The sequence below is a fragment of the Hakea prostrata genome, chromosome 9 (assembly GCF_041222555.1).
Source record: "Hakea prostrata isolate BN-2017 chromosome 9, UWA_Hpros_2, whole genome shotgun sequence".
Taxonomy (NCBI): Eukaryota; Viridiplantae; Streptophyta; class Magnoliopsida; order Proteales; family Proteaceae; genus Hakea; species Hakea prostrata.
In genome coordinates, this window is record NC_142608.1 from 16,466,076 (window position 1) to 16,538,164 (window position 72,089).

Sequence of the window (72,089 nt, forward strand, 5' to 3'; positions counted from 1 at the left end):
TATTTGCAGGAAAATAAGCGTTTTATGTTGTGTTCATGGGGGTTTATTTCTTCATTTGCAAGCGTTGGTTAGGGACGATGGGTGGTTCTTGAGGTACTTTGGAATGCGAGTTTGAAGAAGTTTCTTTCATTCCCATGTGGGTTTTTTCAATATTAGATTCAACAACGCATATGGATTTGTAGGTTTCTGTTCTAGGGATTTGATTTCAGCCTTAGACGTATTCTGCTCTGAAACTGTGTGGTTCTCTTGCGCTTGCTTCCCTTGCTACTACTGTAGTTGCGTGTTTTGGGGATCGGGTTCTGAAGTTTCTCCATCTGGGTTTCTTTCTTTTAAGGAGAGGTGCGTGGCTGCGTTAAGAAACGTCTACTGTCAAAGACTGTTACTGAATAAGGAGAGTTTATGGGTTGATGATATTTCATACCTTTTGGCATATGTAATGGTGAAGCCAGAGTCTTTTCCAATGACTTCCCAAAACTTGGTTTTCGTTGTTGGTTTTCTATTTTTGTTTCTGGGCGCTGGAGCATTGAGCCAGACCTGCGATCCCAATGACTTGGGGGTTCTGATGGAGTTCGCAGGGAACCTCACAGGTGGGTCTCTTCCTTCTGCATGGTCCGATGAATCCGTTTGCTGTCAGTGGGATGGAGTTTTCTGTGAGAAAGTGGGTAATGCTTCGGAGGGGCGGAAAGTTACTAAGCTGATTCTTCCAGAGAGAGATCTAACAGGGATTATACCAAGTTCCTTGGGTCGCCTGGATAAGCTTGAACAGCTCGATCTTTCATTCAATTCTCTTTATGGGGGTATACCTACAGAGCTATCGAACTTGCAGCAACTGGAGGTTATTGATCTTAGCTACAATAAGCTTTCTGGTCCGATTACAAAAGCACTTTCTGGGTTGAAATCAATCCGATCAGTCAATATATCTAGCAATTCCTTCAATGGGAGTTTGCCCGAAATTGGAGGTTTTCCAAACCTTGCAGTCCTCAATATGAGCAACAACTCCTTCACCGGCCGTATAGTTACTGAACTTTGCAGTGCTTCCAATGCGGTTCGGATTCTTGATTTGTCTATGAATTATTTTGAAGGTCCACTCTTCATTACTGCTTTAGACAATTGCAGTACGTCTCTCCGACAGTTTCATGTCGATTACAACTCACTATCAGGTAAACTGCCAGAAAACCTGTTTTGGTTAACGTCTTTGGAGCAGCTTTCAATGGTCGCCAACAAATTCTCTGGTCAGCTGAGCCAAAATATCAGTAAGCTTTCAAATCTTGAAGTTCTATTTATTTCTATAAACCATTTTTCGGGGTCACTTCCAAACGTTTTTGGGAACCTCACGAAACTGGAACTGTTAACTGCTCACTCCAACTCCTTCTCTGGACCATTGCCTTCTACTCTAGCACTTTGCTCCCGGCTTCAAGTGCTTGATCTCAGGAACAATTCTATTAGGGGGCGTATTGATATTGATTTCACTGGGATGCCCCATCTCACCATGCTTGATCTTGCCTCAAATCATCTGTTTGGTACACTTCCAGCTATTCTGTCCAGATGTCCTGGGTTGAAAGTCTTGAGCATTGCTAAAAATAGCCTCTCTGGCCCCATTCCTACTGATTTTGCAAAGCTTGGATATCTTTCCTCTCTTTCATTGTCAAACAACAGCTTTGAGAACTTAGCAGGAGCATTGGATGTACTTCAGCATTGCAGAAACCTCACTACTCTCATAATTACCAAGAATTTCCATGCAGAAGAAATTCCAAGCAACATCAATGGATTTGAGAATCTAGAGCTTTTTGCGGCCGGAAACTGTGCTCTTAAAGGCCAAATCCCTATGTGGTTACTGAATTGCAGAAAGTTACAGGTCCTGGACCTGTCATGGAATCACTTGAGTGGTAGCATCCCTCCTTGGATTGGTCAGATGGAGAATTTGTTTTATTTAGACATCTCCAATAATTCTCTAACAGGAGAGATCCCAAAAAGTTTGACAGAACTAAAGAGCCTTATTTCCTCAAACAGCACTGCTCCTCAAATTGTCACCTCTGCTTCTGGCATCCCATTATATGTAAAGCGTAACCAGAGTGCCAATGGTTTGCAGTATAATCAGGTCTCTAGTTTTCCTCCATCATTATTGTTGTGCAATAATAAAATTAATGGGACAATATGGCCTGAGATTGGACGGTTGAAGCAATTACATGTCTTAGATTTGAGCAGGAACAACATAACTGGGACAATCCCATGCAACATTTCTGAAATGGAGAATTTGGAGGTCTTGGATTTGTCTTTCAATGATCTCTATGGGTTTATTCCCCAATCCTTTAACAAGCTCACATTCTTGTCAACATTCACTGTGGCAAATAATCATTTGCAAGGACCCATTCCAACGAGTGGGCAGTTTCTCAGCTTCCCCAACTCCAGTTTTGAAGGCAATCCTGGATTATGCGGCCCACAAACTCATGCCTGTGGTGTTAATAATACAGGTCTGAAGCCTGCTATCTCAGGTAGACCATACAGTAAGATTAACCGGAGCAGTATAGTTGTAGTGATAATCAGTATTGCAGTTGGGATTGCATTACTTTTAGCTATTGTCTTGCTTAACATATCAAAGAAGGATGTTGACGATGCAATTGATGATGTGGAGGATGAAATGAGCAGACCACATAGGCTATCAGAGGCACTTGGGTCTTCAAAATTGGTGCTTTTATTCCAAAATTCAGATAACAAGGAGCTAACTATTGGCGATCTGCTGAAATCTACAAACAATTTTGACCAAGCAAACATAATTGGTTGTGGAGGATTTGGTCTAGTGTACAAAGCCAACCTCCCCAATGGAACAAAAGCTGCAATCAAGAGGCTTTCTGAGGACTGTGGGCAAATGGAACGTGAGTTCAGGGCAGAAGTGGAAGCCCTTTCAAGAGCTCAGCATAAGAACCTTGTCCCTCTACAGGGTTACTGCAGGCATGGTAGTGGCAGGTTGTTGATTTACTCCTACATGGAGAACGGAAGCTTGGACTATTGGTTGCATGAGAGAGTTGATGGAAGGTCAGAACTTGGATGGGATGCCAGGCTTAAAATTGCTCAAGGCACTGCCCAGGGATTGGCTTACTTGCACAAGGTCTGCGAACCAAATATTGTCCATCGGGACATAAAATCTAGCAACATACTCCTGGATGAAAATTTTGAAGGTCATCTGGCTGATTTTGGTCTATCAAGGTTAATTCGTCCTTATGATACTCATGTAACGACGGATCTGGTTGGGACCTTAGGATATATCCCTCCTGAATATAGTCAGACATTGATGGCAACATTCAAAGGCGATGTCTACAGCTTCGGGGTGGTTCTTCTGGAGCTTCTTACAGGTAGGAGGCCTGTGGATGTTTGTAAAACAAAGGGCTGTAGAAACTTGGTATCATGGGTGCTTCAAATGAAATCTGAGAAGAAGGAAGAGCAAACAATTGATCCATCAATCTGGAGCAAGGATTGGGAGAAACAGATCCTTGAGGTACTTGAAATTGCATGTAAGTGCATAGATCAGGACCCAAGGCGCAGACCCTCCATTGAACAAGTTGTTTCATCCCTTAATGCTGTTGCTTCTGATGCTGCATAATTCAGCTTTTTTAGTGTTTTTTTCTTCTCTTCCATACAAATTTAAATTCAGTCAAAAATGGCTTGGGATGGGCTGTTGGTAATGTCTTAAATGAAATAGAAGAAAGTGTAAAGAAGAAAACATTATTTATACTAGTATCTAAATGTTGCTGCAGCAGATGTCACACCTGTATACATGCAGGTTTTGGATAAAAAGTGGTCTTAATTAACTTGATTTTTCATTTCCCATGTGTGTAAGCATGATCATGTATGCTGGGTCATTAGTTGTTGCTTGGTTACTGATCACTGATGCACAGTTTAAGCCATGGCAGCTGAATAAAGAGAAGAAACTGATCTTGAATGCAGACTGACATCAGAGGCATCTTGGCCAATTTTGCTATAATCACTGCCACCATGGCAGTCAGAGTCAGTGGCTATGGCTGTAAGTTCTATTTTTGGTTTAATTTCCATATTTTGTTTTTGTTGGTTCTTTAAGTCGGGCTGGTTTATGCTATTTAAATCCCATCTTACCTGCCTGTCTTTTCTTCAATATCCAAAGTTCCTGGGTTAGATTAGGAATCTTCTTTTGCAGGTTAATTGGTAGAGATAGAGTCAGTCTCTGTTTAAATTCTGACCCTTTTGCATCAGGACTGAATCTAGTATTTTCTTTTTTGAGTATGAGTATGTCTTACTCAAACTCTATATGTGAGTGGCTACAGCATCAAAATTGAATTTGAGGAATTTTGATGCATGAAGAAGCTTTGCCGCTACTAGCTGCTCGATGATTTTAGGCCATGTCTATGGATTAAGAGGAATTTCTTGTACGATTTTGGCTGCTGCTGCTGTGAATTCAATAGCATGATCCTGGTGATTTCCATGCCTGCATTCAGGTGGATTCCTGACTGGTTTATCTCTTCTATCTCCATTATCCCATTCTCCATTAAATTCTGGTCAGAAATTCTAATCTCCAATTTACTTTTTCTTTAGTTTTACTTTGCTTAGCTCCAAATCCAGGTTTTCTGAAATATGTTTCTGGTTTTCTAGTCTTGGTTACTTGTTTGACTAGCTAGTTACTTCTTTGATTGAATTTTGGTGTAGAACCCTACATCTCTGCCATTGATTTGCTTTCTAGTCCTTAACTCCAGTAAGAAAGTTTCATACCTCTGAAATCTAGCCTTGGGGGTTCTAGTCAGATTTACTGGCATATTCTTCCTGTTGATTAGACCGTGTTTCTACCTCAATATGATCTGTATTGACTGCAATATGAACTTCCTACAGTTCTAATGTCGCTCATTTCTTTTATTCGATATATTGTATACCATTCTCCAGAACTTACAGTGTCCAAAAATAGAAGGAATTCGAAACGATTTAAGTTTCAGGCTGCCAAGACGAATGCTTCGCTTGAGTCTTGAGAGCTACTTTGCACAAATGCCAACGGTGAGGTTTTTCTCCAAATTCACCCTCCCAGGACTGATAGGCTGGATCTCACTGGGTAATCTCCCCCTGCCCCCTCTGTTTTTGTTTATTTTCTTGAAAAATGTGGCTTTAATAGTTTTATGTTAGCAATAACCCACATCTTTTCAGTTTTTTATTTTCTTTTATTTGTAAGTTTTAGTCACTGTTTTGGAAGCAATTGCAAGTTAACAACAGGTCGGAACCAAATTTCATATTATCACGCCGGTTTGTCATTGAAATCTAATGTTTGATTACCTGTTCTTCTTCAATCAACTACATTATGGTTTTCTTGTAACTATAGCATTGGCTCAAATCCTTAGTAACATCTGGGCAAGGTAGTAATTCAGACTTCTCTGTTTTGTGAAATTTATTAGATTCCTCTATGGCTTTCTTCACTTACAGTTGAGTTGACTCAGCCATGGAAATTTGTTGCACTCCAATTGTCATTGCATGGCTCCCCTATGAAGATCTCTCTTGAGATTGATTACAGGTTTTCAGTAACAGCAAGTATTTAGTTGTATGGACAACAGAGACATCATTGTGGAAATACATCCACTGAAAGATTCTGGATCCTATGTAATAAGTTCAACCATATTCTGTGTAACAGAGGCACTTGATATTCTTCTGTGACAAATATATGGCCTATGAGTGTCTGTGTTGGTCACCATTAACTTTGTTTCCAATCTTAGCATTTAAGATTTTCATTGAAGATGCTGTGTTGGACATCATTTTCTGTCAGATTCTGAAATTCAGAATATCTCTGTTCTTGTTACTTGGCCTTTTTATCATTTCCTTGGGTGCTTGAGTCTGATGGTTGTAGTGGTGATCCTCTTATCCCTTGACTCTTTCAATCTATGGAAGACGGCTGGTCTGTTGATGGTCATTTTCCCAGTTCCTTTCAGTCCCACTAGTGGAGTTTACTCAGTTTTGCACCATTTTTGCATTATTTCAAGCTGGGAGAATGTTGACTCTCAGCAGAACCCGAAATCTTTCAGAAGGGCCTCAGTTAGGACTTGGAGATGACCTACTGATGGGGAGAGTGGTTTGTTTGGAGAACTGAGGGCAGCCATTTTATGCAATTCCACAGGTTAAGAACACCCCTGATTCGCCCTCGAATACCCTGCATAGGTAGTGTAGGATTTACACACTGGGTAATGGCCCCTATAATTCTTTTCAACTTCATTGCTAAACTTAATTATAACTACCATATTGTATTTGTTGCCAGATACAGTGGAAAGTAAAGAGTATCTTTTGTCTTTGGTAGTTCTTGACTTGTGTTACCAATTCCATCAGAGAGAAAGAAATGGAACTGAACAGGAAAAAGTTGAGGGCAACACAACTATTGCTTGTTAAAGGGACCATGATGAGTTGATTCGGGGTGCCTAGCTAGTCTATTTCTCATTTTGCATTCCAAAAGCATTTACAGACAAGGGTGATCAGCTTTGACCAATGCTTGTTCCTGTTGGCCAACAAAATCCACCGGCATGCGGCTCAATCAAGAGATAGAACTGTTTCTGTTTGTAATTTAATTGGTCTTATAAACCAGTCTTTCATACTCCAGGTGTGGACCTGGTTTTTGGGGCTTCTTTCCCAGAGTGAGCAATAAAGTATGTGGAGCCTGGAATTCCTTTTCAAGGTATATGGAGATGCATGCCTCTGAATAAAGAAGAAACTGATTGAACATCAGAGCATGATAACAAGACTACAAGATCATCCCTCTTTCCCTCTTCCCGAGGTCTTCGCCCCGGTCGCTCTGCCGCCAACTCCCTCCCCTCCTCCCTTCCAATCCATTGAGTTCAATGGAGGTGGTGGTTTTCAATTATCTCAAGACCCTTGCCAAACCTTTCCACAAACGTTTTCCTATCCTCTTTGATTGCGACTAGTTTCCTATCCATTCATGTGTGATAAGGACTCCATTGAGGATACTATCAAGACCGACATCTCAACTCCTATGTCCCTCTCCAACCATTAGGGTTATAGGAGTAATCGTGTTAACAAGGGACATCACCAATTAAGCGATGGTTTTATTGTTAACTTTAAATCGTCGAGAAATAAGAAGGAAAAAAAAAAAAGAAAAAAAATCTAAAAATAGGTAGTGCAATCCGCTATCCTTCATCGTTGGTCTTTTTAGTTTGTTAGGCTCAGTGCCTTTCTATTGTTGCTCTTTGGGTTGAGTTTTTCTCGTCTTGCTTTGTTTGGGCTTTGTACCTTGTGCTCTTGTATTTTATCTTTATAATGAATTTTTCAGTTGAAAAAAAAAAATCAAAATGTCAAGTGATAAATACAAATGTTGCTCAAAATTGATCGGGTATGGGATACCCAGTATGTCCAAATATGGCACAGTCTGAAAGCTGATATGCTTGTGAGGCAGGCTTACAGTGTCAATCGGCTTTCTGCTGCAATCCTGATGTGATCCAAAACTATGAAAAACTTTGCTGACTTCTTGTTATATAATAATATGGAGAAGAAGAAGAAAGGAAGAAGTAACGTGCGAATGAGGTTCTGGAACCCTTTTCTTTAATATCTGTTAGATTCATGTCAATATTAGTGGGTTTCTGTAGAAATGAATCTACATTTACAGCTGTATTGTAGAAAGGAATTGTCTCTTCAATTTTCTTTTATTATAGCTTGTCCTGGAAAAGTTTTGACACTGAAACCTTTCTCAAATAAAAGGGGGTTGTGAGTATTTTATTTTGTGTTTGCACGAACCAAATAGTGGAACTCTTTTTTTCAGTTGAGTTATAAAACTCTTAATTCTTTTATCCTCCACCAACCTCAAAGCTAAAGAGAGTCAACTTCCTATTTATTTTTTTTAAGGTAATGTATCATTTGAATTAAGAACTAAAAGAGAAAGGCAAATGCAGTGTTGTAGGCTTTGGCACAAGTAAAGTTTAGGGAAGTAATTTTTCTTTGCAATATTATTTTAACAATTTTTGTTGAGAGGCTATTTTAATAGATCACAAAGTATAATTGTATTGTGCAAAGTATACTACACTGTCAAAAAACATCATATAGATAAATTCAGTGTAACAAAAATAAAGATACTAAGATGGATGAGTAGCAAAATTAGGAAAGATAAGATAAGAAATGATCATATTAAAACTAGACAAAAAGGAGCTCCGACAAATGATAAGTTAAAAAAAAGTCGTTTGAGGTGGCATGGTTATATTTGATGGAAGGCTTGTAAATGCCCTTATCACAGATAAACGATTTAATCAAAATTGAAGGAATTAGAATAGCTAGAGGTAAGCCTAAGATAACCTTAAGAGAAATGGTGAGAAAAAATATGCATATGTAGCTGAGAATTGGTATCTAATATGACCTTAAACACAACTAAAAATGAAAGTTAAGTATCTATGTAGCTAACCCCATTAGATTGGAGTTTGGATAAAACTTGTTATTATTCTTGATCTCAAACTACAACTATGAACCATTACACCAAGGGCACCTTATTTGAGCAAAAATGAAAATGAATAAAAGAGTAAAGTTATGGGTACAACTACTATACTTCTAGAGAATGAGATCTACCTATTCCACTTGCATCAAACATGATAAAGATCATTCAAACATGAGAGAGATCTATCTTTGAACTCGTACCTCTGCTTGGCCATTGTATCTTTTCCAAGCTATAGAGACATTCCAGTTGGCCATTGAGTAATTGGATCCATTATCCAACTTCTTGTTGCAGACAACAACAAAAAATCTGTTGTTAGATTCTTTTAACAAAAACAGTGCATCATTTGGCATTCAATAATGTCTACTCTTCAAGGTTCCTTTCTAAACCAATAATCTTTCTGAGTCAAAACGCAAATATGGAAATTAGTTGAAGTGTGCATTTCTCTATGTTACTCATCCAGGTTTCAAATCTTTAGAGAACATACTCTCTTGATATTTACCAAAAGAAAACTCTCTATAGATATATAGATTCAATGGTTAATAGTCAGAGCTTTAACTTTTAAAGATAAATCTTGAATTTAAAATTAGATCAACTGTCGACCATAGGATCACAAGTATAAGACTCAGGATGAAGGTGCCGCTTTAATATTTTAAATATAATGGATAATATTTAAACTCGGCCAAAGATCACCAGTAGCAGAAACTTGTCCTAGTACTTGAAATATGAATTTGGGTTAAACGAATAAAGTACCTTATATGGATTGATCAGCAAGCATTAGATGTTATAACCATCCAAGGTTAGGTACTTGGTACTTGTAACGTGTTAAGGTGGAGGGTGAATTGATACTCCTAATAGACTTGTCACATCCACCCAGCTGGTATCCATTTATCCGAATACTCGGGGGAGTGATCCATGGTCACAAGATCAGGTTTCAAGTTGTATCACACACCATTCCACATAACAACATAATCATGGGCAAGAATAAATCAAGTGTTCAATATCAAAAGAATAAATATCACAAGTGTTCAAAGACCTTAGAAGGGTCTCAAATCAAATAAGTGTAAGATAAGTCAAATCTAATAAAAACTAATCCTCAAAAGAAAAATAAAATGAAACAAAGAATAAATTAGAACAAAGTCTATTTCTTCTAATATTAATATTTTGGCTTCTTCTCCAAGCGTTTATACACTTGTATCTTCCGATCGATGTCAACTCGTTATCCCAATGGCGTGTTAGGCATCTCCTATCATTGTTGATCAGGGATGAAATAGTACTCCATACTGGTACTTGGATCGTACCACAAGCCACAGTCAATTCCCATTGTTTCCTTAGTTGTATAATTAAGGAAAAATATCTCCGAACTCGAGCTCGGGTGTTTCTTCACCTGTATAGACATCTAAAAACAACAAGCCACGAGGGATGAGTTCTGAAGAACTCAATAAGTAATTCAAATAAATATGCATATCCTTCATTTATACAAATGGTAATAAGAATAATATGCTGACATGGTATGAAGTGTCATAATTATGCAAATGCGATGTAATAATGTTCATATACTCTAACCAATGTAGGTCTCTATCAAGATAGACGCGCATTTAGATATAACACCAGCCTCCTCTGGTAGGTCTCGTCACTCTGATCTCTCACATACTGGTTATCTCTATTGGGATCCTGGGTAAGGGGTAGAATCACTTCACACCTCATCTGGAGTTTAAGTCACCACTCTCTCACTACACCATTGGCATGAGTACTAGTGTGTGTTAGGGAAAAAGCCTAACTCAATGCAAGTCATATACTTTGTCATATAATTCTAGGTTCATACTCCCTATAGCACCAACCAGCTCAGTTCAGTATCCTTCCCTATCTAGAGTCAACATATCTTATGGCTTGAACCAACTCGAATTATGCCTTCTCTTAACCCTATTGATCGATCACATATACTGGGCAAGAAGCTCTCATGTCCTCTCATGGGTTGGTCACCGATCTTAAGTTCCCATGAGCCCAAGCCTATTATATGTAATCCCACCAATGAATGGTCCCCACAATGTGGTTATGTCCTCTCACGGGTTGGATACTGGTCTTGAGCACCCACCACCCCACACTGCTGCCACGAGTCACTCGGCCTCAATACCCCCATCGATAGGGTAATGACAAGACTAGATGCCTAACCATGTTTCATATAGACAACCTAGAGATGCTCCCTAATTTATATGTTCCTTCTAAGGTTCCTAGGGTAATGGTTAAACCACAACCTCAGATCAAGTCCACTTTAATTCCAACTCAACAATAGCACACATAATTCAATAAACAATCATGATTCTTCAAATTTAGAGCATTACAAGAATATAAAAGTCTCTAAGCATTAGCATGTAATTGAATATATAAGTCCAATATTACATTAAGAATGAAAGATGAACATAGATAAATGAATTCCTTGACCTTGCAAGTGAGTTGTACTTCTTCAAACGGAACAAAAGGTGCTTTATCACGTGCCAATTAATTCTATTTAAATGTTGGTTAAAGGTTAGAAACAATCCTAGCAGTCCTACCTTGAAAAGGAAAACAAAAGACAAAACTACCGAGTATAGTCTTTTGAATAGTAGCAGGTATGGGTTGCCCAAGAAGACCCATAGTCAATCAACCCTGGGGGTAAGGGTTGCTTGAACAATAACCTACAAGGGTCTCTCGGGGTGACCCATGCCGTGAGACCCATGTCCGAGTACTGACAGAACCTGATCCAACACTCTTTTGGCCATGGGATTTGGTTCTAAACTACTTCTAGAATAGAAAGGAAATTTTATAAACACCTAGAAACAAGATCTATCAATAGGAAACAATAAAAAATTCAAAACGAATCGAAAACCTAACGAATCACGAATAGGTCTCTTCCAAAACTTATCCGAAAAGAAAGGTAGAATAGACTGATTGTTGGATCACTCTACAGCAGTAATAGAGATAGGGTTTAGGTCTCTTTAATTTAAGGATCTCTCCACAAAGATCCACAAATGGGGATAATCAAAAGGAGATAATTAGAAGGTGAAAGAATATACTAATCTTAAGGAAGACTTAGTTGGAGAATGGAAGGCTCTTTGGATGATCTCCACCATATTCTCCCTCTTTGCAACGAACTCTCTGACGTTCTCTTACATTCTCTGACGGGTTCAAAGTGAAATAACATGTTTTAGGTCAAACAAATCATTAAATAGGGGTCTAAAATGCTAAAAACCAAAAAATGCCCCTTTTCACTCACGGGCACTAGTATGGGTCGTCTAGGGAGACCCATACCCCAATCAACCTTGACCCTTAGAATTGTTCCATGAGCAATTTTGAGGGTGGTTCTTCTTTTGGCACTACTCCAACACTTAATCCACACTTAAGGGAGGTCTTACTTGATCTTTGGGACCTTCCAAACATGCCACCAATGAATTATTGATCCACCTTCCATATTCGTCAATGTTCGAGTGAGATCTTCTTCCGAACTTCAACAACTCTCCAGCTTCATTATCTTCACCTCCCACTTCCATTAATTCAGGTTCCAATCTAATGGTCTTTCTTTGGATGGCCCATAGTTTCCTTCTACCCTCACTCCAGGTTCTCGAATCTACAATATGGATTTTTGGGTTAGGATCATAGGGGATTTCACATTCTCTCCCCCTTATCAGAAATTTCGTCCTCGAAATTGGAAGCATACTTGGGTTTTGAAAGAGATAAGTGTACTTCGCTTTCATCTCGTCTTCCTTCTCCCAAGAAGCTTCCTCAAAGGTTTGGTTCTTCAATCTAATCTTTACCAAAGGTATAGTCTTGTTCTGCAAATGCTTGTCTTTACCATGGTACAAAATTCGGTCGAAAAATGTGAAACGAAACCCTATAAGGACCGGAAAAAAGTCCTCAGTTTCGGTTGAAACTGTCAAAATTGTGTTGAAACTTGTCAAAACCTCGAAACATGTCGAAACTTGTCAAAACCTGGTTCAACCCAGCTAGACCAGCTGGTTCATGAGAAAAAAAATTACCAAATTTCGTAAAAACCTGAGACTTTTTCCTGTAAATTTTGTAGCTTTCCCAAATTTTCAATTTTTTTGTTTATTTCATGTTTCCCCAAATACCACAACAAATACCCCCTCTATCAGGACTTCCCTATCCAAATTTCGTATTCCCTCAGACTGGTTATCTTAAGCATGTTGATGACTAGACTCATAAAGTTACAATTGTCAATTACCGTGACAATCATAGGCATAAAACGTCATGGGATGTCTATGTTCGTTGGTTGGAGGAGATGATGTTACATGCATAATACTGCTCAGCTCACAGGATGGATCAACTCTTGGCACTCCTCTTGGCTCTAAGTTGTCCTTTCCTTTTATTGTCAGCTATTTTGAAGTTAGAAATTATATATTGAATATTATGTGCTTAAGTAGTTAAGTTTATAGTGTACTTTTCGGACAACTCTATATTGATGTTATGTACATTGAATGACATATCTACTTTGATTTTTTTAGCAAAATACAACCAATGTGTTCTTTATACTCTAATTAGCTTAAATACAAAATCCCACCCCAAAATACTCTCTAAAACCTATTGAAACTTGATGTCGAAATTTGTATGGAAAAATCCTCAGTTTCCTCGAAATTTCCCAAGTTTCCACCTAAATTTTCCATTTTCACCAAGTCAAAACTTGAGTTTCCCTCGAATTTTTTTACTATGGTCTTTATGATTCAAGATCTTAGTTGGTTCTTTTTCATAGGTGAGGTCTGCACCTAGACCTTCTGGTTCTTGCTGTAAGAGATGCTCTACATTCTCCACACATTGATGTAGCATCGACACGTGGAACATGTCATGCACATTAGCCAATGATGGGTGTAAGGCCAATCGGTATGCGAAAGGTCTGACCTTTTCAATGATCTCATAAGGTCCAACGTACCTAGGACTAAGCTTTCCTTTGGTGTTGAACCTCATTACTACCTTCATAGGTGATAACTTTGGAAAAGCTCTCTCTCCAACTTTGAATTCTATGTTAGTCCTCCTGTCCGCATAAGACTCTAGTCGGGATTGTGTTTTGTCGATTCATTCTTTGATTCTATCAACCATTGCACTTGTAACTTCTATCATTTCTAGACCTAGAATTCTTCTTTCACCCATTTCATTCCAGTACAATGGGGTTTTGCAAGTACGCCCATATAATGCCTTAAAGGGAGCCATACTTGTGGCAAATTGATAATTGTTGTTGTAGGAAAAGTCAACCAATGCTAGATGTTCATCCCAATTTCCTCCCATATCCACTACATAAAATATGAGCATATCTTCCAAAATTTGAATCGTTCGCTCAGACTATCCATCAATTTGTGGATGATGAGTTGTACTCAAGTTTAATTGCGTTCCTAGAAGTTTTTGTAGACTACTTTGGAAACTAGAAGTGAATCTTGGGTCTTTATCTAATAACCATGCAAATGCACCACATTATCCACATACAACCTTACTAGCTTATCCATGGTGGACGTGATCTTCATCGGAATAAAGTGCTGACATGGTCAACCTATCAACAATCACCTAAACTATGTCATTCCCTTAACTAGTACGAGGTAGGCTAGTGATGAAATCCATAGTGATGTCTTTCCTTTCCACTTCCAACTAGGAACATGAAGCAATTGTAGAAGACTTGATGATGGTTGTTGAATGGCTTTAAGTCGTTGATACATGTCACACTTAGCCACGAAGTCTTTCACATCATTCTTTAGCCCAATCCACCAATAATGTTCCCATATTTCTTGGTACTTCCGAAGTGTACGGTGAATATTGAATGATGTGCTTCACTCAAAATCTCCTTTTTAAGTTTTTCAACTGTAGGCACACGCAGTCTACCTCTATAAGTTAAAGCACATCATTGGACATAAGGAAATCAGATTGTTCTTGTGGACTAGAATAAATCTTCTCCTTCAAACTCAGGTCTGAGGATTGCAAGGCTATAATTTGATCTCTCAAGGTCAATCGTGCTATTATAGTTGCCAATATTATTTTTCGATCCTTCTGGCACAATTTCGAGTTCCAACTTCATAATTGAATTAAAAAACTGTTTGCTGAAAGAATTTAGATCTATCTCCTCTCACTTACTTTTTCTATTAAGGGCATCAGCAACTACATTGTCCTTCCCAAGGTGATATTGAATATGACAATCATAGTCTTTTACCAACTCCAACCATCTACGTTGCCTCATATTCAACTCCTTCTGGGTGTACTTCAAACTCTTGTGATCTGTGTAGATGACAATATGTTCTCCATAGATAGTGATGCCAGATCTTCAATACAAAAACCACAATGGCTAACTCCAAATCATGAGTTGGATAGTTATGCTCATAATCCTTCAATTGTCTAGAGGTGTATGCCACTAACTTTCCATGTTGCATAAATACACAACCTAGGCTAATCTTTGAAGCATCAGTATAGACTGTCAACCTGCCAGAGTCATCTAGTACAGTCAACACTAGGGCATGAGTTAGTCTTTTCATCAACTTTTGGAAGTTCTTCTCACAAGCATCATTCCAGAAGAACTTGTCTCCTTTTCTAGTAAGGTTGGTCATTAGAGCAACCAATCTAGAGAAATTCTCGACAAATCTTTTGTAGTATCCCATTCAACGATTCCCAGATTGCTTATGATCTTAGTCAAATTCTTTGGCATATCCCATTTAGCAATTGCTTTAACCTTATCAAGATCAACTCAAATTCCTTCTGCTAAAACTACATGGCTAAGGAAAACTGCATTCGATAACCAGAAATCACATTTGCTAAACTTAGCATATAACTTCTTTTCCTTTAGCCTTTCCATGGTAAAATGGAGATGCATCACATGTTCTTCATTCTTCGAGTAAATTAAGATGTCATTGATAATTATAATCACAAACTTATCTAAGACATCCTATAATACACGATTCATCATATCCATGAAGGTTGCAGGGGCATTCGTCAATCCTAAAGGCATCACTCTAAACTCGTAATGTCCATAATGAGTCCTAAATGTCGTCTTGCAGGTGTCACTTGACTTCACTCTGAGTTGATGATAACCAGACCTCAGATCTATCTTTGAGAACATTGCCACTCCTTTCAACTGATCAAAGAGATCATCTATTCTAGGCAACAAGTACTTATTCTTGATAGTCAACTTAGTTAACTCCTGGAAATTAATACACAACCGCATGCTACCATCCTTCTTCTTCACAAACAACACCGAAGCTCCCCAAGGTGATACACTTGGTTGAATAAAACATGTATCTAGGAGTTCATCCAATTGACTATATAACTCCTTCAGTTCAATAGTGCCACCTATATGGGGCCTTCGATACTAGAGTCGCTTTGGGAATCAAACCAATCGTGAACTCCAATTCTCTTTCTGGTGGCAATCCAGATAAGTCTTTAGGAAAGACATCCATGAAGTCCCTTAGTATCTTAATATCTTTAATACTCTTCTCTTTCTTGTCTTCATCCCATGATGTAGCGTTGAATGATCCACTTTCCACCAATGCCTTTACTTGCATAGCCGAGGCTAAGGTCTTCTTACTAAGTCTTCCTTGATTGCTTTGAAATTTAGAAGGTGTTGTTCCCTTAAAATGGAACTGTGCCTTCCTTAATGAGCAAATGATAACTACTTTAAGGGCAATTAACCAATCCATTCCCAAAATCACATCAAAGTCTTCAATGTTTAGGATTACCCATTGAGCTTTCAATTACCTTTTATGGTTATGGGGCAAGCCTCCACCACTTCATCTAATCAAACTATCAATCTAGTGGGTGTACTAATCACTAGACCGCAAGTCCATCTTGTTTTTCTAAAAGGTGGCCTGGAGGGATTTCCATATATATTTTTTCTTGTAAGTCTCCCTGTAAAAAGACATTTTTTACATCCATTTGCAAAATTGATCATCCACAATTAATGGCAATTGACATCAACACTCTTACAGTATTCATTTTAACTACAAAAGCAAATGTCTCTCTATAATTAACTCCATATGTTTGAGTATATCCTTTGGTAACAAGTCTTGCCTTATACCTCTCTAGATTCCCATCACTCTTGAATTTAGTCTTGTAGACCTAACGACATCCAACTGGATAATTGCCACTTGGGAGTTGCACTATATCCCAAGTTTTATTTTTATGAAGAGCTTCTAGTTCCTCATTTATAGCCTTCACCCATTTAGGTGAATTCTTAGCTTCAATCAAATTGGATGGCTCCTTGTGGTCTTCAATGGCTGAAAGATATGTAAAATATTGAGGGGAGAAATGATCATAACTTATATGAGATTGGATTGAGAATTTAGTTGTATGATAAGTGGTAAACTCACACAATCTCACTAAAGGGTGAGAAACCTAAGTAGATCTGTGAATTGGTAATTGTGTTATAGTTTCAACTGTATCAGTTCCTACAATAGGTACATTTGTAGTTGCTTCACCATGTAGATTTCTATCAGTATCTTCAGTGATATCACTAATAACAATGCTACGTACCTTCAGTGGGGTCGCCTCTAACATTATCTTCATTAATATCACCCCTTACATGCATGTTATCTGGTGTACTTGGTGACGGGACATGAACAAATTCATTGTAATCTAGCTCCCCCGAGTCTGGTTTTCTACTAGAGAAAGACATATGAGTTTCATCAAAAGACATATCGCGTGAAATAAAAAGTTTACTAGTAAATGGGTCTAAGCACTTGTAACCCTTTTTAGTAGAGGAGTATCCAAAAAACACACGTTTGTAAGCACGTGGATCAAGTTTATCACCACCTTGGGCATGAACATAAAAAATGCAACCAAAACTCAAAGATGAGACATCATAATAGGAGGATCATATAGAACCTCTAAGGGTATCTTAAAGTTCAAAACTGTACTTGGGAGACGATTGATTAAGTAACAACTCGTGTTGACAACATCTAACCAAAAAGTCTTGGGAAGAATCCCATGAAATAATAAAGATCAAGTCACCTCAAGTATATATATGTTTTTGTGTTCAAAAGTCCCTTTTTTTTTTTTTTAATCCGAAGAGTTTATATATAGGGTGGGGGAATATTACTAATATAGGTGCCGCCAGATGGGTGCGAACCCAGGACCTCCCCATGGGAAGTTGGGCTTTTAACCGCTTTACTAATCCACCATTGGCAACAGTCCCATTTTGTTGAGGAGTGTTTGCGCATGAAGTTTGATGCAAGATTCCCAAACTTTTGAAATATGATTGAAAGGGCCTATTAGTGTATTTTGTTCCATTATCTGTTCGCAAGACTTCAATGCAAGTCTGATACTGAGTCAAACCCATCTGTTAAAGTTCCTAAAACATCTGTAGCACTTTATTCTTGGAAGATAATAAATACAACCATGTAGCCTGAGATTTATCATCAACAAATGAACAAAATATATGAATCCCTCTCTAGAGTCTATAGGAAAATGCTAAATATAAGAATGCACTAGATCATATAATGCACTGGAAACAGTCAGTAATCTGCGTTGCTTGGAAAAATGGCAAGCATCACAACCAATAGAATTAAAAGATAAACAAGGATTTAAAGATCATAAAATCCTATCAAAAGGGTGGCCCATACGCCAATGCTAGAGTTGAGATTTCTTATGATTACTCATAGAAGTCAAGGCGCTATTTGTAGGATCTAATATATAGAGTCCATTCTGCAGTCTACCTTCACTAAGGGTGTCAATCGGTACGGTTTCGGTGCGGTACCAACTTTGAATATCGAAAACCAGAACCATACCGTACCGAATTTAAACGGTATGGTACGGTTTTGGTATTTACAAAAACGGTTCGGTACGGTTTCGGTATTAAATCGGTACGGGAAAACGGTTTAAACACGGTATCTAGTGCAGTACAATTTTGGTACAAATGAACTTATGCCACTTTTTGTTATTAGTTCATCAAGATCCTAATGAAATTGTGATCAACCAATCGATATAATTTGAAATTAACATAGATAAAGCAAATAAATTTAATTAATAGAGACAAAACAAGTAAATCTAAGAAGAGAAGTGAATGATGAAACAAAAAATTGAAATAGGGAATTAGGGATAGGGAAAATGTTAAGTGTTTTAATTGTAAAATTACAATTTATATCTCTTAATTTGGTACGGTACCAATTCGGTACGGTTTCGGTATGTACCGACGGTATGAGTACCTAAAACCGGAACCGTACCGAAGAAATTCGGTTTCGGTACGTACTCTACCGAATTTTGAACGGTACGGTACGGTGCGGTTTTAGACAGCGAGGTTCGGTACGGTTAAACGGTTTCGGTACACAATTGACACCCTTAACCTTCACCAATCATTGTCCCTGTTAAACTGTCTTGGAACACTACCTTGTTCTTTGAAAAAATCACATTACAATTTAAACTCTGAGAAATTTTACTAACTGATAACAAATTCACTGACAATGATGACACAAATAAGGCATCAATCTTGGTTGAAATAGGTTCAATTTCCCTTGACCTTGAATTGGGACAATAGTAACATTAGCAACAATAATAGAATGATAAGATTGTAACTTATTAGTGCTCAAATCAGATAAAATATATCGTCCATTGCACTCAAATCCACTATAAATGAATTTTAAAAAGTAGAGAGGGCAAGAGTAGTACTATAAGACTGAATGAAATTCTATAGTAAAGGTATAACTTTTCCAAGAGAGTGTTGTATTGCTAAAGAACTTCCTATGGAAATATCAATTTAAAGCACCTAATTATTGGTCTCCGTATGAACTCACAATATCAAATACCAACCGAATAAAATCTCCTCGATGAGTTACTTTCATTGAGTCTAGAACGTCCAAAAACCTTAAGACCACCTAACCCTGAACAAAACACAGTCATACAAAATCCTGTGGAAAGAACTTGTATGTTAGCAATTCGATAAAAAATCAGATAAAACAAAAAAACAAAAAAAAAAATTTCCCCTTTTTTATATTTTCTCCAACCGAACTTTCTCCTTTTTTTTCTTCTTTTCTTCTTTCTTTTCTTTTCTTTTTTTTTTTTTCTTTTTTTTTTTTTTTTTTTTTTTTTCAATCACTAAGGTAATCAATGCAAGTAAAAAGAGTGAAGAAGAACTTCAAACAAAACATGAAGTAAACTTCTTCCTTCCGACGAACAGAATGCTTATCTCCACTGCCGCTTTTTTTTTCACCAATCTAATCCTATCTAACAAGCCGCGCCCCACCCCCACCTAAAAAAGAAAAAAAAAAAGAAAAAGAAGAAATAGAACACGAAGAAAGAAAGAAAGATAAATAAATAAAAAAGAAAAAAAAAAAAAAAAAAAAGAAAAGAAAGAAGAAGAAGAAGAGAGAGGAAGTACTAGGTCAGATGGTTGGCCCGAATTTCTGCTGGCTCTGCAATCCGGTCTAAAAAGATTTCCATCAATTTTATATGACAGGCCATTTTCAATTGATTTAACCGGTTCGAGTTAAAATCCTCTGGACTTACGTTACGTCGACCAAAGTGTGATAGTTGATACGGATATTGTGTCAAAAAGCATCCTGGTTGGTTGGTCATTGTTTACCCATCAGCAGAACAGAACACCTGTCAACTCGAAGAAATAGTAAAGCAGGGCATGTCTGACACTTGCCACTGCCAAGAGAAACGCGTCAAACAGCCATGGCGTCACCTTCTTCACTATGCACCCTTATATATATGCGATTTTAGACTCCACGCCGTTAACAGATAGAACACCAGATTCATTCTTTGATTTGCAGACGCAACAACAGAATCACCATGGCAACCATGAATCTAGCCAGGAACTCGTTCTTCAACTTATCTAAGGCAGCCTTTCGTCGAAACCCTTCTTTTCCTCTTAGATATTCTTCCACTGCTAAGTTTTCTAGGATTTCCTTCACCACCTCTGCTCATTCCCAAAACTCTGAGGTATATATTTATATATAGATAGTTCTTTCATACCTTCATATGTAGTATCTTCTAGTCATAATCATATGTGATCGATTTTGTTTTTTGATTCATCTATTTGCATGCAGGGTCGAGATACAGCAGAAGAAGCGAAGGAGAAGATGGACAGAGCCAGAGAGAAAGCAAAGGAGATGAAGGACGCAACGACCGACAAGGCTTCCGATATGTCTGAAAGGGCGAAGGAAACAGTGGCGGAAGGGACAGAGAAGACGAAAGAAAGTGCAAGGGAAGGGATGGACAAAGCCAAAGAGAAAGCCTGGGAAGCGAAGGAGAAGACTAGTGACGTGGCAAAGGGAGCGAAGGAGAAGACTGGTGAAGTGGCAAAGGGAGTGAAGGAGAAGACGAGTGACGTGGCATACGGAGCGAAGGAAAAGACGAGTAACGTGGCGAGTTCGATGGCTGATAAAGCTAAGCAAGGAACGGAGAAGGCCACGGAGATGGCAAAGAACTTGGGAGAGAAGACGAAGCAGACGGTGCAGGGTGCATGGGGAGCGACTAAGGAGACGGGTCAGAAGATTAAAGAGACTGTGATTGGTGAGGATGGAAAAGAAAGTGAGAGTTCTTCTAGCAGCAGTGATGATGAAATGGATGATCTCAGTGAGCGAAGTAAAGGAAGGCACCAAGAGTAGTGACTGGAAGTAACTGGTTTAATTTGTAAGTTTCTTCATCATCATCATCATCAACTTTGGTTCTTGAACTTGGATGTTGTTGAGTTTTGATTTTAATGGCGGTTACTGTACACTGAAATCTTTCTTCCTCTGTCTACATGATACAGTTCTGCTTTGAGCAGATACTACTAGTGATAACTGTAACAATGGTATCTAGCTAGTTGGAAATTGAATAACTTGGTATTTATCTGCCTGACTAGGGTGCCATTAATGTTAAGAAGTAGAAGCAAATGTCGTTGTAAACTCAGTGAAGAGACACCATATATAGCCAAACGATTTATGTTTTGAGGCATAAGTTGATCTGAGCTAGCTTTTCTTTTCAAATTCGGTGGGTGATCGAGGAAGATGAAGTTGGTAGATCTACGATCATCAGTAGAGCTGACCTGAGTAAATACTTATAAATGATCTATAGTCAAGCTAGGGCTGGAATAATTTAGCCCTTGAACACGCTTAATTAAAGCCCAGCCCGTCTTAGAAATGATTCTGAATCTAAGGCCGCCTTTGGTAACCTTGTTTCCGTTTTTCTCTTTCCTTTTTTTGCCGTTTTTCTCTTTGGAATATAACAACGAAGAATGCCAACGACGAATAGTGGTTGAAACCAACCCATTTCACTAATCCTAGGGATCGTGACTACGACTCTCGCTGAGGCATTATTAATATCCCCATCCGGCAACTTAATCAAGTTCCAAAGTTCTGAACTCCTCTCACGGAGGCATTATTAATATTCCCATCCGGGCAACTTAATCAAGTTCCGAAGCTGCTCCCTAATCAATAAGCCTACCAAGGGAGTATGGTTACCAACCATATGAAATACTAAAAACTGTAAAATAAAAGTTTTTGTTTTTATATTCTAAGGGTTTAATTAATTTATAAAATAAAATCCTCTATTTACCCGACTCTCTCTCATTTTCCTTCTCTTCTCAAAAACTGGTAGTTGTGCAAGAAATTCAGAAAGAAAAGAGGAGGAAATCAACAACAGAAAAAAAAAATTATTATTTTGAAGCAAAAATTTATGATCTCAATAACGAAACGTTGAGACAGGAGAACAACTTCTCGACATCGTCGAAGTTAAGAAGGCGATGAAAATTTTGTGTTGAAGGCGATCAAAATACTGGTCAATTCACCACATGAGCAATATCTTCCTCCGTTATCGAAATCAATGGCTAACGGAACTTTGGAGATAAATAAATTGTTTTCAAATGTTCTTAGATTTTTTTCTCTTCTTCTTTTGCTCAAGGGAAGTGTCAGGTAAACAAAGTGTTGGTATAATTGTATTATGAATTCTACCAAATACAAAAAATGAAATTGCAACACAATTGAAAGATGAAGATTCTTAGCCAATCCGGAGAGTTTGATGTTGTAACTGAACGAACCACCGATCAATGAGGTTGAGTCACACATTGAGTGATGTCTTTAAGGTAATTGATGTACCTTACTACCAAGAGTTCTTCGCACCACCATCTCCAACTTTCAACTAGAAGATGACTTAGTTCTTCTAATCCAGGAGTCAAAAGCTAGAGCACAACACTTAGTCAAATTTAAAGAAAGAAATTAATTTTGTAAAACAAATAATATAAGAGTGAGGAGTGTCTCAATTGCACACAACATGCAAGGAAATGTTGAGTTTATATAGGCTCAAACCTCACTTTATACCCTTTAGGATTCTCAAGGCAATTGGAGAATCAATGGTTTGTCTCTCCTCCACTAATGAGAATAAACCACCTTGAACTAACCTCTCCACTACTTGGAGAAGTAACTCTCATATTCACTTCGTTGGAATTAATTGGATTTAATCAATTGAAAGACCTTAACCCCACTCATGGTAATGGTCATGAATAGTCATGAAGTTGAAATGAGAATAAAGGTCAAGAGTTAGAATTTCATCATTCAAATAAGTCCACCTCATCACCATGATCAAAATCTTTAAGACCATGACCAATGTCATGAATGAAGAGCCTCATAACCAAGGTCATGAAGAGCCTCATAACCAAGGTCATGAAGGGCCTCCTTTACTCATGATGCCTCATTACTACCTTTACCTCATGGGTCCCACACACTAACAAAATAATTAAATAAAAGAAATGCAAAAAATTAATTTTAAAACTTAATATAAAATTTTTTTATTAAAAACCCAACACAGAGGGATTTTATTTTGTGAATTAGTAAACTATTCAATCCTTATAATGTAAAAATGAAAAATTATATTTAAAAATAAACCCTCGTTACTTGATTTTGGTTACATGGTGAAATCTCAACCTTCGGCTACTGCAAATAAAAATCCTAGAATAAGTTGACGTTTGTTAAACTCGTTCAAGGGTTTTAATTGGGATTAATTGTATCACTTCCATTTCTGTAATTTTGGTAAAAACATTTTCTTGATGTTCAGCAAAAGGCGTTCTTCAGACCACTTTTTTGATCGGTCAATTCTTAAAGAACAAAAGAACAAATCGTTTTAACATACGCCTATAACTCATTCTTCCGTTCCCAAAAAAGAGAAGAATGCCAAATCTTTCCATTTGGATCTTGAATTTTGAAGGGTGATTCTTCATGTACGCTACAGAAAGATAAACTATGCCACTAAATTTTTACCATGTCATTCATGGAAATGGATAATAAAAACCCTCCGCATCTTAGCCCTGTGCATCCAGTTCGGCCAACTACTGGATGAATATCATATTGGATGGATTTAGTCTCAGATTTGATTCATAATTTGAGTCTGGTTTTAAAGCGTGTGTTTATTTATTCTCTCATTAATCTACTTTTTTGTTTTCTATTTTTTCTCTCATCTTTTTTCAAACGAATCAAACCTCTTACAAATGGGTTAGGCAGTTAGGAAAAATTTAAAAAAACTAGTACAAGTTGGAGTTTTCCTAAATTATTTCCACAATTATTAAGTATTCTCTCAATCTTAAAAGTATTCATTTCAAAAAAACCTTAGAAAACAACAAAGCATGAACTAATTGATTTTTTCTTTTCTTTAAAGTAATTGAATTAATTTTTTTTTCTAACATTGAATTGTTTTCATCAGCCCACACAATATGTGCGGTGATCCAATGGAAAAATGATACAGAATTATTATTTGCCCCCAATATTTGATCTTGGCTCTACCCTGAGTCCAGATATCTTGGATCTCATTGACCGAATGGTTTTAAGTGATGAACCCTCATCTCGATGAGACGAGGGTAGACCCCACTTTTATAACACTTTGTTTTCAGAATCAAATGGGTTGGTTTAAAGAACGCAGAACAATACAGCCTTGCACCTCAAATTATGATTATGATTATAAAGGTGTTTGTTTACCTTCATCAGGTAATTGTGGGCTCCCATCAACCTTGGTTGGAGGGCTTTTACTGGATTTTGGCCTACGTTTGGGTCCAACTCTTTGTACGGGGATTTTTTATGGGAGTCATGGTCCATGTGAAGGTTTTTTTTTTTTTTTTTTTTTTTTTTGGTAAAGGTCCATGTGAAGGTTACTACTTTCACACATGTTAGTGGGTGCCACGGGACCTTACTTCAGTCCTACGCATTTAATGCGCAAGACTGTTCCTGTCAGCTGAATCGAAATCTCGGCCGAGATCGAAATCTCGGCCGTTGATATTCAATGGTTGAGATTTAAATCTTGACCAAAATTTTAGATCCAACGATCCAAAATTTTGCATGACAATCCTGTGCATTTAATGCATAGGATTGAAGCAATTTCCCTTTAATGGGGGCAAACACCCTTCGTCCGGCAAGATGAAGATTTATCACTTGATTCAGTCCATCCAATCAAGTCCACGATATGTGGACTTAATCACAAAGTTTTCTTTATTAAGTCGAAGAATTTATATATATGGTGGGGGGGGGGGGCTGAGGGATATTACTAATATAAGTGTTGCTCGATGGGTGAACCCAGGACCTCCCCGTGGAAGGTTGGGCTTTTAACCGCTCTACTAATTCATCCATACGTTGCTCATCCAGTGGTTGAACGAACTAGACTCATAAGGCTAGATGCGAAGGATTTTTATGCAGATTTTTATTATTCATTTCCAAGCATGACATGGGCAAAAAAGTTCAGTGGTAAAAAGTAAACATGCCATTAGATCTTTCTTTTCCCTCTTTCACTGGTCGGAATTTTGAATCTCACTAAAAGTAGAGCCGGTTAACCCCGACTAGTATGTGAAATCATCCAGAATTTCATTGATTATCCATAGCCAATTGGTTAAACTATTAAAATTCATCCATAATTTCATTAATTATTCTTAGCCAATTGTTTTTTTTTTTTTTTTTGGGGTAATCTCTTAGGCAATTGGTTAAATTATGGAAAAACATTAGAGTGGACTTTTTTCTTTTCTTTGTATAGGGTTCATAATTGGATTTGGAACCCGTAATCAGCAACTGAAAATTTTGAAATTGAAAATCATATATAATGAAAAAAAGTGAACAATCAACAATTAGTAATCAAATAGTTTTTTAATCAGATAATTATCGGATATTCAATAAAGTTTGGATTCGAATTCATATACCTTCTATAAATTTCTGTCAAATATCAGATCAAATTTGAATAGTGGTTTTGCTTATTATATTTAGATACGGACAATGTCGCATTTGAGCCGAATTTGATCCTTTTACAAGTCTATATAGTAACCATGGATGTAACCACTCCCTCAGTTGTGGGTTGTGCTGCCCTGCCTTTCAATTGATACACAATTGAGGATTAAAGTCTAGATCAAATCAGATCTAAGGAGTTTGGTGCAATTTAGAGTCCTTGGATCCTGGCGAGTTCTGCACCAACATTTGGTGTCGTCTGTGAGAAAATACTTTTAGAACAAAAGCTATGACTCAATCACCTGAGCAACTAGAGGAGATGGAGGGGAACAAGGCAACAAGAGACTAGTCGAGAGAGTAAAAAATCCAAAGAGAAAGACGAAGGAAGCAGCATTACAGCCACCATCTCCGGCGATGCTTACTCATCAAAAACAAAAGGTCTTTGGAGATCGTTCGCCTCACCTCCTTGAAATTCATAACCGACAGGAGAGACAACTTTCGAAAGCACTATTGCAACTTCACAACCTGGATTCAATCCAAATTAGATCTTAATTCAAATGGAAAATATGCAGCGTCAGATTTTGGATACACAAAATCTGATGCGATCATATATCCGAAAAATAGGAATTCCAAAAACAACCAGAATTCCAGTACCAGCAGATATCAGAACTCCCCTTTCTCGAGTTGATACGATTTTTTACCAAAATCCTCGAAAGCAAGAGTTGAGGTAGAATCAGAAGATATCAGATCTAATCAAGGAAGGTTGTCGAGAAAGTTCAGATCTAGATTTCGATCCACTTCCTTTTGAATTGGAAGATCAAGTTTCCACTAGAGAAGATAAAAGAGATCTACCAAGCCAAAGCATAAAAAGTAGAATTCCAGGAAGCCGAAGAGATCTAAAAGAAAAGATTCAAAAGTCAATCAGCAGCTATTCTAAGGTTCGTGGATCCGAGATCGATAAAAGATTTCGTATTCTAGACGACCAAATCCAACGACTGGCGAATAAGGAAAATGAAGAGAATATGGAGGAATCTATAGATCAAAATCCATTATTGAAGGAAATAATGGTAAACCATTGCCACACAATTTCAAGCTCCCGGTATTCACAATGTGTATGATGGAAGTGTTGATCCACTAGAGCATTTGGCTCAATTCAACTTGGTAATGATGCTAGTTGGAGAATCTGACACTTTCAAGTGTCGATCATTCTCTTCCATCTCTGAAAGGCCCTGCAACAACCTGGTTTTTTAGTCTAAAGCCAAATTTGATTGGAAGCTTCAAAAATCTGACAAAAATTTTCCTATCATGCTTCCAAAGTAGCATGAAAAGTAGTAAAACAACGGACAATTTGGCAGCAATTTGTTGAAGGCCAAGAGAATTAGTTCGCAGCTATATGAAGAGATTCAATCAAGAGTCAATCCATATCAAGCATCTGAATGAAGCAGTGGCTTACGATGCAATGTTCAAAGGTTTGACTGACAATTACTTATTAGAATTCCTAATCATAAACAAGCCGGTGAATATTGCAGAATTAACATCACGATGTAATCAATACGAAAACATGAAGGAAATTCTACAAGCAAGGAAAGAGATTGATGGTGATGGAAGTAGGCAAAAAGAAGTGGAACATGGAGATCTGATCAAAAAGACTGGAGGCATGATAAGAATTATTCAAGAAGTGATCAACGAGTTATAAAAGATGATCCACGACGAATTCTAGATCAATAGACGCCTCTAAACTCAAGAAGATCAGAAATTCGAATGCAAATTCAGAATAAAAAATTTATGAGATGACCAGCACCAATGATTTCGAAAGCAGAGGAGCGAAATCTGAATAAATTTTGTAGATTCCATAGGGATCACGGGCATGATATAGACGATTGCAGGGTTTTGAAAAATGAAATTGAATGTCTAAGTAGTAAAGGACGTCTAGATCGATATGTCCAGAAAAAGAACAGAGGACAACAAAGGAACGGTGAACAACCGAGGAGGTGGAATAACAGAGGATCGGAGAGAGAAGAGCAAGCAAAGAAAGATTATCAATCTGATTCCCCACCTGAAGATCATGAGGGGTAGAAGGGGTAGAAGTCTCACCAGAAGCAGTCACTAGTTATGATGATACTAGGAAGCACAAATTTGAACTCAATTGCAAAGTCAAAAACTCATGCGAGGTTCACACTCTATAGAACTATTATTGTCCCAAAACAAATTAGAAAAATGAAGGAGATAATCTTTACGAAGGAAGAGATGTCTAGAATTCAAGAACCATATGATGATGCAATTGTGGTGATCATTGAGGTAGCGAACCATGATGTTCACAAAGTTTTGGTTGACATAGGCTCCTCAGTGGACATTATGTCATATGAAGCTTTCCTGAGGTTGAAATTGGATTCTATAAAACTAAAGCCATGCAGGACCAGACTATTCAATTTTTCGAGAGAATCTACTCTAGTGGAAGGAACGGTTGAATTGACAATTACGCTTGGATTTCATCCTCAAACAATAACGACAGAGACAAAATTCTTATCAAGAATTTTTCAGCATATAATGTGTTTTTGGGAAGATCAACTTTGAACACAATAGGTGCTATCATTTCCACAAGACACCTAAAACTGAAATTTCCAATAGAGTCAGGCGTTGGAGAATGTCATTTTGATAAGAAGTTTTCCAGCCACTATTATACAACATTTCTAAAGGACTCAAAATCCGAAGGTAAGGCTCTGGCACTAATAGGGATGAAGAAAAAAAAGGGCAACAATGGGAGTAAATATAGGAAGCAAAGCGACGTGATTGGAAACTTTTAAGTTTTGAAAGGAAATATACGATGATTCAATCAATGGTTACAATTGATCCAAATCGACACCTGGGTCGAATCACCTGAATATTGGAACAATGCAATTGAACACGTGGAGAGAATGGATAAGTCGGAAAAGATATTAAAACCGTACATCAAAAGATCAACCGTATCTGTGAAAATCAGAGATTAGCATTTATGACGGGATAGAAAAGCCTGACAAGCCAAAGCCTTAGCCATGGCTCAAGGTAATGTTGGGGGCTAAGCATTGTCTTTGAAATGATTACAAAGATCAAGCATTTCCCAAGGTAAGAAAAATCATTTCCGAAGGAGTTTAAATCACCGAAAACTAATTTTGGTGGTTTCGGAAGCTCAAACGTTGGTAAATCCAGATTACACCACGTGGATAGCAAGTCTTAGAATTAGTGTCCAAGATTAAATGATTGAAGAGAAATTCAACTGAAGATTAACTCTGATCGAACCTAGTATTCATGATGAACTCTCCAGCTCAGAGTAGAACTTGACGATACCCGATGAATTCCCCAGATTAAGTGATGAGCTTAGAATCCTGATGAGCTCTATGATTCAATAGATTGAACTCAGGATTTCTAATGAACTCAATTGATCAAATGATGAGCTTGGAAGTTTTTGATGAGCTCCATAGGTTGAAAGATAAGCTCAAAATTTTTTTATGAACTCTTTCAACTGAATGATGAACTCAACATTCAAATGATTCTTCTTGACTGGAGATGAGCTCAAATACTGAAGAATTCTCACAGTTCAGATCAAGTGAGAAAAACAAGTTTCAAAGTTGAACAAACAAAGACAACTAAAACCTACTGACTAAAGTTTTAAATTGACCTCAACCTGATCAGCAGGCTTGGGGGCTCGTGTTGTAAATAAATCACCCAAGATTTGGTTCGCATTGGTCCAACCAAGATCGACCAATGGTTCAAACCAAATACGAGGTCAATCCGAAAGCCATACAAGGATCTAATCTTATCCATCGGATTGCGTTCAATCGACGGCTGGAAGAAGATCAAGTCAATAAAGGGAGTCTATAAATACAGTCTGAAGCATGTATAGAAGTTAACACACTCTAATCCACTCAATCTACTTGCACTTTTCCCGCCTTTAGGCATTCAAACACTTCTCGAGCTCCAAGGAGCTCTGCAACCTAAAACCTTCGACACTCACTGACTTGATCGTCGGAGACGGAGCGCTGATCCAGCTGGTCAGCTCCGTTTCTAACAATCCTATCTAATCCTTGTAGGTGAGAGTGTATTCAAGTCTAGATCGAATCAGATATGAGGAGTCAATTCACGGTCCTTAGATCCCAACGAATTCTGTTGGACCGCGCAAATTCTGCACCAACAGGAGATAGAAATGCCCTTCATATTGATTCATTGAATTTTACTTTGTATAAATGTTGTTCATTTTTGGTAAAAGAATGGATGAAAGAGGATAGGATAAATCTGGGGATATACACCCTCAAATTGCATCACCGTTCATTTTAAATAGAATGGTAAATGCCCAGACCAAGCTGCTATTAATTATTTTCTCTTTTGAGTCAGTGGCATGCCGTCATGGTGAAAAAAAAAAAAACCTTGGTCCACCGCTTGTGTTGTACCATGTACGAACAAGGTCTACATTGAGAATTATGGCTTCAAAAACAAGTTAGCGTAAAAAAAAAAAATCTGGTCCTAGATTGGGATCACTGTAGGGTGAAGATTAGTTCTTGCTTTTCTCTTTTCAGGAATCAAACATTGCTAGAGTGTAATTAATTGGGTTGGAAAAAACATTCAAAATGTAGTATGTTTATTGGTACTCAAATAATTGAATATAAATCAATCAACTTCTGAAAATTTTAAATGGCAGAAACTTGTAAAATAAAATTTGGAGGTAAAACCATGAAAACAGAGACGGCCGACTTACATCGACCTAGTATGAAGCATAGTAAAATATATCGCTCAATTTTGGCCGATTCAGCGTTAATAGAAACTTTTTTAGAAGTGAATTCAAAACGGGCCAAAAATCACCGTAATCTCAGTGACATTTCGCGAGATTTCAGCTATATATAGTTGAATTGACCGATACATCGTCAAAATCTCATTTTTTGCTATATTTAGGCGATCTCGCGATTTTATGGAGAAAAATCGTCTCACTGTGCAAATCGTCTGCAGTACATGGCAGTGCAGCACCACATACTAACACCTGGCTATTATTGAATTTAACGGCTGAGATTAAAATGGAATGGATAAATATGATATTTCAAAATTTAAACCCATCTAACATACCCGAGGGCAAAGTTAAACCCATACCCAGATTTTCTCTCTTCCTCCTTTATCTCCCCATATCTCTCATTCTTGTTTAGGTTTTGCAACTCGTTCGATAGAGGTACACATAGGCTCCTTTCCGCCACCGGTCACTTCACAGGGATCCTTACTCGGAGTTCATCATTCTCAGAAGAAAGAAGTTCCTCATTCTCAGAAGTTCTCTGCTGGACTTCAAGGTCAGACCGAAACGGCATAAGAAAGGAGAGGTAAATCATCAACATCGATGAAATTCTGAAAAGCCAAGAAGAAACCGTCAATGGCAGCAAGACTAACTTCAGATTTTGGACTACGAGTCCTTTCGGCGAAATCGAATTTTGCTTGGACTACCTTGATCTAAGAGGACTCACTTAGACTCCAATGAGAAAGAAGAGGAGAAGAAATTGAGATCTTCATCTTGCTTCTTCCCAATCCCACATTCTTTTTTAATGCTTCTGGTTATTCTACTCTGCAGTCTTCCACAATCAATAGACCGATATCCACCATTCTTCTTCTTTCTTTCTTTCAATGCTTTAAGGTACTCGACGAAAAGAAAAAAAAATTAAAATTTCTGGTAGATTTTGACTGTGGATGAACATGGGGAAAAAAAAATCCACTGTGCACATCTCCTCTTCTCCACTAAGCCTCATGGTCTACCTGCAATTGCTCTTGATAGCCTTTCTTGATTCAAAAAAGGGAGATGGAGTAAGAGAGACGAAGTGATTGAGAGTAACACGATGGGAGAAAAATGCTCTGCAACCATATTTAAATTCGGATCCAAAAAATGGGTTTTTTTTTTTCCGTTAAAATGGGTTATAAGATGGGTCACTTTCACTTAAAACCTAATATTTTAATCTGAGCCGTTTATTAAGAATATGCCACATGTCAATTTGTGGTGTTGCATTGCTGTGCAGAGCAGGGAGATTTGCACAGCAGAGGATTTTTTTTTTCCGATTTTATAGTGAAATCTTCAGGATCAATGAACAATCTTACCAATTTTATTCCTAATAATCGAAGACTCAAAAGGCAATGTGCCAAATGTGATTAGGGAGGAGAATCTAAATAGAATAACTTCTAAAAATAATTCAAATTATAAAGACATTTTCTAGCCAAATCTTCAAGATTAATGAACAATCTTATCAATTATATCCTCGTGATTTAAACCTCAAAAGAGACAACGTGTCAAATGTGGTTAGGGAAGAGTATACACATGAAAGAATTTATGAAAACAATTTAAATTATAAAGAGATTTTGTAATGGAATCTTAGGCGGGCAGAACAATTCACGGACGAACGAATACCCGTGGTGTAAAACCAGATTCAGAAACCGCACGTTGGAAAGGGATCTTTGATCATGGGTAGGGGTGAAATCCGAGATTTCAAAAGCATACAATTGTACATTCACAAAAATCTGTCGATCAAATAAATTTTTATGTGAATTCCGATTTCATTCCACAACCAAACACTTAATTTTATAAATTATAACTCCATAGATTTGAAGTCTATAGATTTGAAATCTCTAGATATTTGAAATCTCCAGACTCATGTAACCAAACAGGCCCTTAGGTCAAAGGGTCATTTTTTCAATTATATCCGAATGATTTAAGCCCCATAAAGAAACATGTTAAATGTAACTAGGAAAAAATATTTACATAGAAGAATTTATAGAAAATAATTTAAATTTACCAAATATTGCCATCAAATTAGGATAAACACCAAATTTATGCCCAAAATGATCTAAAATACCTTCCCCTAAATGGGGGGTCGAAATCTGCTGAAACCAAAGCAAAATTTCTCTGATTCGCCTGGTTTGCCAGGTAACGAACCAGCAAAATTTCGCAACTGGTTTAAAGACACCCAGAAAATTGTAGATAGGTTATCTATGTTAGGTTTAGGTTTCCACCATTTGGACAATGGCTCATTATTTAAAGTAGGCTCATATAGTTAACGGAAGGGTAATTTAATCTTCTTTTCTTTTTTCCTTTGACTTTCAAAAAGAATTTATTTGCTTACATGATTTTGAAGATAAAGATTTTTAAAAAAAATAAAAAAAAAAAAAAAGACTTTCAAAATAAAGAAGGAAGAGTGTTTTGTCTAGTTTCGATCAAATCTTTCATCGGGCAGTTATTTAGTTTCGATTGATCCAACTTTTGGACAGTAGGTTGACGACTTCTTGTTCTTCAAATCCAATGATCAGATCGTGCTTTTGAACTCTTAAAGTTAACGCAATTTATATGTCATTTGTGCATCTGTTTTAGTGAGATCTATTTGATTTTTTTTTCTTAATTTATTCATTTTGAAATTTATAGATTTTATGGTGTATGCCAAGAATTATTATTTATGATGATCATTGATATTTATAGTAATTTTATCAAGAAAAAAATCATTTCTTTTTCACATTGAAGAGGTTTTCACATTAAAAATTGTTTTGTATTATGTGCGTATGAATTTGTAGATGTATTTGTGATGTAATTTGTAGCTAAATTGTGAGAAAAAGATATTGTCCACTTTGTGTTCGATAACTTACCTAGAAGAATTTCTATTTGTTTGCTTCCTAACATGTTTGCCCAAAAGTGAAAAGATTGTTTTGTTTTAGCCGTTATTGTCAATATGGTTCGATTTGTTTGTTTTTTCCTGATCTCCGTGACATAATTACTCCTAGAAGTAATAGAGATTTTTATGAAAACACTTGAGTGCCTATCTTAGAAATGATGAGGGGATTTTCTTGAGGAATCATATTGGGCATTAGTGTTAGAATATTAATTAAATATTTCACATAAGATGGGCTTCATTGATTATGTTACACTTTGATTTGGTTTCTTTATTGGTATGATATGGGTAATATATGGTTACTAAAATTCTTATATGGACTGGCTAGTGTAAGTTAATAGGGATTCTTAGATCTTGATGGACAATCTAACGGATTTGCCAATATAAAGGATGCTAGGTCCCTCCTCTAAACCCTAAACATTATCATATTATTCTCTGCATTAGTTCAGAGATGTTATACCATCAAGCCAGTGAATAAGGAGGAATCTAGAGGAAAAGATTTAACATCAAGTTGATCATAGAATCAACTTCCACCACAATTTCGTTCTTAGTGGGAGACCGCAATTTCGTTTTTAGTGGGAGACAAAAGAAGATATTCCACTGTGCTTCGTCTTCAATGAGTCCTAAAGAAGGTATGTTCATTGTCATCTTGTGCCATTATTATACTAAGGTATTTTTAGTTGATCTATGCGATCTTTGATATAAATATTCTTACAATTAATTGTGATTTATCAAAAAAATTCTTTATTATTATATATCTGAATTTTTTTTTTTTTGTTTATTTTTTGAGTGGGGGGAGGAATCGGTAGTTTTATGTTCGAAGGTGAGGACTACTAATATACCATGGGGGTGTCAAACTTGTGACTTTTTCACTGGAAAGTATCGATAATTATCAATTGAGCAATGCTTCAATGGTGCATATGCAGATTTTAATTTTTAAAAAAAATGTACAAAAAGGCCAAGGTAAATAGATTGCTCTAACAAGTGCAAAATATGGCGGAAAAAGACTTGATTTATTAATCGACGTTGAAACTGAAGAAGTTGGACCCCACCATGTTTCAAAATGCCCTCCGTGCTTCAGCCTAATCTCTCTTTCCTAGTTGTACGGTTGTACCTCTACCATCATTCAGGTAATGGACACAAGCTAACAAAGTCATGAAATTTTTGTTTATTGCCACGTAAGTATTTCCAATGATAAAAAATCACGATATTTAGCAGTTTCTAGATTCAATAACATTAGGATCTACAGTGGCTAAGTCATGTCTTAGTCCAAAAATTCTAAGGTTTATGTAGTTTTTTGTTTTATTCACGATTTTGTAATTCTCTTGTTGATTTCTTAATCTGCAGCTCAAAGAAATTTCAGCTTACTTGTGTTTGGTGACAATGCCCACTAGCTTGTCTTGTAAACATTAATTTTCTTTCTTCTCACATAGCCTAGAGAGTTTAATATAAATTCTTATTTGTCAAAAAAAAAAAAAAAAAAAAAATAAATTCAATAACTATAATCTCTTTCACCCTCGTGGAAATAATCATTATAATCTCTCAAAAACCACATCGTAATATGAGAACTATAAATATCTTTTTTTTTTTTTTTTTTGTAATGATAACTATAAATATCTCTAAAGCTCTCTCACCTCACTCTAGCTCCCAAGGGTAGCATACAGAACTCATTTGAAGAATATAGACTTATTGTAGTCTCCCCTCTTCTCTACCAGTTTATTGCAAAAATCATAGTCAACAGACTCAAGAAGATAGTCACTAAACTTGTGGACGTTAGTCAAAACGCATAAGGAAGACAGATCTTTGATAATATTCTTCTAGTTCAAGAACTTCTCTATGGATATCAGAATAATATGGGTACACCCAGATTCATGGCCAAATTAATTCGATATCAAAAAGGCTTATGATTCGGTCTGGGATTTCCTCTTCAAGTTGCTTGGTAAGCTTAACTTCCCACCTCTTTTTATAAATTGGGTATATCAATGCACCATTAACCCAGGGTATGTGGCCTTTGTAAATGGTGCCTATTCGCCAAAATTCACAGCAAATAGAGGTCTTTGCCAAGGGTGTCCCATGTCACCACTACTTTTCAATATAATCCTTCAGGTGTTCACTGGTGATATCACTTATGTTGCTACCATGGGTAACTTTGATTATCACCATCATTGCAAGGCCCCTCAAATCACTACAGTAGCTTTTGCGGATGATCTTTTTGTAATAGGTGCTGCCACTTGCAAAAATGTAGATTGCCTCCGTAATGCCCTCCAAGGTCTTGCTCTTCAGATTGGTCTCTACATTAACCATGAAAAATCATCTATTATCTATGGAAATTGCTATCTCACCACTATGGAGACCTTTGAAAACACCTTGCATATTCCAACTAGCACCTTCTTGTTCAAGTATCTAGGAGTGACAATTATAGCAACAAAGCCCAACAATATGAATTATGATATGCTCATTCAAAAGGTGAACAATCGCATCAATTCTTGGAGAAATCGTGCACTATCCTATGCAGGCAGATTGGCGCTGATATGGTCTGTCTTAATGGGGGTATTTTCTTTCTAGGCTAATGCTTTTCATTCCAATTAGCATAATCCATAAACTGGACAACATCCTAGCTAAATTTTTGTGGAAAGGTGCCTCTGAATCTGGTAGCTATAAAGTTGCTTGGGAGATGGTGTGTAAACCAAAAAAGGAGAGGGGGGGGGGGGGGAGGCCTTGGTCTTAAAAATTTGTGTGAATGGAACCATTTGTTTCTCATGAAGTATTTTTGGAGTTTAGCAACTAACCGTACCCAATGTTGGACCTCTTATATTCATCATAGATGGTTGGCAAATCAATTGATTTGGGGTCTACAACAACCAAATCAATGCTCATACACTTTGCGATGCATTTAAAGCTCGAAAAGAGATATTACCCAACTCTAAAATTTTGTTGAACGATGGGACCTCCACATTTTTGTAGGATGATCCTTGGATACAGGACAACCCTATTCGCCGGAATGACATGCTCATCGAAGAAGCCCTCAGTCGAAATCCTATTGACAAGGTGGCATCATTATGTTCAAGCCCTGAGATTTGGAGAGAAAACATCACCAACATTGCTATTTTTAATTATTGGAACCAAATCTCATCTATTTGGTTTCATCCCTGTCTTGTAGTAGATAAGGTCATCTGGACCCTTGTGGCAAATGGGGGATTTACTATTAAGTCCGCTTGGAATACCGTTCGTTGTTGCAACGACGAAGTCTCATGGTCAAAGCTAGTTTGGAATCATGGTACTCACCCCCGTTATGCCTTCATCTCTTGGCTTGCATGCCATAAACGCCTGACCACTAAAGACATCATGTTGTCATGGGGAATCCAAGTTGTTCCAACATGTGTTTTCTGTCATCAAGCAATTGAATCCATGGACCACTTGTACTTCAATTGTTCCTTTACCAAGTTTATTTGGCAAGAGGTGCTAGCACTCTGTGGATACCATCATTCTCCATTGAACACATGGATTGATGAATTAAATTTGATCTCATTTCATTGGCCAAGAGCCAATCTCAAAAGCAAGGTGAAATGCTTTGCATGCACAACAACTATTTATCGCATTTGGTTTGCTAGAAACAATTGTATCCACAAGGGAGATAACTCTACGGCAGTGGTTGTTCTTACACACATCGTCATCGACACTCGTCAACGATTCACTAACTCCCAAGAATTTATCGAAGACAACTGTAGTAACCGGAGTTTCTTTGAAAAATGGGGAATTAGAGTGAAGATGAAACACAAACAAAGCACTCTATATCATTGGGTAAAACCTCCTGATGACTGGATGGCAGTAAATTATGACGACTTTGTAAGGGGTAATCGAGGTGGGTATGGAGCAATTGGAAGAAGCTCAACTGGCCAAGTAATATTTGCTGTTGCAAGCGGGTCAGCTGAAGCTAATGTTCTAAAGATGGAATTAAAAGCAAATCTTTATGGCCTTACTCAAGCCGATCGTCATGGTGTGTCGAAGTTGCAAATTCGATCTAACTCCCAAATAGCCATTCAAATCGTTACGGAATAGCTAAGCACTCCTTGGGCGGTGCAGGATATTTTTGATGATATTCAGGAGATCAAATAGAGATTTCACAGGGTTTTGTTCCTCCCTTGTGTTCGTGAATCTAACATGTGTGATGATTTTCTTGTTAGCTTTGCTATGGTTTCTTCGGAAACCGTCTTGGACCCCTGTAACCTTCCGTGTGGCTTGTCTGAACTAGTTTTAGAGGACACTCGTGGGAAATGTTATTGAAGGTTTCTTTTCAGTTTCTAATTCAAAGCACCTTAAAAAAAAAAAAAAAAAAAAAAAAAAAAAAAAAAATCTTGTGAGGCAATTAAAGGTTAACACACAAAAATAAATTTCAGGTGGCAGAGTTTCTTTAGTAAATTTTTTTTTTTTTGGTAAAAGAAAATTTCATTCCAAACAGCAAGACAAGAATGGGCCTTCACTAGGATGGAAGCCCATAGTAAAAATTAGCCACCCAATCTTTCTTGCTAAAGTGAAAGCCTTTTGAACTAAATTCTTTGGTAAACTTTTGAGAAGTGGAAATGAAGATTAAAAAGCCCTATCACTGAATTTTTTTTTTTTATTTCTTATTTTTTGAGAAGGATCTCTCAATTCGACATTTTTCATATCTGTTTGTGGAAAAAAAATGTGTAAAGACAAAAATTCGAAAAAATAGCGCAAGCTTTGAACTCAACACCTCCTTAAACAAGCGTCTATGAACACCTAGCATCACCCTTTCAAAAACACATCCACAGTTTTTCAGTCCATCATAAAAAAATAAATATCTGTGAATTGATTTTTCCTACGTTGGTAGTTCCACCAGATAGTTTACCAAAAACAAAAAAAAAAAAAAAAAAGGAAAATCTACCAGATAGTAATGGTATGAACTATAGACTATCATTATGATATATAACAACAACCAACATTCATCAATTGCCAGTCAAACTTCAGTGGGCCATACAACCAAACATTTTTGACGGGTCAATCCCCAATCCCCAATACCCACTGCATGCGAAGCCATCGCCGCGACCTCTCAAGTAACCACTCCACAACACCTTCGATCTGAATCCTGAGATGAGAAACAAGCATTTTTTTTTTTTCTTTTCTTTATTGAATCAAGAAAGAAGCTTCACAGCAACTAATCTCTCTCTCTCTCTCTCTCTCTCTGTACGGCAAAGATGAAAAGCAATGGTGGAATACTATAATCTCTCTCTCTCGTTCTCTCTCTGATGCAGAAGAGGACCTGAAGCATTTATTCTCTGGGCAATAGATCTTGCTTTGCAGACAAAAGATATGCTTCGTTTTGGAAACAGCATTGCCTACCCCAGTGCTCCTCCACCCGGACAACCCACATATCCTTCTCGGCCTCCCCACATTCCCTTCTCCACCTCCATCTTTCTTAATTTTTCTGTCCTCGATTCGTGTTAAACTAATCCAAGCTATTAAATTAATGGATTTTCTCTGTATGACCCAGATCTGTCCAGAAGTGAAGTAAAGAAACTACCTAGTCTACTAGGATTTAGGAATGCCATTCCATCACTCTTTCTTTCCACCACCGTCTCTTCTTCAGGCAGACAACTTTAATAACAACAATCCAGAATAGAAGTTGCAGAACTAAGCATGCACGCCTCTATAGCCGTTTACAAGCAAGCATTAGACAATAGACGTGCCTTTTCTTTTAAGGTAACACCAGATCGAGAAGTAAAAGCATGGAGTTGCATGCATGCAAATGCATGCAGTTATTATGACCCTCTCTGGCTCTATCGTCTCTGTGTGCTCTTCCCAAAGATGTACTTGGGTGGGTGGGTGGGTGAGAGAGTCAAGGCGATGAAAGGATCAACTCGGCCATGACCCAGAAATTGCAGTGCCACCACAGATCACTATCAGCGATGCTGGAAATTTTCATACATAAAAAAAGCACATAATCGCCTTGATTCTAATGCACATGCACAAAAACGAGCCATTCTTGTCCACTCAGAACCATTACCTAACTACACCATTAATGCCTCTCTGAAGCTCCAACTACATATCAGAGCTCACTACGATGTAACAGTTTAAAGAAAATCACCACTTTCTGATCAGAAGAAAACCACCAAAAATGGAAACCTGAAAAGTCGCATAAAGAAGAAATATAGGTTCCCTACTCTCTACATGAAGAACCATATCATAAATACCCACATCAAGATAACAGATCCAACCCCTCATCATTAACATGATGGAACTGATTATACCCATTAAAAAAGAAAAGAACAACAGTGAAAAAGAAAAAGAAAAAGAGAAAGAGGATTCAATGGTTTCTATAGAAAGACAGAAAGAAAAAAGAATTCCCCCGAATTCATAGTCAGATCATTAAGCTTTGAAGAGATTTGAACTATAAGAAGGGTTGTGAAGAATGCCCATAACCTGGTAGATCAGACAACCACAAAGGAGACCCACTAGCAGTGTTGTTGTTGTTGTTGGTGGTGGTGGTGGTGGTGGTGTTGTTGTTGTTGTTGTTGGCACTGCTCGTCCAATAAGTTGATTCAGATTTGGAGTTGGAAGCTTCAATAAAGCTTTGAGGCCAGTTCTGATGAGAAGTAGAAGGCCTAGTGTTGCTGCTTCCTTGAATTACGTTTTCCTCTGGAGCAAAAACTTGTAAGGGCTTTGTCTCTCTATTACCCATATGGAATACTTGTGATTGCTGAACCTGTTGCTGTTGTTGTGGGTTGAAAGACGGGAGACCAAATCCCTGTAGCAGAGCCAAATTAGAACCCCCAAAATCTCCACCAACGTTCATGGACGGATTGAAAGATTGAAGTGTTGCCAAGGATGACAAGAACCCCCCACCGCCATAATAAACAGAAGAAGATGGTGCCGATACCATGGAAGGGATTGGATTAGAAGAAGCAGCAGCAGCCATGATCAAATCCGTTTCTCCTGTAGTAGTTGATATTACAGCAGTATTAATGGAAGCTGTAGCTGAGGCTGAAATTGCTGTTGATGACCGTATGGATGGATTTTGATCAGCCGAAGAGGGTCTCTTGGATCGTTTTCCCTTTCGACATCCACCACCAACAGGAACATTTCTGAGAGTTCCCCCTTGAGTCCAGTATCTTCTGCAAGTCTTGCAGAAATAACGAGGCTGAGAGAGACTATAGTTATTGTAGTAGCAGAACTTTGTATTCAAAGATTCACATCTAGGACATTTCTGAGGTTGCTGCGGTGGCTGTTGTTGATTTTCACCAGCTGATGGCTTCACCCTTCGATCTTGCTGTTGTTGCACACTACCCATTTGCTCAACTCTACCTCTTCCTCCTCCACCCACCTGCTCCATCTCTCTCTCCCTCTTTATGTATTCCTTGATTTCTTCTCCTCTATCTATCAATATATCAGAGGCGGTGTGGTGTGCTGCATGCAGGTTTTGGTTTTGACAACACGGGATTTCTGGGGAAGTTCCCTTGCGGTTTCAGACTTCGAGAGAGAGAGAAAGAGAAACTGAGTGAACCACTATACCCAACGTGTCTAGCTTCTACTCTCTAGTCTAAGAATCTATATGCAAATAAGAAAACAACGGCGATCGTTAGCGTTACCTGAGAGCAGATGCCTTCACAACTTCCCTCACCCCATTGATCCTTATCGTTCACTTCCCACCCACGAGTAAACTGAGGGGAGGGGGGGCCAAGTAATAAAGATGCAAGATATCTATACCATCCAAGAAAATCTTTAAGGATCTTTCTCTCTCGGCGAAAGATGAAGATCTCTTCTCTTCTCACATAATAATAGCAGCCAGAGAGAGAAGCACCGAAATGGAATATATTACTGGTTCTGCAACACTGAGGAGAGTAAGTACGATCACTGTAAGAAGACAGAGGAAGAGATAAGAGAGACTGGGCTTGGCCGTAACTGGTAGAAGGGAAACGTCCAAATCCGTGAGTGAGAGATTACAATAAACGAGTTCAGTACAAGTACAGTACAGTACAAGAGGGAGGAACTGCTTCTGCTTCAATCTGGGTTCCTTCGAGATTGAGTATTGAGTAATCGTAATCACGCACAAGGAAAAGGAAAAGGAGATCACAGTTCATCCCATAGATCAAAAAAACCCAACCCAACCTAACTCATGCAAGAAATCAAATGGATCGATATACAGGACAAAGACAGTGGAGAAGAAAACAAACAACTCAAAAGAATCTCCTTCTGGGTTCTGGGTTCTGGGTTCTAGCCCTTCGGTGGTAACAGTATCAGCTACAGGGGAAGCAAGGATGGATGGATGGCTGGATGAATGAATGAAGATGAGCTTCTGCTACGGCGGCAGCGGCGGCGGAGGAGGCGGCGTGACCAGCGAGCGAGAGTGGGAGCTCTGGCGTTTTTCGATTATCGATTGATTGTGGGATTGTCGAGTGATGGGTGATTATGTCAGAATCAGCAAACCCAAAATTCTTCTTAATCTTCTTCCGTTTGTTTCGTTTCCACAATCCACAACTCAACCTAACCTACCACCTCAGAACCCTCTAGTCCCTACTACACCGATTCTTGTTCATCGCTGCTGTTGCTGCAATCTGTTCTCTCTCTCTCTCTCTCTCTCTCTCTCTCTCTCCTTTCTCTTTTCTCTATTCTCTATTCTCTATTCTCTATTCTCTATTATCATCGGCTTGGTCTGATGAGTCTTCTATTCTTTTTCGTTTTCTATTGCTTTCTCTGACACATAATTTATAAATATATTATATACCTTCTTGACTGTTCACTCATTCCATCGATTCGTCAATGGGAGATTGAGAGAGAGAGAGAGGGGGGAAGAGGTGTCTATTCTATTCTATTTCAATGGACTTCTCTCTCTATCTCTCTCTTCTCTCAATGGAAATTAAAGGAAAAGGAATTATTTTTTGTTGCAGTAAGATGGAGGGAATGAATGAATGAATGAATGAATGGAGTGAGTGGAAGCATGCGCCATGAGAAGTGTCAAGGTCCCAAGAGGGGAGAGGGTGGGTTAAAGCATGACTGCGTCAAAAGAGAAGAGGCTGGCACGTGCCCCACGTAACGGAAGAGAGAGAGAAGAAGAAGAAGATCAAGAACAACAAGGGGTGATGTTCTTGATTTCTTGCTGGAAGGCAACTGCTCCTCCCACACCACAACTTCCACTCCCAGGCTAATTCCTTTGTGGAGTGCTTCCAATGTTATGTTGGATTTGGTTACAACCGGTGACTCTTTCAATTCATGACTACTGATGAAATAATAATTTACCTAATACCAAGTGGGTTTGGTCCAAATCTTCCATCACCCTTCTATTGCAATGTTTGGAACTTGGAGAGTCTTGAATTGCTATTTAGGTTTTTCCATTTTTTTATATTAATTATAAATTTAATTTTTTAATAATATATAGATGAAAAAATTAAAACCCATTTTTGGATTTTGATCCTCTACATCTTGACATCTTTGTAATTTAGATAGTTCCATATATTCAAAAATTCAATCCAATGATTATTAACATTGATGTTAGATGTTATTTTGACCTAATGGTCAAACGAGTCATGACCCCACCAAGCCTAAACAAGGTTTAGGTTTAAAACTCTAACTTGAAGGGTCGGATCATAATTCGTTTAGATTAGATATAGCTAAGGTCAAGGTTAGATCCAACTTTTTTCTTGTTTTCGTAATCACCCACATAGGAAAGAGCGACCATCTTCCTCTTTGGGTTTTGTAGCTCTATTGTGGAGAAAAACCTTCTACCACCGTTGTTTCTTGGGTAAGAATTTGTTGAAATGAAAACATATAGGTGATGTACTAACAATCATACAACTATTACACAAATATGTTATAGTTTGACAAGGTGGTTACATACATGATGAGGAATTTGTACCAATAGGAAAAATGATTACAATGAACAATATTAGAAACACCTATATATACCAATTTGAAAAACCCCCCCAAGTTCATATCATATTGCAACCTAAGAAACTTGGAATTCCCTTTATCCTAATGGCATGTTCTTTCACTTTCCCCTCTACCTAAAACCAAACCTACCATTACCACTTTGGGACTGGTTAGCTAACAAAAGGTCACCAATTATATCATGAATGAACACTTATACTGATTGGTGATGATTATTTTAATTATTGACATAAATTAATAGTACCAGTTGCATGTTTTATATCGATATCAGTCTCTAATCGATATGAGAGAAATGCACGTTAGAAATATGTGATATAATTGTTAGAATTTCTTATTTATCGATGTCCTCAAAGGCATAAATAGAGTGGCAATAGAGTCGTGTTTTTTAAACCCTAATCCTTAATACGCTAACTTGACATTGACCCTGATCGGCTCTGGCATTACATGACCAAGCGAAACACTTGATCTTGACCTTACGTAAAGCTAGATTATTCCAAATCTTGACTTGTTTTTAGAATAAGAATTTTATGCCTAGACCATCTTTGAGCTCAATCAAAACTATTCAGGACAAGAATATGCTATCAAGGTAAACCAAGAGTTATTGGGACCCTCTAACTTCACCACATATCTAATTAAGAAATGTTTTACATCTGATCCATTTTATTGATGCTTAGAAGTGGACCTCCCTTCTAAATACACGATGAAAAGATATGAACAGATCAAACTCCTCTACTACCAGATAAAAGATGCATAGCTCCTAAACTGATATCCAACTAATTCATATGAAACCCCTATATATCATATCTAACTTCCTTGGAATATGTAAACCATCTTCGATGAAAGAAGGCTGCTAGTTCACACCTCAGTCTCTTAGACATTTTTATTGCTTGCTTTGTGCTATTTATAACTAGTGTCTCTAGGTTTCATTCCGAATGTTCAATCACTATGGTTATTTCCTATTTCTTTCCCTCTGCGTTGACCCATTAGTCAAACCATCAAAAAATAAAAAAAAAATAAAAAAAAAAAATAAAACCCAAAACCCAAATCTCCCTAACTCCCTTCATGGAAAACAGTGAAAGAATTTCAAGTCAAAATTAATCTCTGGCGTTATTGAGAAGCATTGGGTTTTGCAAGGGTTCTTCTTTTGAAGTCAATAATCTCTTAAATGAAGAAGGTAAGAAAAAACTCTTGCAAGCAACAGCAAACGCAAGCCTTAACAAATTGCCAACAAATCTGAGATTCTCAATCTTAATTTATGGTACTTGCTTTTACCTACTTTATCAATTCTGTATGTCTCCATCTGCTGCTGGTGGGTTTTGTCCATGAAGCCCCCTTCATGTCGACCCCATATTTAAGCTTACTTTATAATTTCTGGTATTGGTTTAGTCTCAAAAAACCAAAATAGCTTTAATAGCACATAGGATGGGTTCCATCAACTTCAAATTTTGGCACTAATTTCAATGCCAACAGAGTTCTTTCTTTCCTTTTCAGTTGGAAGGAATACTTTTTTATTTATTTATTTTAATTTCACCTCTTGGCCTAAGTGCTGTTTGACTCATCCCGGCCTGTGAGTGAAGAAGCCATGAAAAAACTTGGGAATTTCTTCATATCTACGTTTCTCATTTGTCACTTCTGCATGCAATAGTCTTAATGATTTCGTAGAGATATTGTGCCTTTTCTATCACTTTGCTTCTTTATTCCTTTCAAATCAGAGTGACTTTGGATTCGATACCTTTAGACTGAAAGGCAAGGGAAACCCTCCTCATGTTGACTGACTTTCTTTCTTTCTTTCTTTCTTCTTTTCTTTTATTTTTTTTCAATTTCATTTTCATTTTTTGGGCTCAATCCTTTGTTATAGAAAAAGATTAATTTTCATCAAATAATGAATGAATATCCACCTCATAAAGCTATTTCCAAACTTTATTCTCCATTGAATCTTTTGCAACATCAAACCCTAATCTGTTTCCCTCTCATGAAGGTAAAATATGTTTAGGGTTTATATCTAGAGACTGAGTTCTACTCATGTCTCCAATGGGTGGAGATTCTTTCCACCCAAATTGTCTGTCCTTTTATCGATTTCTTTACACTCATGCATGCACCGGTAGGTCTTGTATTAGGTCTTATGTGAGTTTTGGGAAATGATGTGACTGGCAATTTAAGTGGAGAGGATCTAGATCTTGTCCCCAACCTAATCAGAAAAAAGGTTATCTAATTACAAGTTTTGAATGGTTTTGAACAAGGGTTGTCTACAGTTCGGTCTAGGTTGGCTTTGTTTTGGATTTTTCAATTTTAAGTTGAAAATGCCAAACCCAAACAAAGACTATTAACAAAATTATGGTTTCGATTTAGTTTCAGGTTTGTTCTATTAAACAAACGATTTGGGTTCAAGTTGGATCAATTTTGAGATCATTACCAAGAGTTGGGATTCTCTACTCGTATAAGTTGAGATTGTACTCTTCTTTACCACACATTTTAATCATAGATGTTGAGAGGTGGGTCATCTCCTAAATATGTGGTTAAAATCTATGATGGGAACATATATAACCTTCTACACGTCGGGGTAGAAGATCCGGAATCCATTACCATGCAATCTATCATTAAATCATATTCGTTTCAAATTAGAAGTTAAATTTGAGCTTTAGATCTTGTCTTTTAGGCTGCTTAAGGCTTAGATAAACCAACATATTTAACCCTTTTAGATCGGGTTATAAAGGGTTGTATTTTTCATCGGCTCTGTCTTCCGATTTGAGTTAATGAATCACTAATGAGTTGGACCAAATCAACCCGAAATTAATTCCGATTCGGTTTCAGTGACACCATCCGAGAGCTGACACCCTGATTTTGAATCCATTGGCTGCATTGGCCTACCATGTTTAATTGGTGGCATTTCCATAAGCCGCCATGGATACTGGGGAAGGTTCTTCTCTTTTTTAAGCAAAATATAGAGATGGGCATGAGGTTAATGGAGCAGCATATCGTGGGCATTATCCAAGGTTGCTGTTGAACCTCTCTCTCTGTCTCTCTCTCTCTCTCTATATATATATATATATAGATATTCCAAGTTCCTGCAGCATTCTTCACGCCATGGAATTATGGAAAAGGACAAGCAGATCCGAGTGGTAAAGAAAGTCTCTGAATCAGCTTAAAGTTTGTTTCGGATTCTTCTCTTTCATGTGGATTGTGGGGTACGTACCAAGATATGAAGATATCATGGAAATTAATGGAACTTCTCTCAGAAGTTTCCTTTCCTTTCCTTCCTTTCCAATAATTTTGTAGTTTTCTGAGGTGATGAGCTTATGATCTTATAGATTCGATATATGTTTCTACTTTGTGACCAACGATGAAAAGTCTCAACCAGTTAGTTCCACTTGCCGCCTCAATCCCCATCTTTTAATGGAGCTGTCGAAATTGTTAGGAAAACTGGGTTTAAATTTGCAGAGTTTTCTTTCTCGCCTCTCGAAACATATATAATTAGAAAAAGAGAACAAATTAAACAAGGGATTGACCTACCTGAGAGATATACTAATTGCATATCCACCAGCAATATTGAGTAGTTTTGATATACATTATCACTGCGAGGAGGTATTCATCATTATCAACTGAGCAACCATTTGATAGTAGAAATGTATATGAATTATTAAAGAAATTGTAGAGATTCATTAGAAATTCCAACATTTGATCTACTCGCATTCATGGCTGGTATGTCTCAACCCAAGTCTTATTTGAGACAAATCAAGTTGATCTCTAGATCATCAGAGCCAAACCTACACCCTTTCGGCCAAAGGATAAATAGTTTGCCTAATCAGAATCTATAACAAATAATGTGATATAGGGTTTTGGCGTTTAAGCAGCTCTTGAATAGCGTATGTCACAACCCCCCTCCCCCACAAAAAATAAAATAAAAAAAGAGAATTTAATAGCGTATGAATTTCTCTCAAGTGTTGACATGAATAGGTTATTTTCTTTTGAAATTGAAGTTCGTTTCAAGTTAACTTATGCGTGCCTCGACTACAAGAAATCATTGACGTGATGTCGTTGCGCCTCTAATGAAATGTGTTGTTGATATATAGATATGTTTTGAAAGTATAGTGCTATAATATTAGGTCATATCAATCAATATAATGTGGCCCCAAGTTTTAGCTAGCTCTTGACTTCATCGACTAATACTTGCACAGAAATGAAAATGACTGTTACATGATTGTGATTCTAATGCGAAGCAAATAATTAAATTAGGTACATATAGTTATCGTCACTATCATCATCAAAAGAATAAACAAGACCAAAACCTATTTAAAGAAAATATTATTCGAAGATGGCTCTAAATTGATTGATATCTTTTATTTTGTTGGTCTCCATCAAACTAGTTATAAGGGTTGGTTCCACAAGCCTAAGTTATGAGAGGGGAAGGAGAAGGTGTGAATTGAAGGAAGTTTAAACTCAAAACCTCTTTAAATTTACTGTTTTCACATAGAAGATTATCACCATTGTGTCAGAAGCACATCTACAATTATACGAATTAATAATATTTTAAACTATAGAATAAGTATTTTAAAGTATTTTCTTCTAAAGTCATATATACTACATACTTTTAACAGTAAAGCTTTGATTATCAAAATATTAAAGAAAAGTGACTAGCGACCTCTAATATTCCTTCCTAGTTTCATGATTAGATCCAAATTCAGTTATTGTAGGTTCCGTGTTTGTAATTTATTTTAAGATTCGATGCCATCAGAAACTAGTACAATTTCATGTATAATTAATTGTAAAAGTTAGGTCCTTTACTTCATTTTGTTTTAACAAAAATCCTTCATCATCTTCGACATCTATAATTACTAGGATTTCTTTTAAAAAATAATAAAGCAACACATAAAGGATTGGATACTTCAATTACATTTAGATGTGTATTAAGTATTAATTAATTCTACTAGGAAATTAAATTGATTGGTTGTAGAGTAATGATCACAACTTTAATTGAAATTGATTCATATTCTTACATGTTTATGTATAAGATAAAGACTAGCTAGGTCATACCATCATCATCTTCTTCCTCATGTCTATAATTTATTTTAATACCTCGTGTCGTATCATATGGTTTTAATTCCATGCGTCATATGGGAAATATTATTGGCTAAAGTTTCCTTACCATTGAAGCAACTTACCAAGCAAATATTCCAAACTATTTATAGTGGAAGTAGTTCAGCACTGTCTGAGTCAACTCTGGCCCATCACAAATTAGATTAGATTAGATTAGGGTGGACGATTTGCTACTAGGTTGTGTGGCTTCTACACTAGCGTGGGCAATTTAATTAATGAACAAATTAAAACATCCAATAAGAGAGATAAGGGTGGCAATTTTCACAAATATGGGAATTGTTTATTTTGCTATTTACTTTGTTGTTGGAGAATTCGGACCCTCTTGGTCGATTGCTCGAACCTGCAAAAACGTGCTCGACCGGTGTGATCGAGTATCATCTCCGACGAACAAGTTAGTTCACTCTGAACAATAGGACCAATCTCTTATCACTTAATATCTCAGTTAATCGAATAATTTAAGAGCGCCTACCTTATGTCGATGGTGATATGTGTTTATATAGTTCTCATTGATCGGTTACTTGTGGGGTTCTAGTTTAGAGTCACATCAGGAATCTGTCTCTCTTAGATTAGTTGAACTCCACTTGAATAGTATTGATAGAGTTTGACATGGACTCCTCTTTATCTCTCGTGATTTCTAATCTTATCCCAAGAGTTAACTCAGGTTTGGCTTGAGTCATCGTAGTTTGGTCGGACCAGGTGTTCGGCCAAATCAAATACCGGTTGGACCACAACATGGTTCATTTGGCCAGATAAGATATTGGGTCTTTAATTCCTCCAAAACTGATATCAAATCAATTTAAATTATACTCCATCTATCCATGAATGGTCAGAATTGCAGCATCACCATTTCATCATGCAAAGTTTGAAATTTGAAACTTGAAATGAAATCAATCTCCATCGTCATACCAAAATTAATTGACTAGTGAATCGATAATTGCAAGAGTTTGGGTAGCCATAAAGTAATCAAATTCAGTAAGAGAAAGAATTTAGATTAATCCATGAACTTGTGCTTGTATGTGTCATAAAATTCTATAAAGCACATCATTATACATAATGAGATAGTGTTCTTTACCTTTGGAGCAATATATAGACAAACATTTTTAGTGGTTCACCGAGGTCTTGAAATCTGGACTAATGATGTGAAAGAGACTCATTCTAGTGCATCAGACCCTTCAACAGATATTTAATGAATAGAGATCATTTAGGGTCAAGTCCAAGTGATCATGATCGTCTAATGCGTTCTAAAAAGATCAGATGATGTGATGATTTTACTTCTAAAACACATGACTATGTTGGAAGTTACTGAACCAAAAAAAAGACCATGTTGGAAGATACAGTTACTTTAAAACCAAACTAATATGTACATATCCTAGTGTATTTCCTGATATGGTTTCTTTAAGATTTTTCCAAATTTTCATGATTTGATACTCATTTGAGTGATATCAATATATATATTCTAACGAAAAAATTTACAGTGAACTGTTTAACTGGGCTTGTGGAGCTCAGGATTGTGCAGGGTAGACCCCATAGTACTGATGGCAAGGTTGACTGACCTAGGGAAGGGCATCTAGTCCATACCCATCCCCCTAAGAAGGAGAAATTACTTACAATGAATAAGCAGGACTGTTAAGTCGAGTTTTGGATCATCAGATCAGAAATTTCGGTCGAGATTTCGATTTCAAAGATTGAATATCAATGGCCGAGATCAAAATCTAGACCGAAATTTCAATCCGGCGGCCGAAAATATTTTGTTTGACAGTCCTGTGCATTTAGCTGATAAGCTCCAAGGCCTGTAAAGCTGTGATCTAGCACTGCATATCATTGGAGTCCAAACTCCAAGCCTGTCAATAAGTGGGTCAGCCTTGGTTTCCTTTAGATTCCACTAGTTGCTACTACTATGGCATTCCATCTCGATTCTAGGGCATACTTTACTTTGCTTTGTATCCTCTCATGCCAAAGTTGAATGTATGAATCTAACTTTATGTGCTAGTATAATTAGAAGATTCAACTTACATTAAGCGTATGTACTGATATGGAAACAAAAGGAAATGCCAAAGAAGATAGAAAAGAAAATCTCTTTAACTTATATTTACTTATACTCCTATTTATATGAAGAGATATCAAAATATCAAACTCAAAAGTTCTGTCTTACGCCAAAAGTTCTATTTTACGAGTCACATTGTGCTCCTTTTGAGGATTTAATATTTTATTAAACTAATCCAACAACTAAATAGAAGAAAACACAAACAATTTTTCAAGTTTCGAATATTAATGGCTTATAATCAACTAAGAAGCCAAGAGAAATGTTGGTTGGAGCATCTCTCAGAAGAAGAAGAAAAATTTTTTATTCAAATAGTTGAAATATTGGGGGAAAAAAAAGAGGATAAAGTCTTCTCTTGTTCTTATGAAGGTATGTAGCAATTGGCTAGATATGATTATGAATGACATTCAAAACACTTACTAAACCTTTTTATGGTAAACTAACACTTGTGAAACAAATCATATCTTTGTAGAAATACATGATCCAATATTCCTGATAAATTTTTCTTATTAAAAGGTTGTCTGCTTCATTTTTCTCTTTGCTCTTGACTGCATATAGATATTCCGAAGTTCTGCTTTTCTCTCTCTTGTGGGTCCGCGTGAGGGGTGTGTGCCAAATTACTCTACACTTGGTTGCCTTTTCCCCCCGAATCTGAGGCAGTTCTTATTTTACAATTAGATTTGTAAGGGATAATGCTCCAAGTTCTACTCAAATTCAATCTTCACATTTATATTATCAAGATTCAATCCTTGCATATATACGATCCATCTTAACCAGGTAAGCCTAATTTCACTCTATCTTTTTTTCTCTTGAAGTTTTCATACTTTTTAACTCTTGTAAGTTTAGCTCACACAGAGCTCATAGCTAATACAATTTTTTTCTCTTTCATTGTACCAGAGCAGTAATAGTTGCTACTCCATTTAACCTCAACAATCTCCAACTCAAAGATGCATGAGTTTATTTGTCAGATTTTGAGATGAGATGTGGCTGCTAAGAAGTCACATATGATAGAACATTAACATAATTGTGAATTGAAAATGGTAATTGTATGTCTTGATGAAGACTGGATATATGTCAACAGAACCAACTCTACCTACAATACTGGGCTGAATTACAATCTTTGACCTGAAGTTATGAACTTGCATGCATGCCTGTGGGGGGTAACTCAGGATATTCTTTAAAACTTTGAAACTTTGAACTAGAGTGAACAACATGAAACCCAACACCATAATCCCTTCTTTTTAGGTTAAATACTGTTTAATTAATCCAAAACAAGATTGACAACAAATACCAATACTGTAACCACAGAAACCAAACACCCATATTGCAGTAAGAAGTCTCCCTCTCTTTTATGTTGCTATACCCACCCCTTTCCCCTACATCCAAACAATGTTTCAGTGGAAAAGAAATTATTATCACCCCATACTCTTCTTTTCTTTTTCTTTGTTTTTTTTTTTTTTGGGGTTGGGGGGAGTGCAAAATGTATCTCCCATACACCCTCAACATCACCACCTAAAGGCAGACACATTAGAAAGAAAAAAGCATGTCATACATATATACATACAAAGAAAACCAACTTACTGATCCAGAAAATGCAGTCATGGATCCTTTGTTAAGGAAACACCCTTCATGAACAGTGTGGCTTAGCTTTAGTGATGATGTTGTTGATGCATGATTCTGGAAGACGACGATGAGAGGAAGATGATCCGAGGTTCTTCTCAGAGCAAAAGGTTTCTCTTCAACCTTGAAAACCTTCAAAAAAACAAAGGCTATGGTCTTTGCAGCTGACATGAACGCTCCGATCTGATCTCCTCCCATCAGTGGCTCTGATACCAAATTCCTTGTTTCAGTATTCCCCCAGCTCCCCCCCTCCCTAAAAAACCCAAACTGTGGCCACCAAGTTCGGCACTACATGAAGAAATAAACCAACAGAAGCCTACTAAAAAGAAAGACCCAATATGACGAAAAGGAAAGAAGAAACCAGTTGAGATTGGCCATGGATTTGGTTGATATCAATTAAATTAAAGAAGTCACCGAAGAACCAAAGTTGTTGAAGTCAGCCCAGTTAGTACCAAAGGTAGATGTGTTCCAATAGGAAGATGGATCCACCGACCCAATTGGTTCGATTGGATTCTGGTAAGGGAATCGGTTGTTCTCCCTTTCTTCTAATTTCACTTCCTTTGTCACAGTCCCCAAATCGCTGCTCACACCCATTTGAAGTTCTTCCGAGGGCAACATGGCCTGAAAGTTATGGCTACCCGGTTTTCTATCTTTCAAACCGCCCAGCTGCATAAGCTTTTGCTGTTGATGAAGGCTTGAAGCAATTAAATAAGCGGTTGAAGGAGCAGAAGAAGACCCAAGAAGGGCAGAATAACTTGAAAGAAGTGGATTTGTAGAGATAGCATCTTGGATTTGACGAGAAGGGTGGAACCCATTCTGGTACTCATCATCTTCTTGTCCAGCAGTGCTCATGGCTGCAGATGAGAAACCTAACCCTAGAGAATTCAATTGAGGCAAGAGATCAAAGCCAGTGCATGATGTGGGCATAGTATCCCTATTAGAAACCCTAGAATTGAAGCTTGGGAAGGGAAGATTATTGATGTCTGGAGGGGTACCCATATTAGGTAAGCCATAGAGCAAAGGATTAATGTGAGTGGAAGATGTGGAGACAGTAGGAGGGGTAGCTGCTGGAGTGGCAAGGGCTGAAGAAGAAGAAGAACATGAAGATGTATCATTTGATGATGACCTCTTGACCCTCTTGTTTTTCCGGCAGCCACCGCCGACGGGGACATTCCGAAGAGTTCCACCTCTAGTCCAGTAACGCTTGCAGGCCTTGCAGAAGTGTCTTGGTTGAGATAGGCTGTAGTTGTTGTAGTAACAGAATTTGGTGTTGGATGAGTCACAACGAGGACACTTGAGAGCTTGTTCCTGACCTTGTTTTTCCATTGTCCTACCATTTGAAGCCATTAGGCTCGTCTCATCTATCATCTGCTGCTGCTGTTGTTGCTGCACAAAAACAACCAAAAAGAAGAGGAAAAAAAGAAAGATTACAAGCTGGTATAGAGAGTAAACCAGAACCCAACATCAATATTCTAGTCCAAGAGCTAAGTAACAAAATAGTCATGTTATGTTTCATAATAATTGAGAGACGTGTTTGTGTGTCTCTCTCTGGCCATGGCCATGACTGTGATGGAGAGAGAGAGAGAAAATGGAAGGCGAGAAGCACCTGTGGCCATTCGTTAGGGAGAGAAGAGATGATCATCTTCTCACAATGACTTAACATTTCTCCCTCTATCAAATGAATCGTTGAAATGGAGAATAAAAGGACAAAGGCAGGTGGCGATGTGAGTCCTAGTGAGGACGGGTTGGGTTGGGTTGGGTTGAAATGGGAAGAGAGAGAAGAATGAGGACATAAAAGAGGGAAGAACAAAGACTAAAAAGGAGATGAAAGGAAATTATTTTATTTAGTAGTTATTAATTTTTTTTTTAAGGCCAAAATTTCACGTGATTAGGAGAAAAACCAATTGTCATTAACTAATTTAAAAAAAAAAGGAATTTTAAAATAGAACCCAGTATCCAAGAAGGGGAACAGTGGAAGAAGAGCTAGCAGGAACAGAGAATCACATTCCCACGAGGTCCAAGAAAGAACATTACAGACTTCAATTTCAATTTGCTTCTTCTTCTTCTTCTTCTTCCTTCTTTCTTTTCCTTTCTCTCTCCTTCATTCATTAATCTTATAACCAGAGAGGGAATCCCAAAGGGCCCAACATCCGAGGCTGTAAGACAAACAATTCCCTCTCAAATCCCACTCTCCTCTCCTCTCCCTTCCTCCTTTTTATATTTAATACTACTTGTTCTTGTTTTCTTTGTAAAATATCAAATTCCCCCACTGAAGCACTGTCTGAGTTACTAGATAATTCTAGCTTCCATTGTCTCTTAAAGTATACCAATTATGACAGTATATCAAACAACCCAAATCGTCATATCCTTTCATCCAATGGTGTAGATCCTCTCTGCAATACTGTTACTGTTAGAGACCCTCTTGTCCTCTCTTTCTCTCTTCCCCCTTGGTAGCAAACTCCAAAAAGAAAGGGACAAAGAGGGCACCATGTGGAAGTCTCCATCCCAAGTCAGGGCCTAAAGATGGAACACCACACTTTATTGGGGAGGAACCATTTCTTCTACAGATTTGGTGGTGTTGTTTCTTTCTCTCTTTCTACTTCATCGATCTATTAATTGTTCTCTTTCTTTTCTTTTTTTTTTTTTTTTTTCTCCTTTTTCTCAGCTCTCAGATGGGTTGGAAAACCGTTAGAGATAGTGGCAGACCTTGAGGATAACACATAAATGCCAGACCCATGTGGTGGGCACCTTAGATTCAAGATGAAAAAAAATGAAAAAGCAAACCTGCAAGTTTGGGAACAAATGGATTTTGTAGCCTCCCAAGGGATCCTCCTCCTCTCTTCTTCCCATAATTACTCCTCTGTGCAAATCCAACTTTACTAGTAATTATTAATTACAACCTTAATAGTTTATATTTGTAATGGAATTTCTTCTGAAAAGAAGTATAATAGATTAATAGACTGAGACAAATGTTCAAATACAGTGACCCACACTCGCATTCCCATATCATTTAATCTACTTGTTTTTCCAGCACTCATGAACCAAGAAGAAAATAGCTATAGCCACAACAACCCTGATCAAAAGGATCTCAAGGTAAAAATATTCTTAACAGCTAACAGTTCTATTTAACAATGGTGGATATACTATTTTAGTGGGTCCAAAGTGCTTGCATGTGATCTACATGTACTGATATAGTACTGAAAGATTTACCTACAAAGTTAAAGAATCTTATGATGCCAGAATTTGTTTCCATAATGTGAGAAAGAAAGAGAAAGAGAAAGAGAAAAAGAGAAAGGTGGGTCTTAGTCTCTTTGGGTAGAAACAATAGGTGAGATGTCAGTGAAATCCTAAGGCTGGGTGCTGGCCCTACCCACCACCAGTCTCTCTGCCCCAGCCACCCACCACCACTACCACCCTCTGTCCTTCAGATTCCAGTTTGGCTAACAGAGAAAGAAACCCAACTTCTCCTCTCCTCTTGAGCTAACAAAGGGGACTTGGGGGAAGGGAGGTTCATTCTCTGCCTCTTCCATGTGAAAAGGGTAGGGTTAGGGTTAGGGTCTCTCTCTCTCTCTTCTCTCTCTCTCTCTCTCTCTCTCTCTCTCTCCTGTATATATGGGATGGGAGGCTTGAAAGGAAGAGGGAGGGAGCTAGATAGGTAGGGGACCAAAGAATCAAATCCATACCAATGGTACTCATCAAAGTCTGGCCTCATTGCACCTTAACAAAGATGGACAAAAATCTCAAACTTCATTTGTTTTTTAACTCCTTTGTATTCTGAAAAGATAAATCATATCCAAGAAGCAATGTGAATAGATTCTTCCATATATTATAATATTCCTTCTAGGACTGATCATCTATTATGTTTTACATGCCAGGGTTAGGTTAGGCGATGAGGTACTTATATATATATATATAAAAGACTATCACTGTTTCAGTAGACTATATATATATATCAACCACCTTGTCGACCATTGATTTGAGTTGAGTGGGCCAATGGTGTGATCATACAATAACCACGTGGTACGCCCACGCCTATAGAAGATGATTGCTGTCCCATGCATGAATACATTGACACCTACATGACGGATTTGAATAATGGCAGTGACCTAATTTGGTGATGATCCATGTACATAATCATGGCTTGACTGTTCATCATGATGATGGATATAAATATCCATAATCCATCCACAAGTCTTTTTCTTCTTCCCAATGCATGCTTGCTTATAGAGAGCAGCAGCAGTAGGGTTGCATGGAGGGGGAGGGAGGGAAGGGAGTCTGATCACTTATGGAGCCTTTTGCCAACACATCATGAGCCACGTGTAGGCCAATGATTGGGTTATCTGTTTGTTTGGAAGGTGGTCCCCTTCTATACTGCGGCAGGCGTGGGGCTCTCCACAAGGCAAGAAGCTGGCTGGTGCACCGGCCATGCATATGGGGGGCCTAGCAGATAGAGAATCTTAAGCTCTCATCATCTCCCACATATGCATCTTCTTAGAAGCAATATTGGACTCTTCCATATGGAGTTTTCTACTGCTTTGCTTTGCTTTGCTTTGCTTTTCTTGTCCCTGTGGGGTCTCCATCTCAAGAATGTTAGGGAATTTTCCCTTTCTTAAATTATATATCTCTCTCTCTCTCTCTCACACAGAGAGACACAGAGAGAGAGAGAGAGAAGTCTATGGAAGAAGAAAATTAATTAGCAGGTGAGACGTTGAGATGCCATTTAACTTTATATGAGAGTAAGATATTCAAAGAATGAAGATAGTAATAAAGAAACCATAGTGCTTTCTCCATGTTTTTCTCTTATATATATTTGTGATCGATCTTGGCTGTTAAGCTGTAAACAGGTCATTAACAAGGTATATTACCTTGCACTAATGTGAAATTAACCAACTTTTTTAATGTATGAAATCCAATGTCATGACCCCCCCCCTTGCTATCGATTAAATTAAGATTAATCATTCTAACTATATTAATTATTGTCACTTAGAATAACAAGCCACTGGGATTTGGAGATGTGATGCTAAGATGCTCCTCCTCCTCCTCCTGCTCTCTTCTCTCACCCCCACAAGTTTTTTTTTTATTTTTTTTTGGGAGGGACGAGGGTTTGGGTGGAGGGTTGGTAGGAAAGGATAAGCCAAGAGAACCCAACTTAAAGAACCAAAATTGAATTCCTTAAGCAAGGTCAAATGTTTCGGGAAGAGCTAGAAAACTTGTTAGCGAAGTAATACCGTGAAGAAGAGAAAAATCTCACAGTATAACGACTTTAAGTGGGTCACTCGAAAATTAACTATGTGTATTGTCGAACAGAGAAGTTGGTTTTCAATATGAGGGATGATGAAGAAGAGACAAAAATCATATCATATAAGGATTTTAAGTGAGTCACTCGAAAAATAACTACATACATCACTGATCAGCGACGTTGGTTTTCACTGTGAGGAAGATGAAGAGAACAGGTTGATCACAAAGTTACCTCTGATCAAAAGATACGCAAAATCCAAGAGACTTGACTCCCCTATTCTGAACTGAAGTTAACAGTTTCTTCCAGGTTTCTTTGCCTTTGAGTTGTAGTCGACTGTACATACCCATACTCATACCCATCAAGTTAGCTGAAACTCTAAAAGCATATGAGAAATGGTCTTAAACTTTTAATGAATTTCATAAGATTATGAATATAATCATATAAACAATATATATGAGTATCTAGTCTACTAAAAGAACTTAATACAATCCACGTAATGGTTAAAAATATATACATTCTCATCAAGTTTCTATACAAGAATAAAATTTAAATGAATTCTTTTACAAAGAACCATTCTATGTTTCCATTTAGAATGTTATTATCATCATATCCACCACAGTTATCGATTGTATCATCAAATTTAGAATGACACACCCTTCCATGGAAGACATATCATCATTGAAACATATTAACAATTTCCATATTCCTTGTTTGGAATAATAAAGTAGTCAAGCCTCATACAAAGTTTGTTACATCATCAATGTGGAATGACTTCACACACCTCTATCTCCACAATCCTACCAAATTAACTACAATATGTAAATTGTTATAAATGCTAGATGAAATTCGAACAATTGAAAATAATATAAAATTGGATTAAGACTTACTTATATGGTCTTTAACCCCATCTCTTGCTCTCACATTTTGAATGTTCAATCTTCATTCAATCCCTTTGTAAGGGCATCTGTCATATTCCCTTTGATCTCACATCAATAAAGTGATCACTTCTTATTCAATAAGATAATTCATCACGATTCTTCATAGCATAATTTGTCTCTTCTTACTATCAAAGAGTGATTATTGGCTATCAGTGTCGTTGCTTGATTATTACAATACAAACTCAAATAGGCTATCTTCAAGTTAACCATTGGAATATCTAGTATCAAATCTCTTATCTACTTTGCCTCATCTCCTGCTGAGGCTAGAGCATATAATTCTAATTCCATAAAGCTCAGAACAATACAAGATGTCTCTTAGATTTTCACATAACCACTAGTGGATTTGTTGTTTCCTATATCTGAGCACCAAGACGTATCAGAATATTCTTCCAAAATTTGGAAAATGTTCAGTATGGCAAAGGACTTAGTTTGTAATATCTTTAAGGTATCTTATTAGCCTTTTTGAGAGTAGTCCAATACTCTTTACTAGGATTACTAGTGAAGCGACTCAACATACACATTGTGTAGACTATGTCTGGTCTGGTGCAACTTATTGCATACATGGGACTACCAATCAGTTTAGAATATTCTGATTGATTTACAACTTTACAATCATTCAATACAAGTTTTTTGTTATAATCATATAGTGTCTCTATTGGTTTGCATCCACTGTATCTTCATTTAGAAAGTAATTTTTCAATATGAGCTAGATTGGCTAAGGGTAATTCCGCCCATACAAAACTTATTTTCATCCTAGGAGTGGTGTCTACAACACCAAGATCCAACATGTTAAATTCTGTGGTTAAGGTTTCTTTAATGTCACTAACTATAGAATGATCAAAACTAAGAATTAGCATGTCGTCTATATGTAAACAAATACTTCTGACATTATTCGACAAATACTTATGGTAAATGCATTTATCAAAGTTACTAGTTTGAAACCCAAAGCTCTTTAATGTTTTGTCAAATTTTTTATGCCATAATTTATGTGCATGTTTAAGATCATAAAAAGATTTATTTAATTTACAACCTTTATGTTCAACACCTTTCTTGACAAATACCCTTCAGGTTGGTCCATGTAGATTTCTTCAACACCTTTCTTGACACATCCTAGATATTCACAAATGTTAGTTCTACGTCTCACCTTAGATATTTTAGGGTCTTGTATCCTTACATAAGCAATACAACTCCAAGTTTTTAAGACGTCAACTCTACATAAATGTTTATACTACAATTCATATGGAGTTTTAATCAATTTTGAGAGAGTATCTATTTAAAATGTGAATTAGCGGTTAATATTGCTTCTCACCACGCAGGCATGCTAGCAGTCAACAACAAGAAGTTTAACATTTTTGTTAACGTCATGTTCTTAAATTCAGCTATGCTATTTGATTGGGGTGAGTAAGGTGCAATAGCTTTAAAAATTATACCCTTAGAGGCACAAAAGGTTTTGAATTATGTCAAATAATATTCACATCCTCTATCACTTCTAAGTTTTTAATTTTTAAGTTTAACTGATTTTCAACCTTACTCTTTACAAATTTTGAAATTTTCAAATGTTTCATCTTTTTTATTTTAAAAGATGGATATGAAAATATCTAGAAAAATCGTCTATAAATGTAATTAAATACTTTTGTCTTCCTTGAATTGTGAAATTTTTAAAATCACAAAGATTAAAATGTATTAATTCAAAAAGTTGTGCTTCAAGAAACATGACGAAAATGTTTTCTATAATTTTTGTTTGAGCAAACACTTCACATATGTTAAAATGTATAGAAGTATCTAATGGTATGTTATGAGTTTTAGAAACTGAACCATCTTCTTATTGTTCAAATGTCCCAACCTACAATGTAATGTCTTAGGATCAATGAAATTGGAACTGATATGGTTTATTGTCTCATTTTCTAAATTCATTCTATATGTGCCATTAATTAGATAAGTACAACCAAAGTAATGAGAGTTAGCAGATAAATTCACATCACCACTATGAAAAGAAATACACATGCCAACATTACATAAAAGGTAAAGTAAAACTAAATTATTTTTTAAATTAGGAACTACTTTAACATTTTTAAAGTTAGAAGTTTACCTGAAGATAAAATCAAATTTGTAGTTCCTCTCTGGGTCACCTAAGTTGATGCTTAGTTTGTAACTATTACATGCAGTCTCTGAAACCTCAACTTTATTAGTCTACAAATTCTTGTTGTGATAAACATGACATGTAAGTTTTGAGTCCAACCACCCATCTGAAGAAGTGTTGGTCTTGACCTTCTCTGTGCCCACCATGACTAAAAAATGTCTAAACTCAATTATCAATCATATTAACTTCTTCCTTTTTAGTGTGTCTATCACTCTTTTTTGGTAGTCTATAGTTAACTGTAAAGTGTTCCCCATTCTCACAGTTGTAGCATTTGCCTTTCTTTTTCTTTAAGATAGTCTTTTTTGCCTCAAACTTGTTGGGTTCACTTTTTGTGTGGCTTGAATTTCTTAGAATTGTACTTGGGTTGAGTGATTATATTCGCAATAAATTTTCTCTATTTATCATCTCCAAGTTGTTTCTAAGTCTATTATCATCTTCAATTTATATGAATCATTTGAGATTATCTAGCTTCACTTGTACCTTTTTCCTATACATCTCAGTCCTAAGTAAGTGTTAGATCAATGGTAATTTATAAATAATTAACCCAACAAGAAGCTAAACACAAACATGTTTTTTTTTTTTTTTTTTTGGATCTAAGGTTTTCTAGGTCTGTAACTTGAGGGAGTATTTCTTTATCTTCAACAAATTTGAAGTTCATGAATTTATCCACCAAATAAGTTTTGGACAATTCTTCCTCTTTCCTATATTGAGCATTTAGGTTGTCTTATATTTCCTTAGCAGCCTTACAATTACTATAGGTTTCAGCAAGTCCATCTAATAGAACATTTAACAAGTAATCCCTACATAAATCTTCATGTCTTGCCCATTGTATTTCATCGACATTCTCAATGCTATCTTCAAAAGAAGTTTGTATCGTATAGAACACATTCAGAAACCTCAATCCGAATTGTGTCTTTTTTTCTTCTCTAGGCATTAAATTCAAACCCATTAAATGTCTGCAGTTTGACAATATCAATTGGAATGACATCCATTATAATCTCGTATGGTAGGAATGGGGGTTTGAATGTAGTACCTTTGAATTGGAGACCACTAGACAATTTGTCAATCATCTCTCGTCCGATCAACTTGAGGAAATTTTCTAATGAGATAACTAATGCTTTAAGATTGTTTTTGTGTTCAGGGTTTAAGCACAATGTTGCTTAAAGCATTATACCCTGAGTATCTAGCTTGGAATACCCAAACCGTTGTTTCAGCTAGTATTTATAGAATGACACTAGGGTCTATGGTTAATTGGACTCTCCCACAAACGCCCATTATACTGTTGGATCGTAACTAATCTAATGGCCTATATTAAAACATACGTTAGGTATAACTCAAATACCTCCCTAAGTTTGTATGATTCAAATACATCAACACATGTTATCCAAAGGAGCCACAAAAAGTACTCCAAACTTGAGGGAGAACAACGCAAGAGTCTCCTGCAATATGATCCTCATGATCATGAGCAAGCAAAGAAGCAAATCTCCTATATCTTACTTGTTACGTATGTGGGCTTGATTGTGTGTGATTGTGAGGGGTGGTAGGGGGTGGTAGCTCCCCTACGGGGAATAGAGCTTGCATAATTCCCCTATAAAGCGACTACCACCCTCATAAACTCATGATTCGCTCACTTTGTGTAAAAAATTATATTGGAGGAGCCCAAATTGCACTTGGATTCATTATCCAATAGCCCAGATTACCCTAAGAGATGTACAATATTGATTATACCCCGGATTAGGAATTTGATATAAATATGGACTTTTGATCCTCTATCCACATGAAGAGAAAAATTTTCAATCTGCATCGTTGGAGTCCTATAACTCTCCTCTCTTTGTAACTGATTTTTAACATTTAAATTAGTGGATTATTGGCGATCATGGGTTTCCTTCTTTTTGAAAATTTCGCACCTAAAAATTTTGCGGGTGGGTCTCTGTGTTTAACTTTGTCTTCTTTTCTTTTGCTGTATGATTGCTCCTAGGCTTCCATCCTAACACTATTTATATCAAATTCAATACTATATTGATAGATTTTCATACAATAACTATTTCAATACCTCACAGTAAAACCATACATGCACACTTTCAATCTTTTCTCTCTCTTATTTTTTTTTTAAAGTCAAAAGAAAAGACCAGTCAGTCACAATCAACTTGCTAAAAAAAATAAGAACTCCATGGTATCTTGTGGGGAGAGTAATCATCTCCTAAGCTAACCTAGTTCCCCTTGAGCTACATGTTGAGATAAACGTCTTGCAAATTGAATAATTTAGTAGGAGTAGTTCAAGTATATCCCATCAAGAATACCAAATTCTAAACAAGTCACAATAGAACATATAGGTCAATTATTGAATTAAGTCTAACGTTAATTCATTTTATAAGGACAGAATACCTACTTTAATCAACAGCCACACCCATTGTACGGCTTGTCTCGTTCTCCACTGACCGTTTGAACTTTGAATTGAAAAACAGAAATTTTCATTTTCAAAGTTGATTTGAGAATGTAGCCAGCCAACATAAATAATTTATTAGAGAGGATATTACATCAATAATTGTTAAGAGAATTAGGTGCAGTTCCACTGTTTGGCTTCAGAATATATTAGAAGGTGTCCATCGGTCCATGGTCTCAATCTATAGTCCAAGTTCACTTATTATAATATCATCAACTAATTTATTTTACAAGAGATTTGGTATCACTTATCCATTAGAATCAATTTTTTTATTTAGAGGGTTCCATTGCCGATCAAACCAATGTACATTTTTGTCAACGCTCTTGCTATTAAAAAAAAAACAAAAATCTAACCTAATAGATCACCATGAATTGGAAATTGGTATGTGATCAGGGTTTTTGAAGAAAATAAGTTTTTGATAGGACCAAAGCACCAATTCTTGACCCATTTGTCAACCTGATTGAGCATGCCTTCCTATATTTTTTTTCTTTCCCAAAACTTGAGACTACTCCAACAGCTGGTTTAGGTTTAGATTGTGGGTTCAATATTTTTTAAGGGAATGTTCCCCTTTTGTGGCTCATTAATTAGGCGAATATGAAGGTCACTTTTTTTTTCCCCTTAAATGTTTTTTTTTTTCCTATCCTTGAACTAAGGTGTTTGAGTTTTCCAGCATTTCGATTGATAGTTTATATACAAAAAAGAAGTAACAGTCAAAGGAGATTAAAACTCTTAACCTCTAATAACGTATAAGGTTTTATCATTTTTTTTAGTAAGAAACTCTTAATAAGAGGGATGGCGTCCTTGGATGCCTATATTGGCATAAAACAAATTATGGCCAATTAGGCTGAAAGGAGATCTAGGATTGGGTTGCAATTTAAAACCTCAGCCGAGCTCTCTTTTATTACGATCAAAGTATTAAAAAACCCAACCCATCCTGACTTATTTACTGCCCTACATTTTAATTTACAAGTTTTGGCGTGGAATGATCACTTTACCATCCCTAAACGTTGTCTTCTTTTTTCCTCCTCCTTCACAAGCCCCCTTTCATCTTTTGATGTTTCCTATTTTTATTAGGTTAAAATGAAAAAGTCAAAATAGCATAGGGCTCGTTTAGGAATTAAAAAATTATTTAATCATGATTTAACAGAAAATACCAATGAAATGTACTGCTATGCAATTTCAAATAACATTTTGGGGGTGTCTATGTTTTTTGCCATATATTTTGGTATGTCTCTGAATTTTCTCAATTTATTACAAAAATTGAAGAAGTACTATTGTTGTGCAATTTCACACCAAGTATATCAATTTGGTGATTGGGACCGTCCTCTGGTACAACCGGACTTGGAGCAGATATTTCAACCAAAGCAGAGCTAAGGAAGCTACCCAAAGAGTGCCTAAGGGACTCGCCCACAACCCCTGGGAATGTTTGTGCTCGAAACATTCTTAAGAAGATTTTCTTCATTCTCTGTTTAGGAGATCCTTGTAACTCTACAAGACGGCAACTTCGATCGTGTTAGAAGATAAGTTGACCTCGACCATGTCAACCTAGAGCGAAGCTTCTGCCAAATTGTTGAGTGTTCAGGCTTAAAATTTTCACATCAAGTCATCTTAGATTTTCTAGTGTTAGGTGCTAACAAGTCAGAACGGTAACTTGCACCAATGATGTGTCGACCTAAGGAACACACATCCAACTAAAATTCGATGGTCAACATGATTCAGTTCAGTTATAAGTACCCTGAACCTACTGCAGTTAATGCCAATGCTCATTTACTCCCACTCTACCTACAAAACTCTTCATCTTGGGTGGCTAAAAGCCCCTCCCGAATGGTCTTATTCATGAATCTAACTAAATCTTCGGAGGCGGTTGACCAAACACCTGGTTCGGCCTACACTCATTCTCTCTCTTGTGAACAAATTTCAAGCAAACAAACCCGGAACCAAGTGTCATCCACTCGAAGGGATCAAATTTAGGCGCCATCTGTGGGAAATGAGCAAAAAAAACTTTCTATATCTTATTTTAAGTCTTTTTCCCCTTTCTAGTAATTCTTTTCTCCACCATGGCCGGAGAGAACTTAGAGGTTCCTTGGCCTTCATGTTCAACAGAAAAAGGACAGGCCTTAATACAAGGTCTAAAAGGAACACATTTAGGAAGGATCCCCTACCACCTAAAGATCCAACCGGTGTCCAACATCCTAATATGTGCATCTCTGATGCTGCAGCCCTTGTAGGAGGAGCCCTATAAATTCAAGACACCCTCCAAGTTGATTTGGCAAGTGAGCAACATTTTCAATCCATAGAAAGGCAGTTGCTTGAAATGGGACACTTGCTTTGCAAGGTGGCATTGTAGGTGGCCCAAGCAACTTTGCCTAACAACACTCATTTGGTGTTTAATTTCACCAGGGGGCTGAGTTTCATTCTCCTCAGGATCCTCCGAACGACAGTTTCAAAGAGCAAAGGGCAGCTCAGAGAACCATAGACTTAGCTAAAGTCAAAAGGTGCCAAGAAGAGGAGAGACATTGTCAAGAGGAGTAGGACCAACAAAGTCAGCACAAAGGCACTGTGTTTAAGAGACTTGGTCACATAAACTAGCTAGTTGAGGACCGTCACTCAACTCCAAGAAAGGTCTGCAACCAATCCCTCACGTCCAAAGACTTATAAGGAAGTCGGACAAGCAAGCACGAGCAATGAGGGAGATATTGCGGGGCCATGAGCCGTAAAACAAGAAACCATGATTCCCATTGGTTGGAATAGAACTCATGCTGCCTTCCCCAGAGATGAAAAAGCTCGAGAAGTTGCTTAGTTGAACCAGAGGCTTAATGCACTAGACAAAAGATTAAAAAGGCTCGACGAGAGGGCTTTTAGCTTCCGACGACATCCACTCTATCCTCAACAAGCAGCCTTTTGGTCAGGAAATCATGGATGCTCCCCTACTTGTGGGATTCAAGCTCCCAACTTTCTTGCTCTATGATAGTAAGACTGACCCACCAAGCACATTGGTTATTTCATGTTGGTGATGACCATCGCAAGAGGAGAAGGCACCATACTTTATCATGCCTTCCTAACCTTGTTTGAGGGGACAACCACCACACAATTCTCTCATTTGAAAGACAGCTCCACTCACAACTTTGAAGAGCTTGACAAGGCTTTTATTACCCATTCCAGAGCGGAATCAAGGAGAAGATAGAGGATAACTTGCTAACCTTGAAGTAGGGAGAGAATGAGTCCATCAAAAACATCGTAGCAAGATTCAACCAAGTTTGTGTTTAGATCAAAGGCCTAGACAAGAAGGTAGCTTTCACTGCCTCAAAGAGAACTATTATTAGTGAGAAACTCATTGCCTCCTTGGTCGAGAAGCACCCAACCTCTCTTATTGATCTATTAGATAGTTGTTATCAGATCACCATTGTGGAGAAGGTGATTGAGGCGAATAGAAGCAACTTCAAGGACAAGAAAAAGGGAGTAAAATTATCAAAACCAAAAGGATGGTAGCTCAATCGAGATGCTCCCAAGGAAACAAGAACTAGTGGGACAAGGGGATTGGAAAGGAAAGTCTCAAGAGGACAATGTCAAAGACTTCTTCCATCTAAACAGATCCCAATCTGCCATTCTAATGCGGATCAGGGGAATAGGTTTACTCAAAAACCTTAGAAAGTGGCCTTCTAGACCATAGAATAAAAAAAAACAAAAACTCGACAATGGAGGAAAAGACGGTTTCATCTTGCTGGTTTCCTTCATCCATGCATGGACCACTACCCTGTAATTCCGTTTGTTTCTATTACTCTATTTAAAGTAATAAAATTGTCCCTCCACTCCATAATTGTTGATGCCTTTGTACTATAGCTTAGTTACTACCTTATCTCTTTTAATTTTTTAAATTATTATGTCACCCTTAGATTTTGCCTGAAAGTACTAATGCCCCTACCATAAGCTCCATCAGTTAATTGGTGACCAGCATGCTTGTATTTTTTAAACCCCCCCCCCCCCCCCCCCCCTCCCCAAAAAACAAAAAAAAAATGATCTTGGGGTTTGTCATTACCTAGGTCATTCAATTAGGATTTGACTCTTTGAAATCTAGAATGACTGGAATATAAGGGAAAGATTGATGTTTCATATGATTTTTCTAAATTAATGCAGTATCATCTTTTGATTTACTAATTCTAGCAAAGGGCAAAATGGACATTGCAAAACCAATCTTAATAATCTTTTAATTAACATTGCAAGATGTTAGAGGGCAATAGTAAATTCATAAAGAGTAAGGTTTGATTGGTAATTAAGCTATATTATATGGAGGCACTAGTGATTATCCCCCCCAAAAAAAAACGACGAGATGAAATGGTTAAGAGAAAATCTCACCAATCTCACTGTGTAATCAAACCAAATGGAAGAGTATGAGATTTCTTTTGGTTTTGGAAAGTGAAGAAGATGGTGAAGGGAGCATGTCTTCACCCATGTTTTAAACTAATGGGTTATTAAAGGATAATTTTATAATTTAAGTCAAGGATAAAATAATATTTATTATGACTAAGGGCTAGTTTGGGCATTTTGAGAAATATACAGATGTCACATCATCAGTTAATTAATGGCTCTTGATGGCCGGGGGGGCAGTAGTAAAAGTAGATAAGTATAGGGTTTGCTTTGTAATTTAAAAAAAAAAAAGAAAAAAAAAGTGATCATGTAATAATTAAGCTATCTTTTAAGGGGGGATTAGTAATTATCTCGTTTTAATTTCATTTCCCCACTTCGATGTGTCTTAAGAAAACTGAAATTAATGCATTAGGAAAACATGGTTTTGGTTCTTTTTCTCCCCTTATTATTGAGCTAAGGTGTTTGGACCAGTTTTTGTGCATATCAACTAATCCTCAAGGAAGAGCTTATACATATAGGAGTGGAACCCCAACCCAAGGAGACTAGAGCTCTTTAAGTTCTTACTTATGAGTTGTAGGGTTCTTTGTCTCCCCTTATGTTCCTTTTTCTTTTTTCTTCTTTCTTTTGGACCTAAGGTGTGGAGTGTGGTGTTCTTGGATACCTATTGTTGCTGCAAAATCATATTCATCAACACAAGCAAACAACCTGGAAAAAACTTGTTTGACTAGGTTGGTTGACGAATGTCTATGACGTTCAAGTTAGTGGAAGCACACAGCTTTAGAAGAAGAAAACAACTTGTAGAGCTCTCAATGCTAAAGAGAGTAACCCAAGAGTGAGTACCTAATAATGGTGAAGGTGTAGGTATTTATACCTTAGTAGGTTACCTTGGTTGTGCGGTGATGGAGTTCAACTTAAACTCTATAATTGTTGTTAACTTCTCAGAGGAGAGGAGGAATCTTATCCGTTGAGAGAATATTACTTGGATTGTAGTTGTGGAATCTAATTTGAACTCCAGTAACGATTCAAACTATCCAACTTGATCAGGATTTTTATCCCTATTTTTAAGGAGGTTGGATATGATTCATATTGTACACGTTGCTTAGTGCCTTTGTTTCATATGTTTATTCATGGTCCGACCAAGGTTTGATCGGTCCGGTCCTTCTTTGGTCGACCTAGGTTGGTCTATTACAAGTCATTCATAACATAAGCCCCCCAATCACTTGGCCCCGTTAATTCAGTGTTCAGGCCAAGGGACTAAGTTTCTTCCGACCAAGATTCAATCTAGTCAAGCCATTTTGGCTTGACTTGCTCGATCAAATTTGAGGACAGCTTAGGCAGCTTATTAATTTGTGAAGTGACCGATGGATGTGCCAAGGCTTGTAGCACGTTTCTCAAAGTCTTTTCATTCTATGCTAATCCTTTGACCCTGACTTTTATGATGACCTCAAAATTGCATGATCATCTTGGATGGTCGGAGAGTGGAGCTCTTCATGAAGTAGATAATTTTTTAAACTTCAGTTGGGAGCCGACCCTAGAAGAAGAAGTAGAGGCCGACACTGAAGATGTCGAGGAAAGGGGCAGAAGAGGAAGTTCAATCCTGAGCTCGTATTCGTTCTTTCTCAGTCATATAGTCCAACTTTTGTTGATCGGACCTAGCTTTTGTTGTCAAATCCTTAAAACTTTCCTTGGTTGAGCACTTTTGGCAAAGAATCCCTAATTGACCACTTCATCTTTGCAAGAATAGAAGTCGTGATATATTTTTTTAAGGCCCAATTGCCATAGTATCTTGGAATTTTAGTGACTCTAAGTATCTTTCCTAGATATTGTATTGGATTTGAGGAATGAAGACCTCTCTCATCTTTATAAAATAAGGCTCAAAAAGCGAGGCTTGATGTAAATGCTAATCAGTGAATGAGGATTTGATGTTAATCAGCAGATCAATGTTCTGATCGGGTAGAATCATTCTAGTGTTAGTCGACCAGAGTCATTTTTCTGGTTGAGCAGGAATCATTTTGGTGCTTGAACCATCTTAAAAAGACTTGCTTGAAAGCGAAGTTGGCATCAATGCTAAACAACGGGCCGGTCGAGGATTGGGCCTATTAAATGCAGCCACAATTAATCAGAATCAGGTTAGACTGGGCCTAGGCTGAAAGGAGATCTAGGATTGGGTTGGAATCTAAAAGACCCAGCCCAGCTCTCTTGACTACAAGCAAAATATTAAAAAGCCCAACCCATCTCTTCAAATGTAGGAGAAGTCTTCTGTGGAACTACACAACAGAACCTTCAAGTCATCATGCTGGGCCGATATATGACAAAACCAGCTTCCAAGTTCCAACTCAAGATTTAAATTTGGGCCATCATGGGCCTAAATAAGACCAAACATATCAGTCCAAGCCCAGCCCGAATTTATCTTGGTTATGCCATCCAAAGTTCCAAACCGGTCAAGTCAGTCTTCTTTCTCTAAAATGAAGAAAAGTTAGAATACTAACTCCACCATAAATACTATCATAACACATAAAGTGATGTTTCTGGTAATCAAAAGCTGGCTACTTGCCGTTGGTTAGGTAACAAACATGTTTAAATCAAAGGCACAAGGCATGGGCCACAGCCTCCCTCACACCAGTTCACACATTTTGGCTTCTTATTTATTTATTTATTTATTGGTAGAATATTTTGGCATCTTTAAAACCTACAAATTATGAGTGGGTTATATCTTTTATTCTATGGTCAATTTAAGGCCCACAAAAGACTTCTTCCCCTAGCTGAAAAAAAATTGAAATTAAATAAAATATTAGTTAGAAAGTGATTAGTAGTTTGTGTTTCTAATATAAAAATCATTTTATCGTCCAAAAATTATTCGCATTATCCTTATGAAAAACCTTTAACATCATCTAATCTAAAATGGGTTACAATTTAGGAAGAAAGATAGTAGCAATCCTTTTTACAATAGAATGAGAATCCAATCTCTGTACTTTTTAAACATAAAGTGGGGTACAGTGCTTTAGGGCCTCTATTTTAGGGTGCCAATGTAATTTGCTCCTTTTTTTTATTTTCTTTTCGTTCTAAAAATTGATTATTGTATTAGACTCTAATGACAACATAGTACTTGAAGAGACATGTATTCAATATAGATACATATCAACTAATATTATATCCTACTGTGGAATACGTTAGACCGTGGTTTATGAACCAATGAATGAAGTCTAATAGATTGACATATAATACATAGCATACTTAATTATGACAAACCATTAATATGGACTAGGGCCTTCTAAGAATTGGTGCATAAAATCGAAGGAACATTTGTTTGTAAGAGTTGGAGGAAATAGCAAGTGGGATGATGTCTTCTACCTAACAGCAGTAATAGAAGTCAAAGAAGTGAAGTAGAGATACCTTCCAGGTGACCACAAAGGAAATTTTCACTTTGAGACAATCCTAAGGGGAGATTCGGCTTCAGCCTCCATAAACACCTAGGGGATCCCAAGAAACACAATTACTTGCAAAAATTGAAGCATGGATGAAGGAAGAAAGAACATTATTGGCATCAGAGATCAAGAATCAAGTAGTTGCAAGAAGGAGATACAAATACAACCTATTTCCATTTTGTCATAGCTCAATGAAGGCAGAGCAATGCAATCCACAAGTTGAAATCTTAGTACAAGACAATGGCTAACTAAAGAGGTGGACATCATCGGAGAAATTTGGTCTTATTTCTCAACTCTTTTACTTCCTCCCAACCCCAATCCTCAACCCAATTTCTTTCAAGCTCCATGCCTTGCATTTCTGCTTTGGATAATGATATCCTATTTAGACCCTTTTAGGATGATGAAATTAAAAGAAGTTTATTCTAGATGAGGGGAAACAAGGCCCCTTAGTATGATAGTCTCCTCCACTAGATTCTTTCACAAGAACTAGGACATTCTAGGAAGTGACCTGACTCTAGAATTCAATGCAATGTTTCTTTAACTGAGAATACCTTTTAAAGATTCTTAGTAGGACTAGGACCATCATCACCCTGATCCCAAAAAGGAAAAACCCTTGGTGGTTGAGTCACTTCAGACCTATAAGTTTGTGCACTAAGCCCTATACAAGTCATTGCAAACTGTGTTGCAGATAAGTTGAAACTACTTCTACAATCAATCATTAGCAACACCTATAGTGCATTTTGTCTCAAGAAGATCTATATTTGTTAACATATTACCTAGCACATAAATGTTTGTGTTAATGCAACCTGGAGGGGGGGGGTGAATAGGTTCAACTAGTGGATTTACCCAATTTTTAGCTTAATTGCAAATACAAGATTAAATATGCACATTTAAATATAATTGAATAAATAGAAATTAAACAAATTTGCAAACACACAATCCACAATATTAGGATTTTATAGTGGTTCGACTATTCAAGTCTACATCCAATCCTCTGTTGATGTCAAGAGAGATTTTTACTAGTGATTCTCTTTCAATACGATAGGTAAATAATCAAACCCTTACAATCTTTGTTACAGGGCAAAATCACCCTTTTACAATATTTGTTCACGGGCAAGAGCACCCTCAACAATTTCTATTCAGGGGCAAAAGCACCCTAAACCAGTTCTAGTCTACCTAAACTTAGAATTGAAAACAACAAGATAGAAGAGATGAAAGGATGTTACCTAACTAGGGGTGTTACACTTTATCCCTTGTACGAGCATGATGCAATAAGAGTTGTATGCACAAATAATATGATATACACCACTAACAACCTTCCAACAAAAACCTTCAATCACCTCAAGCTTGCTTAAACACTTTGGTATGTTCTTCAAGGGTGGAGTAAGGGTGAGAGGAAAAACACAATTGTTCTCTTGTATTTAAGAGCTTGAGAGTAGTTAGGGAGTAGATGATCAGTTGGCAAAGTTATTTCTCTTAAATGGTGTGTATTGGGCTTATATAGATAGTATTCAAGTGCCTTAGCCCAACCCCTAATAGATAAAATTTTCTATGAAATTTTAGTCCAGAAAGATGATCGTTTGATTCGGATGGACATATGTCTGAGAAATAGCCATTAAAATATAGCCGTTGAGGCTATTTTAACTAGACGAAATTCTGTCTGGTTCAA

General features: G+C 37.1%; 4 protein-coding genes across 6 annotated transcripts in view; 2 read left to right on the forward strand and 2 right to left on the reverse strand.

The window, feature by feature from the left end:
• The window catches only part of PSKR2 (phytosylfokine-alpha receptor 2), a 6,862-nt gene extending 354 nt beyond the window's left edge, over positions 1-6,508 (forward strand). The window contains exon 1 of the mRNA XM_089169172.1: positions 1-6,508. This exon is cut by the window's left edge and continues 354 nt beyond it. Coding sequence (XP_089025298.1) covers positions 437-3,598 — 3,162 coding nt within the window. The 5' untranslated portion in view covers positions 1-436 and the 3' untranslated portion in view covers positions 3,599-6,508.
• Positions 6,509-35,285: 28,777 nt separating this feature from the next.
• LOC149004850 (uncharacterized) lies at positions 35,286-37,271 on the forward strand. The gene is made up of 2 exons (XM_089135732.1): positions 35,286-35,762; positions 36,177-37,271. Exons 1-2 carry the CDS (start codon positions 35,286-35,288, stop codon positions 37,269-37,271), a joined length of 1,572 nt encoding a protein of 523 aa, XP_088991858.1.
• Positions 37,272-39,112: 1,841 nt separating this feature from the next.
• LOC149004851 (uncharacterized) lies at positions 39,113-41,982 on the reverse strand. Its single transcript, XM_089135554.1, has 2 exons — positions 40,820-41,982; positions 39,113-40,700 (listed from the first exon to the last, which is right to left on the reverse strand). Exon 2 carries the CDS (start codon positions 40,561-40,563, stop codon positions 39,622-39,624), a length of 942 nt encoding a protein of 313 aa, XP_088991680.1. The 5' UTR covers positions 40,564-40,700; positions 40,820-41,982; the 3' UTR covers positions 39,113-39,621.
• An 8,624-nt stretch (positions 41,983-50,606) lies between these two features.
• Positions 50,607-53,983, reverse strand: LOC149004852 (dof zinc finger protein DOF1.4-like). 3 transcript variants are annotated; one of them, XM_089169574.1, is made up of 2 exons: positions 53,875-53,976; positions 50,607-53,256 (listed from the first exon to the last, which is right to left on the reverse strand). In XM_089169574.1, exons 1-2 carry the CDS (start codon positions 53,899-53,901, stop codon positions 52,267-52,269), a joined length of 1,017 nt encoding a protein of 338 aa, XP_089025700.1. In that variant the 5' UTR covers positions 53,902-53,976; the 3' UTR covers positions 50,607-52,266. The 3 variants fall into 3 exon arrangements, with proteins under 3 accessions (XP_089025700.1, XP_089025702.1, XP_089025701.1); XM_089169576.1 differs by having other exon boundaries at positions 50,608-53,256; positions 53,909-53,983; XM_089169575.1 differs by lacking the exon at positions 53,875-53,976 and adding an exon at positions 53,477-53,647 and having other exon boundaries at positions 50,608-53,256.
• Between the last annotated feature and the right edge of the window lie 18,106 nt (positions 53,984-72,089).

What these genes read in the sequence shown, in the direction of transcription:
- LOC149004850 (XM_089135732.1), top strand. Translation starts at nt 35,286, where the DNA reads ATGTCACCACTACTTTTCAATATAATCCTTCAGGTGTTCACTGGTGAT. An exon ending in TATGGTCTGTCTTAATGGGG is followed by an intron (nt 35,763 to 36,176) that starts GTATTTTCTTTC and finishes ACATTTTTGTAG; the next exon opens with GATGATCCTTGGATACAGGA.
- LOC149004851 (XM_089135554.1), bottom strand. Translation starts at nt 40,563, where the DNA reads ATGGAGCAGGTGGGTGGAGGAGGAAGAGGTAGAGTTGAGCAAATGGGT.
- LOC149004852 (XM_089169575.1), bottom strand. Translation starts at nt 53,533, where the DNA reads ATGTTAAGTCATTGTGAGAAGATGATCATCTCTTCTCTCCCTAACGAA. An exon ending in TCCCTAACGAATGGCCACAG is followed by an intron (nt 53,257 to 53,476) that starts GTGCTTCTCGCC and finishes GTTTTTGTGCAG; the next exon opens with CAACAACAGCAGCAGCAGAT.